The following is a 72,089-nucleotide window of genomic DNA, read 5'->3' as shown; positions in this document are numbered from 1 at the left end:
TACAACAAGCCAAACATTTTACTCAAACTTGCTGTGATATAAAAATAAAAATTAAATTTAAAGAAAGAACAAGAATAGTGAGACAAACATAAGGGGCTTTCTCCTGGCACATTCCCTTCTAAATTACAACCTAGAACACGACTTCCACTGAGGCTCTGTTGCCCTAGTAACCAGATTTGGTAAAGGAGAACTGCTGCCACCTTGTGGCCGTTTCACACAACAGCAGCTTTAATCCCAGCGCTAATGGTCAGTGGATATTCAAAATAATTGCAGGCCTGTAAATGACACCTGCTCTGAAAACAAATCCTGGGGTCGTATATCGACCAAAAATTTCAAAAGACGTCCACATTTCAAAACGACAGTTTCAAGAGACATATTTTATGCACATGTGTGTTCTGCATCTTTTTCTTTCTTTCTTTTTTTGTTAAAGCAACGGGAATGGAAAAAGGCAACCCTCAGAATGGGAGAAAATATTTGCAAACGAATCAATGGACAAAGGTTTAATCTCCAATATATATAAACAGCTCATGCAGCTTAATATTAAAAAAACAAACAACCCGATACAAAAATGGGTAGAACATCTAAATTGACCTTTCTTCAAAGAAGACACAGAGATGGCCAAGATGCACAGGAAAAGCTGCTCAACATCACTACTTATTAGAGAAATGCAAATCCAAACTACAATGAGGTATCACCTCACACCTGTTAGAATGGGCATCATCAGAAAATCTAGAAACAACAAATGCTGGGGAGGGTGTGGACAAAAGGAACCCTCTTCCACTATTGGTGGGAATGTAAATTGATACAGTCACTGTGGAGAACAGTATGGAGGTTCCTTAAAAAACGAAAAATAGAATTACCATATGATCCAGCAATCCCACTTCTGGGCACATACCCAGAGAAAACCATAAATCAAAAAGACACATTCACCACAATGTTCATTGCAGCACTATTTACAATAGCCAGGTAATGGAAGCAACCTAAATGCCCACAGACAGAGGAATGGATAAAGATGTGGTACATATATAAAATGGAATATTACTCAGCCATAAAAAGGAGTGAAACTGGATCATTTGTAGAGACGTCGATGGACCTAGAGACTGTCATACAGAGTGAAGTAAGTCAGAAAGAGAAAAACAAATATTGTATATTAATGCATATATGTGGAACCTAGAGAAATGGTACAGATGAACAGGTTTGCAGGGCAGAAATAGAGACACAGAGGTAGAGAACAAACCTATGGACATCAAGGAGGGGAAGCCAGGGGGTGGTGGTGGTGGGATGAGTTGGGAGACTGAGATTGACCTGTATACATGTATATGTATAATATAGATAACTAATAATAACCTGCTGTATAAAAAATAAATAAAATAAAATATCAAAAATTTTTAAAATAAATAAAATTTAAAAATAAAACAGAAAAATGTTCTTCCCTTCACAAAGATATATTTATATGAATGAATAATTTCCATGCTTATATGTATAAATACATTAAAGAGGAATAAAATCTACCTTGAACCAAAAAAGAAAAAAAAAAACAGACACCACCAGTTATACAGAGGAAAATCCTATCAGGGCACTTGCTCCAGTGGTCAACAATTCTGAACATCTGCCATGCAGCCAGCAGCCCCCCGCAAGGAGCGTCCTCATTGCAAAGCTGGGGGACCGTGCCGAGGCGTCTGTGAGTAAACGTGAGTTGAGCCCCAGGCCAGCTGCTGCTGAACTGTTCCCACCCTTCCCAGGTAAAACAGCTGAATATGTACAAGGACTTGAAAGCCTAGAGGAAGGGCCCTGGAGCCACACCAGCGACAGCACGCAGGCCGACTTGGTGCCTGCAGTCCAGCCACGATGGTCCTGGCCCCGGGCGCTCTTCTGGAAGCTTTCCATTTCCTTGCCTGAGATACCCCTCCTGTCCCGGCCCCCACTGCTTTTTTTCCTTCCTCACCTCTGCCTGGGGAGCAATTCCAGCGATAGGTATGGGTGACACATCCTCTTCTTTAGCAGATGGCAGCCTGGCAACTCCTGCAGAAAGTCCAGCAGAGCCCCACTGACACCGGGCCTCCCACAAAGCTGTGGCCCCTCGCTCACTCCCACCAGCACAGCCCCGAGACTGCTGACGGGGCAGAGAATATGGCGTCAGGCACAGCTGCAGGGGCTCTTGCTGCCTGGAGCGGTGTTTATATTGACCTCAACCCAGGCACACCTGGGGAGGGCTGGCCGGCAGGGTCAGGCTGCCCAGGTCAGCCAATCCTCACCCCTCAGGGGCTCACATTGCCGAAAATGGACCTCGCTGAACCGGCCACGTCCAAGGAACAGGTGTGGGCTCCTGAGAGTCACGATACACAAGGGGCTGCAGCTCCGGCTTGTTTTCTAATCATTTTATCTGGCCCATGAGTGGGAGACAACTTCAAGAAGACCCTCTCCTAATGAGAGGAACTCAGGAGTCAGGGAGAGGAGGGGTGATGGGTGGAGACAGAGGCTTGGTGCCCCGGCTGCAGTGGAAGTCTCTGGAAGACCAGGCAGAGTGAAGCCACACAGAGTGATGCCCAGGGTCACAGACATGTCAGAGCTGCTGTTTGTTAGTTCAAGTCTGCTCTGAGGTGCTCTGTGTCAGCTCTGAGTGACAGGCGATCTGGGGTGCTCTGCAATGAGGGCTATGTGCATGGTTCCTGTGTGCCAAGCCCTGCCGGGGTACCTGCCAAGGGGAGCTCCGTATCCTGGGAGGTGCCTGACCACGAGAGCCCCATGGGCTGCTGGGTAGATGCACAGGTGAGCTCCATAACCTGGGAGTGGCCTGACCATGAGAGCCCCGTGGGCTGCTGGGGACATGCCCAGGTTAGGCCCATATCCTGGAAGGGGCCTGACTATGAGAGCCCCATTTGCTGCTGGGTAGTTGTGCAGGTGAACTCCGTAACCTGGGAGTGCCCTGAGCATGAGAGCCCCGTGGGCAGCTAGGGACCTGGTAAAGGATGTCAGGACAGTCAGTGAAGCCACCGAGGATATACATCCAGTAGTTCCTAATTCCTACACCCTGCTGGTCATTCTACCATCCACCAGGACATGGTATTCTGTATTAGAATTCAATGATGCCTTCTTCTGTATTCCATTGGTCCCAGAAAGGCTCTGCTGCCCTAGTAACCAGATTTGGGAATGGAGAAATGCTGCCGCCTTGTGGCCGTTTCCCACAACAGCAGCTTTAAACCCAGTGCTAATGGTCACTAAATATTCACACTCATTGCAGGCCTGTAAATGACACCTGCCCTCCAAAACAATCCTGGCGTCGAAAATTGACCACAAAATTCAACAGAGGGCAACCATCCAAGAAGACAATTTCAAGAGGTTAATTGTACTCTCCGTTTTTTTCTGTTTTTCTGTAGCAGAAATTTTAAAAGGCGTGGAAAAATGCTGAACATTAGCAATAATTAAAGATATGCAAATCCAAATTACAAAAACCTATCAGCTCATACCAGTCAGAATGGCCATCAGCAAAAATTCTGCAAACAATAAATGCTGAAGGGGTTCTGGAGAAATGCCTACCCTTGGTTCAACGTGGGACATGAGCCAATAATGTAAAGGTAAATACTGAGCTACCATTCAATCAAGCATACCCACTGCTGGGCCTATCGCCTGAGGGGATGAGAATCAAAAAGACACTGGCTGGGCTTCACTGGTGGCGCAGTGGTTGAGAGTCCGCCTGCCAATGCAGGAGACATGGGTTCATGCCCCGTTTCGGGAAGATCCCACATGCCGTGGAGCGGCTGGTCCCGTGAGCTATGGCCGCTGGGCCTGCGCATCTGGAGCCTGTGCTCTGCAATGGGAGGGTCCACAGCAGTGAGAGGCACACGTACGACGCAAAAAAAAAAAACAGTAAATAAAGACACAGGCTGGCAATCCTGCACTCCAGCAATATTTACCATAGCCAACACTTGGAAGCTACGAAAATGTCCATCAACAGAGGAATGCACCAAGAAAAAGTGGTCCATGTACACAATGGAATATGACTCCAATAAAAAAATATAAATTCAATTTATAAAACTAACATAAGTAAGGACACATCAGGTTTTGGGGTCACATTCCACTCTAATATATAACCGAGGAACACCACTGTCAGGAGGGTCTGTTTCCGTAGTTACCAGATTGGGAAAAGCGGAAATGCTGACGCCCTCTGGCCATTACCTGCAACAGCAGCTTTAAAACGTGTGCTGAGGGTCACTTCTTATGCACCAGTACTGGAGGTCTGTAAATGAAACCTGCCCTCAAAATATCTTGAGGGAGGTAATGGCCAAAATATTTCTAAATGTCACACCTACTTCACGAAAACAATTTGGAGAGGTAAGCTGTACTCACAGTTTGAAGCAAAAAAGGACATGCCAGAAAGCTGAATTTCAAGTGATTATGAGACGCATGCAAATCCAACCACAAAGTGGTATCAGCTCACATTAGTCAGAATAAACATCAGCAAAAAAAATCTACAAACAGTAAATGCTGAGGGTGTTGTGGAGAAGTGCATACCATCAACTTTAAGTGTGACATAACCTGGTAAGAGCCACTAATGAGAACAGAATGGAGGTGCCTCTATAAGGTCAACATTTTGCTACCATATGATCCAGCAGGCCCACTCCTGGGCCTATAACCTAAGAAGACAGAATTGCAAAGACACAGGCAGGCAAATGTGCATTGCCGCAGCATTACAATAGCCATGACATGGAAGCAACCAAAAAGTCCATCAACAGATGAGTGGACAAAGAAGAACTGGTACATGTACAGACGGAATATTAGCCAAGGAAAGAAAGGACACAATGCCATGTGCAGCACCGTAGATGAGTCTAGAGGTAATCACATGACTTGTAGTAAGTCAGAAGAAGAAAGACACATATCATATGATATCACTTAGAGGTGTTACATAAAAATTGATACCAGTGAAGATACTTCCACAGAGAAGGGCAATCACAGATTCATTAAACAAACTTATGGTTCACCAATGGAAAGGTGTGAGGATTGGATACATTAGGATATTGGCGTTAAGAGACATATACAAACACAGGTGACATATATAATCACCAAGACCTACGAAATACCAAGAGAAGACTACTCAACATTCTGTCATAAGGTACGTGGGAAAAGGATCCCAGGAAGAACAGACATAGGTATATGTGTAAAAGAACCATATCTTGCACACCTACAACAAGCCAAACATTTTACTCAAACTTGCTGTGATATAAAAATAAAAATTAAATTTAAAGAAAGAACAAGAATAGTGAGACAAACATAAGGGGCTTTCTCCTGGCACATTCCCTTCTAAATTACAACCTAGAACACGACTTCCACTGAGGCTCTGTTGCCCTAGTAACCAGATTTGGTAAAGGAGAACTGCTGCCACCTTGTGGCCGTTTCACACAACAGCAGCTTTAATCCCAGCGCTAATGGTCAGTGGATATTCAAAATAATTGCAGGCCTGTAAATGACACCTGCTCTGAAAACAAATCCTGGGGTCGTATATCGACCAAAAATTTCAAAAGACGTCCACATTTCAAAACGACAGTTTCAAGAGACATATTTTATGCACATGTGTGTTCTGCATCTTTTTCTTTCTTTCTTTTTTTGTTAAAGCAACGGGAATGGAAAAAGGCAACCCTCAGAATGGGAGAAAATATTTGCAAACGAATCAATGGACAAAGGTTTAATCTCCAATATATATAAACAGCTCATGCAGCTTAATATTAAAAAAACAAACAACCCGATACAAAAATGGGTAGAACATCTAAATTGACCTTTCTTCAAAGAAGACACAGAGATGGCCAAGATGCACAGGAAAAGCTGCTCAACATCACTACTTATTAGAGAAATGCAAATCCAAACTACAATGAGGTATCACCTCACACCTGTTAGAATGGGCATCATCAGAAAATCTAGAAACAACAAATGCTGGGGAGGGTGTGGACAAAAGGAACCCTCTTCCACTATTGGTGGGAATGTAAATTGATACAGTCACTGTGGAGAACAGTATGGAGGTTCCTTAAAAAACGAAAAATAGAATTACCATATGATCCAGCAATCCCACTTCTGGGCACATACCCAGAGAAAACCATAAATCAAAAAGACACATTCACCACAATGTTCATTGCAGCACTATTTACAATAGCCAGGTAATGGAAGCAACCTAAATGCCCACAGACAGAGGAATGGATAAAGATGTGGTACATATATAAAATGGAATATTACTCAGCCATAAAAAGGAGTGAAACTGGATCATTTGTAGAGACGTCGATGGACCTAGAGACTGTCATACAGAGTGAAGTAAGTCAGAAAGAGAAAAACAAATATTGTATATTAATGCATATATGTGGAACCTAGAGAAATGGTACAGATGAACAGGTTTGCAGGGCAGAAATAGAGACACAGAGGTAGAGAACAAACCTATGGACATCAAGGAGGGGAAGCCAGGGGGTGGTGGTGGTGGGATGAGTTGGGAGACTGAGATTGACCTGTATACATGTATATGTATAATATAGATAACTAATAATAACCTGCTGTATAAAAAATAAATAAAATAAAATATCAAAAATTTTTAAAATAAATAAAATTTAAAAATAAAACAGAAAAATGTTCTTCCCTTCACAAAGATATATTTATATGAATGAATAATTTCCATGCTTATATGTATAAATACATTAAAGAGGAATAAAATCTACCTTGAACCAAAAAAGAAAAAAAAAAACAGACACCACCAGTTATACAGAGGAAAATCCTATCAGGGCACTTGCTCCAGTGGTCAACAATTCTGAACATCTGCCATGCAGCCAGCAGCCCCCCGCAAGGAGCGTCCTCATTGCAAAGCTGGGGGACCGTGCCGAGGCGTCTGTGAGTAAACGTGAGTTGAGCCCCAGGCCAGCTGCTGCTGAACTGTTCCCACCCTTCCCAGGTAAAACAGCTGAATATGTACAAGGACTTGAAAGCCTAGAGGAAGGGCCCTGGAGCCACACCAGCGACAGCACGCAGGCCGACTTGGTGCCTGCAGTCCAGCCACGATGGTCCTGGCCCCGGGCGCTCTTCTGGAAGCTTTCCATTTCCTTGCCTGAGATACCCCTCCTGTCCCGGCCCCCACTGCTTTTTTTCCTTCCTCACCTCTGCCCGGGGAGCAATTCCAGCGATAGGTATGGGTGACACATCCTCTTCTTTAGCAGATGGCAGCCTGGCAACTCCTGCAGAAAGTCCAGCAGAGCCCCACTGACACCGGGCCTCCCACAAAGCTGTGGCCCCTCGCTCACTCCCACCAGCACAGCCCCGAGACTGCTGACGGGGCAGAGAATATGGCGTCAGGCACAGCTGCAGGGGCTCTTGCTGCCTGGAGCGGTGTTTATATTGACCTCAACCCAGGCACACCTGGGGAGGGCTGGCCGGCAGGGTCAGGCTGCCCAGGTCAGCCAATCCTCACCCCTCAGGGGCTCACATTGCCGAAAATGGACCTCGCTGAACCGGCCACGTCCAAGGAACAGGTGTGGGCTCCTGAGAGTCACGATACACAAGGGGCTGCAGCTCCGGCTTGTTTTCTAATCATTTTATCTGGCCCATGAGTGGGAGACAACTTCAAGAAGACCCTCTCCTAATGAGAGGAACTCAGGAGTCAGGGAGAGGAGGGGTGATGGGTGGAGACAGAGGCTTGGTGCCCCGGCTGCAGTGGAAGTCTCTGGAAGACCAGGCAGAGTGAAGCCACACAGAGTGATGCCCAGGGTCACAGACATGTCAGAGCTGCTGTTTGTTAGTTCAAGTCTGCTCTGAGGTGCTCTGTGTCAGCTCTGAGTGACAGGCGATCTGGGGTGCTCTGCAATGAGGGCTATGTGCATGGTTCCTGTGTGCCAAGCCCTGCCGGGGTACCTGCCAAGGGGAGCTCCGTATCCTGGGAGGTGCCTGACCACGAGAGCCCCATGGGCTGCTGGGTAGATGCACAGGTGAGCTCCATAACCTGGGAGTGGCCTGACCATGAGAGCCCCGTGGGCTGCTGGGGACATGCCCAGGTTAGGCCCATATCCTGGAAGGGGCCTGACTATGAGAGCCCCATTTGCTGCTGGGTAGTTGTGCAGGTGAACTCCGTAACCTGGGAGTGCCCTGAGCATGAGAGCCCCGTGGGCAGCTAGGGACCTGGTAAAGGATGTCAGGACAGTCAGTGAAGCCACCGAGGATATACATCCAGTAGTTCCTAATTCCTACACCCTGCTGGTCATTCTACCATCCACCAGGACATGGTATTCTGTATTAGAATTCAATGATGCCTTCTTCTGTATTCCATTGGTCCCAGAAAGGCTCTGCTGCCCTAGTAACCAGATTTGGGAATGGAGAAATGCTGCCGCCTTGTGGCCGTTTCCCACAACAGCAGCTTTAAACCCAGTGCTAATGGTCACTAAATATTCACACTCATTGCAGGCCTGTAAATGACACCTGCCCTCCAAAACAATCCTGGCGTCGAAAATTGACCACAAAATTCAACAGAGGGCAACCATCCAAGAAGACAATTTCAAGAGGTTAATTGTACTCTCCGTTTTTTTCTGTTTTTCTGTAGCAGAAATTTTAAAAGGCGTGGAAAAATGCTGAACATTAGCAATAATTAAAGATATGCAAATCCAAATTACAAAAACCTATCAGCTCATACCAGTCAGAATGGCCATCAGCAAAAATTCTGCAAACAATAAATGCTGAAGGGGTTCTGGAGAAATGCCTACCCTTGGTTCAACGTGGGACATGAGCCAATAATGTAAAGGTAAATACTGAGCTACCATTCAATCAAGCATACCCACTGCTGGGCCTATCGCCTGAGGGGATGAGAATCAAAAAGACACTGGCTGGGCTTCACTGGTGGCGCAGTGGTTGAGAGTCCGCCTGCCAATGCAGGAGACATGGGTTCATGCCCCGTTTCGGGAAGATCCCACATGCCGTGGAGCGGCTGGTCCCGTGAGCTATGGCCGCTGGGCCTGCGCATCTGGAGCCTGTGCTCTGCAATGGGAGGGTCCACAGCAGTGAGAGGCACACGTACGACGCAAAAAAAAAAAACAGTAAATAAAGACACAGGCTGGCAATCCTGCACTCCAGCAATATTTACCATAGCCAACACTTGGAAGCTACGAAAATGTCCATCAACAGAGGAATGCACCAAGAAAAAGTGGTCCATGTACACAATGGAATATGACTCCAATAAAAAAATATAAATTCAATTTATAAAACTAACATAAGTAAGGACACATCAGGTTTTGGGGTCACATTCCACTCTAATATATAACCGAGGAACACCACTGTCAGGAGGGTCTGTTTCCGTAGTTACCAGATTGGGAAAAGCGGAAATGCTGACGCCCTCTGGCCATTACCTGCAACAGCAGCTTTAAAACGTGTGCTGAGGGTCACTTCTTATGCACCAGTACTGGAGGTCTGTAAATGAAACCTGCCCTCAAAATATCTTGAGGGAGGTAATGGCCAAAATATTTCTAAATGTCACACCTACTTCACGAAAACAATTTGGAGAGGTAAGCTGTACTCACAGTTTGAAGCAAAAAAGGACATGCCAGAAAGCTGAATTTCAAGTGATTATGAGACGCATGCAAATCCAACCACAAAGTGGTATCAGCTCACATTAGTCAGAATAAACATCAGCAAAAAAAATCTACAAACAGTAAATGCTGAGGGTGTTGTGGAGAAGTGCATACCATCAACTTTAAGTGTGACATAACCTGGTAAGAGCCACTAATGAGAACAGAATGGAGGTGCCTCTATAAGGTCAACATTTTGCTACCATATGATCCAGCAGGCCCACTCCTGGGCCTATAACCTAAGAAGACAGAATTGCAAAGACACAGGCAGGCAAATGTGCATTGCCGCAGCATTACAATAGCCATGACATGGAAGCAACCAAAAAGTCCATCAACAGATGAGTGGACAAAGAAGAACTGGTACATGTACAGACGGAATATTAGCCAAGGAAAGAAAGGACACAATGCCATGTGCAGCACCGTAGATGAGTCTAGAGGTAATCACATGACTTGTAGTAAGTCAGAAGAAGAAAGACACATATCATATGATATCACTTAGAGGTGTTACATAAAAATTGATACCAGTGAAGATACTTCCACAGAGAAGGGCAATCACAGATTCATTAAACAAACTTATGGTTCACCAATGGAAAGGTGTGAGGATTGGATACATTAGGATATTGGCGTTAAGAGACATATACAAACACAGGTGACATATATAATCACCAAGACCTACGAAATACCAAGAGAAGACTACTCAACATTCTGTCATAAGGTACGTGGGAAAAGGATCCCAGGAAGAACAGACATAGGTATATGTGTAAAAGAACCATATCTTGCACACCTACAACAAGCCAAACATTTTACTCAAACTTGCTGTGATATAAAAATAAAAATTAAATTTAAAGAAAGAACAAGAATAGTGAGACAAACATAAGGGGCTTTCTCCTGGCACATTCCCTTCTAAATTACAACCTAGAACACGACTTCCACTGAGGCTCTGTTGCCCTAGTAACCAGATTTGGTAAAGGAGAACTGCTGCCACCTTGTGGCCGTTTCACACAACAGCAGCTTTAATCCCAGCGCTAATGGTCAGTGGATATTCAAAATAATTGCAGGCCTGTAAATGACACCTGCTCTGAAAACAAATCCTGGGGTCGTATATCGACCAAAAATTTCAAAAGACGTCCACATTTCAAAACGACAGTTTCAAGAGACATATTTTATGCACATGTGTGTTCTGCATCTTTTTCTTTCTTTCTTTTTTTGTTAAAGCAACGGGAATGGAAAAAGGCAACCCTCAGAATGGGAGAAAATATTTGCAAACGAATCAATGGACAAAGGTTTAATCTCCAATATATATAAACAGCTCATGCAGCTTAATATTAAAAAAACAAACAACCCGATACAAAAATGGGTAGAACATCTAAATTGACCTTTCTTCAAAGAAGACACAGAGATGGCCAAGATGCACAGGAAAAGCTGCTCAACATCACTACTTATTAGAGAAATGCAAATCCAAACTACAATGAGGTATCACCTCACACCTGTTAGAATGGGCATCATCAGAAAATCTAGAAACAACAAATGCTGGGGAGGGTGTGGACAAAAGGAACCCTCTTCCACTATTGGTGGGAATGTAAATTGATACAGTCACTGTGGAGAACAGTATGGAGGTTCCTTAAAAAACGAAAAATAGAATTACCATATGATCCAGCAATCCCACTTCTGGGCACATACCCAGAGAAAACCATAAATCAAAAAGACACATTCACCACAATGTTCATTGCAGCACTATTTACAATAGCCAGGTAATGGAAGCAACCTAAATGCCCACAGACAGAGGAATGGATAAAGATGTGGTACATATATAAAATGGAATATTACTCAGCCATAAAAAGGAGTGAAACTGGATCATTTGTAGAGACGTCGATGGACCTAGAGACTGTCATACAGAGTGAAGTAAGTCAGAAAGAGAAAAACAAATATTGTATATTAATGCATATATGTGGAACCTAGAGAAATGGTACAGATGAACAGGTTTGCAGGGCAGAAATAGAGACACAGAGGTAGAGAACAAACCTATGGACATCAAGGAGGGGAAGCCATGGGGTGGTGGTGGTGGGATGAGTTGGGAGACTGAGATTGACCTGTATACATGTATATGTATAATATAGATAACTAATAATAACCTGCTGTATAAAAAATAAATAAAATAAAATATCAAAAATTTTTAAAATAAATAAAATTTAAAAATAAAACAGAAAAATGTTCTTCCCTTCACAAAGATGTATTTATATGAATGAATAATTTCCATGCTTATATCTATAAATACATTAAAGAGGAATAAAATCTACCTTGAACCAAAAAAGAAAAAAAAAAAAACAGACACCACCAGTTATACAGAGGAAAATCCTATCAGGGCACTTGCTCCAGTGGTCAACAATTCTGAACATCTGCCATGCAGCCAGCAGCCCCCCGCAAGGAGCGTCCTCATTGCAAAGCTGGGGGACCGTGCCGAGGCGTCTGTGAGTAAACGTGAGTTGAGCCCCAGGCCAGCTGCTGCTGAACTGTTCCCACCCTTCCCAGGTAAAACAGCTGAATATGTACAAGGACTTGAAAGCCTAGAGGAAGGGCCCTGGAGCCACACCAGCGACAGCACGCAGGCCGACTTGGTGCCTGCAGTCCAGCCACGATGGTCCTGGCCCCGGGCGCTCTTCTGGAAGCTTTCCATTTCCTTGCCTGAGATACCCCTCCTGTCCCGGCCCCCACTGCTTTTTTTCCTTCCTCACCTCTGCCCGGGGAGCAATTCCAGCGATAGGTATGGGTGACACATCCTCTTCTTTAGCAGATGGCAGCCTGGCAACTCCTGCAGAAAGTCCAGCAGAGCCCCACTGACACCGGGCCTCCCACAAAGCTGTGGCCCCTCGCTCACTCCCACCAGCACAGCCCCGAGACTGCTGACGGGGCAGAGAATATGGCGTCAGGCACAGCTGCAGGGGCTCTTGCTGCCTGGAGCGGTGTTTATATTGACCTCAACCCAGGCACACCTGGGGAGGGCTGGCCGGCAGGGTCAGGCTGCCCAGGTCAGCCAATCCTCACCCCTCAGGGGCTCACATTGCCGAAAATGGACCTCGCTGAACCGGCCACTTCCAAGGAACACGTGTGGGCTCCTGAGAGTCACGATACACAAGGGGCTGCAGCTCCGGCTTGTTTTCTAATCATTTTATCTGGCCCATGAGTGGGAGACAACTTCAAGAAGACCCTCTCCTAATGAGAGGAACTCAGGAGTCAGGGAGAGGAGGGGTGATGGGTGGAGACAGAGGCTTGGTGCCCCGGCTGCAGTGGAAGTCTCTGGAAGACCAGGCAGAGTGAAGCCACACAGAGTGATGCCCAGGGTCACAGACATGTCAGAGCTGCTGTTTGTTAGTTCAAGTCTGCTCTGAGGTGCTCTGTGTCAGCTCTGAGTGACAGGCGATCTGGGGTGCTCTGCAATGAGGGCTATGTGCATGGTTCCTGTGTGCCAAGCCCTGCCGGGGTACCTGCCAAGGGGAGCTCTGTATCCTGGGAAGGGCCTGACTATGAGAGCCCCATAGGCTGCTGGGTAGATGCACAGGTGAGCTCCATAACCTGGGAGTGCCCTGACCATGAGAGCCCCGTTGGCTGCTCGGGACCTGCCGCGGTGAGCTCCATATCCTGGGAGGGGCATGACCACGAGAGCCCCATGGGCTGCTGGGTAGATGCACAGGTGAGCTCCATAACCTGGGAGTGGCCTGACCATGAGAGCCCCGTGGGCTGCTGGGGACATGCCCAGGTTAGGCCCATATCCTGGAAGGGGCCTGACTACGAGAGCCCCATTTGCTGCTGGGTAGTTGTGCAGGTGAACTCCGTAACCTGGGAGTGCCCTGAGCATGAGAGCCCCGTGGGCAGCTAGGGACCTGGTAAAGGATGTCAGGACAGTCAGTGAAGCCACCGAGGATATACATCCAGTAGTTCCTAATTCCTACACCCTGCTGGTCATTCTACCATCCACCAGGACATGGTATTCTGTATTAGAATTCAATGATGCCTTCTTCTGTATTCCATTGGTCCCAGAAAGGCTCTGCTGCCCTAGTAACCAGATTTGGGAATGGAGAAATGCTGCCGCCTTGTGGCCGTTTCCCACAACAGCAGCTTTAAACCCAGTGCTAATGGTCACTAAATATTCACACTCATTGCAGGCCTGTAAATGACACCTGCCCTCCAAAACAATCCTGGCGTCGAAAATTGACCACAAAATTCAACAGAGGGCAACCATCCAAGAAGACAATTTCAAGAGGTTAATTGTACTCTCCGTTTTTTTCTGTTTTTCTGTAGCAGAAATTTTAAAAGGCGTGGAAAAATGCTGAACATTAGCAATAATTAAAGATATGCAAATCCAAATTACAAAAACCTATCAGCTCATACCAGTCAGAATGGCCATCAGCAAAAATTCTGCAAACAATAAATGCTGAAGGGGTTCTGGAGAAATGCCTACCCTTGGTTCAACGTGGGACATGAGCCAATAATGTAAAGGTAAATACTGAGCTACCATTCAATCAAGCATACCCACTGCTGGGCCTATCGCCTGAGGGGATGAGAATCAAAAAGACACTGGCTGGGCTTCACTGGTGGCGCAGTGGTTGAGAGTCCGCCTGCCAATGCAGGAGACATGGGTTCATGCCCCGTTTCGGGAAGATCCCACATGCCGTGGAGCGGCTGGTCCCGTGAGCTATGGCCGCTGGGCCTGCGCATCTGGAGCCTGTGCTCTGCAATGGGAGGGTCCACAGCAGTGAGAGGCACACGTACGACGCAAAAAAAAAAAACAGTAAATAAAGACACAGGCTGGCAATCCTGCACTCCAGCAATATTTACCATAGCCAACACTTGGAAGCTACGAAAATGTCCATCAACAGAGGAATGCACCAAGAAAAAGTGGTCCATGTACACAATGGAATATGACTCCAATAAAAAAATATAAATTCAATTTATAAAACTAACATAAGTAAGGACACATCAGGTTTTGGGGTCACATTCCACTCTAATATATAACCGAGGAACACCACTGTCAGGAGGGTCTGTTTCCGTAGTTACCAGATTGGGAAAAGCAGAAATGCTGACGCCCTCTGGCCATTACCTGCAACAGCAGCTTTAAAACGTGTGCTGAGGGTCACTTCTTATGCACCAGTACTGGAGGTCTGTAAATGAAACCTGCCCTCAAAATATCTTGAGGGAGGTAATGGCCAAAATATTTCTAAATGTCACACCTACTTCACGAAAACAATTTGGAGAGGTAAGCTGTACTCACAGTTTGAAGCAAAAAAGGACATGCCAGAAAGCTGAATTTCAAGTGATTATGAGACGCATGCAAATCCAACCACAAAGTGGTATCAGCTCACATTAGTCAGAATAAACATCAGCAAAAAAAATCTACAAACAGTAAATGCTGAGGGTGTTGTGGAGAAGTGCATACCATCAACTTTAAGTGTGACATAACCTGGTAAGAGCCACTAATGAGAACAGAATGGAGGTGCCTCTATAAGGTCAACATTTTGCTACCATATGATCCAGCAGGCCCACTCCTGGGCCTATAACCTAAGAAGACAGAATTGCAAAGACACAGGCAGGCAAATGTGCATTGCCGCAGCATTACAATAGCCATGACATGGAAGCAACCAAAAAGTCCATCAACAGATGAGTGGACAAAGAAGAACTGGTACATGTACAGACGGAATATTAGCCAAGGAAAGAAAGGACACAATGCCATGTGCAGCACCGTAGATGAGTCTAGAGGTAATCACATGACTTGTAGTAAGTCAGAAGAAGAAAGACACATATCATATGATATCACTTAGAGGTGTTACATAAAAATTGATACCAGTGAAGATACTTCCACAGAGAAGGGCAATCACAGATTCATTAAACAAACTTATGGTTCACCAATGGAAAGGTGTGAGGATTGGATACATTAGGATATTGGCGTTAAGAGACATATACAAACACAGGTGACATATATAATCACCAAGACCTACGAAATACCAAGAGAAGACTACTCAACATTCTGTCATAAGGTACGTGGGAAAAGGATCCCAGGAAGAACAGACATAGGTATATGTGTAAAAGAACCATATCTTGCACACCTACAACAAGCCAAACATTTTACTCAAACTTGCTGTGATATAAAAATAAAAATTAAATTTAAAGAAAGAACAAGAATAGTGAGACAAACATAAGGGGCTTTCTCCTGGCACATTCCCTTCTAAATTACAACCTAGAACACGACTTCCACTGAGGCTCTGTTGCCCTAGTAACCAGATTTGGTAAAGGAGAACTGCTGCCACCTTGTGGCCGTTTCACACAACAGCAGCTTTAATCCCAGCGCTAATGGTCAGTGGATATTCAAAATAATTGCAGGCCTGTAAATGACACCTGCTCTGAAAACAAATCCTGGGGTCGTATATCGACCAAAAATTTCAAAAGACGTCCACATTTCAAAACGACAGTTTCAAGAGACATATTTTATGCACATGTGTGTTCTGCATCTTTTTCTTTCTTTCTTTTTTTGTTAAAGCAACGGGAATGGAAAAAGGCAACCCTCAGAATGGGAGAAAATATTTGCAAACGAATCAATGGACAAAGGTTTAATCTCCAATATATATAAACAGCTCATGCAGCTTAATATTAAAAAAACAAACAACCCGATACAAAAATGGGTAGAACATCTAAATTGACCTTTCTTCAAAGAAGACACAGAGATGGCCAAGATGCACAGGAAAAGCTGCTCAACATCACTACTTATTAGAGAAATGCAAATCCAAACTACAATGAGGTATCACCTCACACCTGTTAGAATGGGCATCATCAGAAAATCTAGAAACAACAAATGCTGGGGAGGGTGTGGACAAAAGGAACCCTCTTCCACTATTGGTGGGAATGTAAATTGATACAGTCACTGTGGAGAACAGTATGGAGGTTCCTTAAAAAACGAAAAATAGAATTACCATATGATCCAGCAATCCCACTTCTGGGCACATACCCAGAGAAAACCATAAATCAAAAAGACACATTCACCACAATGTTCATTGCAGCACTATTTACAATAGCCAGGTAATGGAAGCAACCTAAATGCCCACAGACAGAGGAATGGATAAAGATGTGGTACATATATAAAATGGAATATTACTCAGTCATAAAAAGGAATGAAACTGGATCATTTGTAGAGACGTCGATGGACCTAGAGACTGTCATACAGAGTGAAGTAAGTCAGAAAGAGAAAAACAAATATTGTATATTAATGCATATATGTGGAACCTAGAGAAATGGTACAGATGAACAGGTTTGCAGGGCAGAAATAGAGACACAGAGGTAGAGAACAAACCTATGGACATCAAGGAGGGGAAGCCATGGGGTGGTGGTGGTGGGATGAGTTGGGAGACTGAGATTGACCTGTATACATGTATATGTATAATATAGATAACTAATAATAACCTGCTGTATAAAAAATAAATAAAATAAAATATCAAAAATTTTTAAAATAAATAAAATTTAAAAATAAAACAGAAAAATGTTCTTCCCTTCACAAAGATGTATTTATATGAATGAATAATTTCCATGCTTATATCTATAAATACATTAAAGAGGAATAAAATCTACCTTGAACCAAAAAAGAAAAAAAAAAAACAGACACCACCAGTTATACAGAGGAAAATCCTATCAGGGCACTTGCTCCAGTGGTCAACAATTCTGAACATCTGCCATGCAGCCAGCAGCCCCCCGCAAGGAGCGTCCTCATTGCAAAGCTGGGGGACCGTGCCGAGGCGTCTGTGAGTAAACGTGAGTTGAGCCCCAGGCCAGCTGCTGCTGAACTGTTCCCACCCTTCCCAGGTAAAACAGCTGAATATGTACAAGGACTTGAAAGCCTAGAGGAAGGGCCCTGGAGCCACACCAGCGACAGCACGCAGGCCGACTTGGTGCCTGCAGTCCAGCCACGATGGTCCTGGCCCCGGGCGCTCTTCTGGAAGCTTTCCATTTCCTTGCCTGAGATACCCCTCCTGTCCCGGCCCCCACTGCTTTTTTTCCTTCCTCACCTCTGCCTGGGGAGCAATTCCAGCGATAGGTATGGGTGACACATCCTCTTCTTTAGCAGATGGCAGCCTGGCAACTCCTGCAGAAAGTCCAGCAGAGCCCCACTGACACCGGGCCTCCCACAAAGCTGTGGCCCCTCGCTCACTCCCACCAGCACAGCCCCGAGACTGCTGACGGGGCAGAGAATATGGCGTCAGGCACAGCTGCAGGGGCTCTTGCTGCCTGGAGCGGTGTTTATATTGACCTCAACCCAGGCACACCTGGGGAGGGCTGGCCGGCAGGGTCAGGCTGCCCAGGTCAGCCAATCCTCACCCCTCAGGGGCTCACATTGCCGAAAATGGACCTCGCTGAACCGGCCACGTCCAAGGAACACGTGTGGGCTCCTGAGAGTCACGATACACAAGGGGCTGCAGCTCCGGCTTGTTTTCTAATCATTTTATCTGGCCCATGAGTGGGAGACAACTTCAAGAAGACCCTCTCCTAATGAGAGGAACTCAGGAGTCAGGGAGAGGAGGGGTGATGGGTGGAGACAGAGGCTTGGTGCCCCGGCTGCAGTGGAAGTCTCTGGAAGACCAGGCAGAGTGAAGCCACACAGAGTGATGCCCAGGGTCACAGACATGTCAGAGCTGCTGTTTGTTAGTTCAAGTCTGCTCTGAGGTGCTCTGTGTCAGCTCTGAGTGACAGGCAATCTGGGGTGCTCTGCAATGAGGGCTATGTGCATGGTTCCTGTGTGCCAAGCCCTGCCGGGGTACCTGCCAAGGGGAGCTCCGTATCCTGGGAAGGGCCTGACTATGAGAGCCCCATAGGCTGCTGGGTAGATGCACAGGTGAGCTCCATAACCTGGGAGTGCCCTGACCATGAGAGCCCCGTTGGCTGCTCGGGACCTGCCCCGGTGAGCTCCATATCCTGGGAGGGGCCTGACCACGAGAGCCCCATGGGCTGCTGGGTAGATGCACAGGTGAGCTCCATAACCTGGGAGTGGCCTGACCATGAGAGCCCCGTGGGCTGCTGGGGACATGCCCAGGTTAGGCCCATATCCTGGAAGGGGCCTGACTACGAGAGCCCCATTTGCTGCTGGGTAGTTGTGCAGGTGAACTCCGTAACCTGGGAGTGCCCTGAGCATGAGAGCCCCGTGGGCAGCTAGGGACCTGGTAAAGGATGTCAGGACAGTCAGTGAAGCCACCGAGGATATACATCCAGTAGTTCCTAATTCCTACACCCTGCTGGTCATTCTACCATCCACCAGGACATGGTATTCTGTATTAGAATTCAATGATGCCTTCTTCTGTATTCCATTGGTCCCAGAAAGGCTCTGCTGCCCTAGTAACCAGATTTGGGAATGGAGAAATGCTGCCGCCTTGTGGCCGTTTCCCACAACAGCAGCTTTAAACCCAGTGCTAATGGTCACTAAATATTCACACTCATTGCAGGCCTGTAAATGACACCTGCCCTCCAAAACAATCCTGGCGTCGAAAATTGACCACAAAATTCAACAGAGGGCAACCATCCAAGAAGACAATTTCAAGAGGTTAATTGTACTCTCCGTTTTTTTCTGTTTTTCTGTAGCAGAAATTTTAAAAGGCGTGGAAAAATGCTGAACATTAGCAATAATTAAAGATATGCAAATCCAAATTACAAAAACCTATCAGCTCATACCAGTCAGAATGGCCATCAGCAAAAATTCTGCAAACAATAAATGCTGAAGGGGTTCTGGAGAAATGCCTACCCTTGGTTCAACGTGGGACATGAGCCAATAATGTAAAGGTAAATACTGAGCTACCATTCAATCAAGCATACCCACTGCTGGGCCTATCGCCTGAGGGGATGAGAATCAAAAAGACACTGGCTGGGCTTCACTGGTGGCGCAGTGGTTGAGAGTCCGCCTGCCAATGCAGGAGACATGGGTTCATGCCCCGTTTCGGGAAGATCCCACATGCCGTGGAGCGGCTGGTCCCGTGAGCTATGGCCGCTGGGCCTGCGCATCTGGAGCCTGTGCTCTGCAATGGGAGGGTCCACAGCAGTGAGAGGCACACGTACGACGCAAAAAAAAAAAACAGTAAATAAAGACACAGGCTGGCAATCCTGCACTCCAGCAATATTTACCATAGCCAACACTTGGAAGCTACGAAAATGTCCATCAACAGAGGAATGCACCAAGAAAAAGTGGTCCATGTACACAATGGAATATGACTCCAATAAAAAAATATAAATTCAATTTATAAAACTAACATAAGTAAGGACACATCAGGTTTTGGGGTCACATTCCACTCTAATATATAACCGAGGAACACCACTGTCAGGAGGGTCTGTTTCCGTAGTTACCAGATTGGGAAAAGCAGAAATGCTGACGCCCTCTGGCCATTACCTGCAACAGCAGCTTTAAAACGTGTGCTGAGGGTCACTTCTTATGCACCAGTACTGGAGGTCTGTAAATGAAACCTGCCCTCAAAATATCTTGAGGGAGGTAATGGCCAAAATATTTCTAAATGTCACACCTACTTCACGAAAACAATTTGGAGAGGTAAGCTGTACTCACAGTTTGAAGCAAAAAAGGACATGCCAGAAAGCTGAATTTCAAGTGATTATGAGACGCATGCAAATCCAACCACAAAGTGGTATCAGCTCACATTAGTCAGAATAAACATCAGCAAAAAAAATCTACAAACAGTAAATGCTGAGGGTGTTGTGGAGAAGTGCATACCATCAACTTTAAGTGTGACATAACCTGGTAAGAGCCACTAATGAGAACAGAATGGAGGTGCCTCTATAAGGTCAACATTTTGCTACCATATGATCCAGCAGGCCCACTCCTGGGCCTATAACCTAAGAAGACAGAATTGCAAAGACACAGGCAGGCAAATGTGCATTGCCGCAGCATTACAATAGCCATGACATGGAAGCAACCAAAAAGTCCATCAACAGATGAGTGGACAAAGAAGAACTGGTACATGTACAGACGGAATATTAGCCAAGGAAAGAAAGGACACAATGCCATGTGCAGCACCGTAGATGAGTCTAGAGGTAATCACATGACTTGTAGTAAGTCAGAAGAAGAAAGACACATATCATATGATATCACTTAGAGGTGTTACATAAAAATTGATACCAGTGAAGATACTTCCACAGAGAAGGGCAATCACAGATTCATTAAACAAACTTATGGTTCACCAATGGAAAGGTGTGAGGATTGGATACATTAGGATATTGGCGTTAAGAGACATATACAAACACAGGTGACATATATAATCACCAAGACCTACGAAATACCAAGAGAAGACTACTCAACATTCTGTCATAAGGTACGTGGGAAAAGGATCCCAGGAAGAACAGACATAGGTATATGTGTAAAAGAACCATATCTTGCACACCTACAACAAGCCAAACATTTTACTCAAACTTGCTGTGATATAAAAATAAAAATTAAATTTAAAGAAAGAACAAGAATAGTGAGACAAACATAAGGGGCTTTCTCCTGGCACATTCCCTTCTAAATTACAACCTAGAACACGACTTCCACTGAGGCTCTGTTGCCCTAGTAACCAGATTTGGTAAAGGAGAACTGCTGCCACCTTGTGGCCGTTTCACACAACAGCAGCTTTAATCCCAGCGCTAATGGTCAGTGGATATTCAAAATAATTGCAGGCCTGTAAATGACACCTGCTCTGAAAACAAATCCTGGGGTCGTATATCGACCAAAAATTTCAAAAGACGTCCACATTTCAAAACGACAGTTTCAAGAGACATATTTTATGCACATGTGTGTTCTGCATCTTTTTCTTTCTTTCTTTTTTTGTTAAAGCAACGGGAATGGAAAAAGGCAACCCTCAGAATGGGAGAAAATATTTGCAAACGAATCAATGGACAAAGGTTTAATCTCCAATATATATAAACAGCTCATGCAGCTTAATATTAAAAAAACAAACAACCCGATACAAAAATGGGTAGAACATCTAAATTGACCTTTCTTCAAAGAAGACACAGAGATGGCCAAGATGCACAGGAAAAGCTGCTCAACATCACTACTTATTAGAGAAATGCAAATCCAAACTACAATGAGGTATCACCTCACACCTGTTAGAATGGGCATCATCAGAAAATCTAGAAACAACAAATGCTGGGGAGGGTGTGGACAAAAGGAACCCTCTTCCACTATTGGTGGGAATGTAAATTGATACAGTCACTGTGGAGAACAGTATGGAGGTTCCTTAAAAAACGAAAAATAGAATTACCATATGATCCAGCAATCCCACTTCTGGGCACATACCCAGAGAAAACCATAAATCAAAAAGACACATTCACCACAATGTTCATTGCAGCACTATTTACAATAGCCAGGTAATGGAAGCAACCTAAATGCCCACAGACAGAGGAATGGATAAAGATGTGGTACATATATAAAATGGAATATTACTCAGTCATAAAAAGGAATGAAACTGGATCATTTGTAGAGACGTCGATGGACCTAGAGACTGTCATACAGAGTGAAGTAAGTCAGAAAGAGAAAAACAAATATTGTATATTAATGCATATATGTGGAACCTAGAGAAATGGTACAGATGAACAGGTTTGCAGGGCAGAAATAGAGACACAGAGGTAGAGAACAAACCTATGGACATCAAGGAGGGGAAGCCATGGGGTGGTGGTGGTGGGATGAGTTGGGAGACTGAGATTGACCTGTATACATGTATATGTATAATATAGATAACTAATAATAACCTGCTGTATAAAAAATAAATAAAATAAAATATCAAAAATTTTTAAAATAAATAAAATTTAAAAATAAAACAGAAAAATGTTCTTCCCTTCACAAAGATGTATTTATATGAATGAATAATTTCCATGCTTATATCTATAAATACATTAAAGAGGAATAAAATCTACCTTGAACCAAAAAAGAAAAAAAAAAAAAACAGACACCACCAGTTATACAGAGGAAAATCCTATCAGGGCACTTGCTCCAGTGGTCAACAATTCTGAACATCTGCCATGCAGCCAGCAGCCCCCCGCAAGGAGCGTCCTCATTGCAAAGCTGGGGGACCGTGCCGAGGCGTCTGTGAGTAAACGTGAGTTGAGCCCCAGGCCAGCTGCTGCTGAACTGTTCCCACCCTTCCCAGGTAAAACAGCTGAATATGTACAAGGACTTGAAAGCCTAGAGGAAGGGCCCTGGAGCCACACCAGCGACAGCACGCAGGCCGACTTGGTGCCTGCAGTCCAGCCACGATGGTCCTGGCCCCGGGCGCTCTTCTGGAAGCTTTCCATTTCCTTGCCTGAGATACCCCTCCTGTCCCGGCCCCCACTGCTTTTTTTCCTTCCTCACCTCTGCCCGGGGAGCAATTCCAGCGATAGGTATGGGTGACACATCCTCTTCTTTAGCAGATGGCAGCCTGGCAACTCCTGCAGAAAGTCCAACAGAGCCCCACTGACACCGGGCCTCCCACAAAGCTGTGGCCCCTCGCTCACTCCCACCAGCACAGCCCCGAGACTGCTGACGGGGCAGAGAATATGGCGTCAGGCACAGCTGCAGGGGCTCTTGCTGCCTGGAGCGGTGTTTATATTGACCTCAACCCAGGCACACCTGGGGAGGGCTGGCCGGCAGGGTCAGGCTGCCCAGGTCAGCCAATCCTCACCCCTCAGGGGCTCACATTGCCGAAAATGGACCTCGCTGAACCGGCCACGTCCAAGGAACAGGTGTGGGCTCCTGAGAGTCACGATACACAAGGGGCTGCAGCTCCGGCTTGTTTTCTAATCATTTTATCTGGCCCATGAGTGGGAGACAACTTCAAGAAGACCCTCTCCTAATGAGAGGAACTCAGGAGTCAGGGAGAGGAGGGGTGATGGGTGGAGACAGAGGCTTGGTGCCCCGGCTGCAGTGGAAGTCTCTGGAAGACCAGGCAGAGTGAAGCCACACAGAGTGATGCCCAGGGTCACAGACATGTCAGAGCTGCTGTTTGTTAGTTCAAGTCTGCTCTGAGGTGCTCTGTGTCAGCTCTGAGTGACAGGCGATCTGGGGTGCTCTGCAATGAGGGCTATGTGCATGGTTCCTGTGTGCCAAGCCCTGCCGGGGTACCTGCCAAGGGGAGCTCCGTATCCTGGGAGGTGCCTGACCACGAGAGCCCCATGGGCTGCTGGGTAGATGCACAGGTGAGCTCCATAACCTGGGAGTGGCCTGACCATGAGAGCCCCGTGGGCTGCTGGGGACATGCCCAGGTTAGGCCCATATCCTGGAAGGGGCCTGACTATGAGAGCCCCATTTGCTGCTGGGTAGTTGTGCAGGTGAACTCCGTAACCTGGGAGTGCCCTGAGCATGAGAGCCCCGTGGGCAGCTAGGGACCTGGTAAAGGATGTCAGGACAGTCAGTGAAGCCACCGAGGATATACATCCAGTAGTTCCTAATTCCTACACCCTGCTGGTCATTCTACCATCCACCAGGACATGGTATTCTGTATTAGAATTCAATGATGCCTTCTTCTGTATTCCATTGGTCCCAGAAAGGCTCTGCTGCCCTAGTAACCAGATTTGGGAATGGAGAAATGCTGCCGCCTTGTGGCCGTTTCCCACAACAGTAGCTTTAAACCCAGTGCTAATGGTCACTAAATATTCACACTCATTGCAGGCCTGTAAATGACACCTGCCCTCCAAAACAATCCTGGCGTCGAAAATTGACCACAAAATTCAACAGAGGGCAACCATCCAAGAAGACAATTTCAAGAGGTTAATTGTACTCTCCGTTTTTTTCTGTTTTTCTGTAGCAGAAATTTTAAAAGGCGTGGAAAAATGCTGAACATTAGCAATAATTAAAGATATGCAAATCCAAATTACAAAAACCTATCAGCTCATACCAGTCAGAATGGCCATCAGCAAAAATTCTGCAAACAATAAATGCTGAAGGGGTTCTGGAGAAATGCCTACCCTTGGTTCAACGTGGGACATGAGCCAATAATGTAAAGGTAAATACTGAGCTACCATTCAATCAAGCATACCCACTGCTGGGCCTATCGCCTGAGGTGATGAGAATCAAAAAGACACTGGCTGGGCTTCACTGGTGGCGCAGTGGTTGAGAGTCCGCCTGCCAATGCAGGAGACATGGGTTCATGCCCCGTTTCGGGAAGATCCCACATGCCGTGGAGCGGCTGGTCCCGTGAGCTATGGCCGCTGGGCCTGCGCATCTGGAGCCTGTGCTCTGCAATGGGAGGGTCCACAGCAGTGAGAGGCACACGTACGACGCAAAAAAAAAAAAACAGTAAATAAAGACACAGGCTGGCAATCCTGCACTCTAGCAATATTTACCATAGCCAACACTTGGAAGCTACGAAAATGTCCATCAACAGAGGAATGCACCAAGAAAAAGTGGTCCATGTACACAATGGAATATGACTCCAATAAAAAAATATAAATTCAATTTATAAAACTAACATAAGTAAGGACACATCAGGTTTTGGGGTCACATTCCACTCTAATATATAACCGAGGAACACCACTGTCAGGAGGGTCTGTTTCCGTAGTTACCAGATTGGGAAAAGCAGAAATGCTGACGCCCTCTGGCCATTACCTGCAACAGCAGCTTTAAAACGTGTGCTGAGGGTCACTTCTTATGCACCAGTACTGGAGGTCTGTAAATGAAACCTGCCCTCAAAATATCTTGAGGGAGGTAATGGCCAAAATATTTCTAAATGTCACACCTACTTCACGAAAACAATTTGGAGAGGTAAGCTGTACTCACAGTTTGAAGCAAAAAAGGACATGCCAGAAAGCTGAATTTCAAGTGATTATGAGACGCATGCAAATCCAACCACAAAGTGGTATCAGCTCACATTAGTCAGAATAAGCATCAGCAAAAAAAATCTACAAACAGTAAATGCTGAGGGTGTTGTGGAGAAGTGCATACCATCAACTTTAAGTGTGACATAACCTGGTAAGAGCCACTAATGAGAACAGAATGGAGGTGCCTCTATAAGGTCAACATTTTGCTACCATATGATCCAGCAGGCCCACTCCTGGGCCTATAACCTAAGAAGACAGAATTGCAAAGACACAGGCAGGCAAATGTGCATTGCCGCAGCATTACAATAGCCATGACATGGAAGCAACCAAAAAGTCCATCAACAGATGAGTGGACAAAGAAGAACTGGTACATGTACAGACGGAATATTAGCCAAGGAAAGAAAGGACACAATGCCATGTGCAGCACCGTAGATGAGTCTAGAGGTAATCACATGACTTGTAGTAAGTCAGAAGAAGAAAGACACATATCATATGATATCACTTAGAGGTGTTACATAAAAATTGATACCAGTGAAGATACTTCCACAGAGAAGGGCAATCACAGATTCATTAAACAAACTTATGGTTCACCAATGGAAAGGTGTGAGGATTGGATACATTAGGATATTGGCATTAAGAGACATATACAAACACAGGTGACATATATAATCACCAAGACCTACGAAATACCAAGAGAAGACTACTCAACATTCTGTCATAAGGTACGTGGGAAAAGGATCCCAGGAAGAACAGACATAGGTATATGTGTAAAAGAACCATATCTTGCACACCTACAACAAGCCAAACATTTTACTCAAACTTGCTGTGATATAAAAATAAAAATTAAATTTAAAGAAAGAACAAGAATAGTGAGACAAACATAAGGGGCTTTCTCCTGGCACATTCCCTTCTAAATTACAACCTAGAACACGACTTCCATTGAGGCTCTGTTGCCCTAGTAACCAGATTTGGTAAAGGAGAACTGCTGCCACCCTGTGGCCGTTTCACACAACAGCAGCTTTAATCCCAGCGCTAATGGTCAGTGGATATTCAAAATAATTGCAGGCCTGTAAATGACACCTGCTCTGAAAACAAATCCTGGGGTCGTATATCGACCAAAAATTTCAAAAGACGTCCACATTTCAAAACGACAGTTTCAAGAGACATATTTTATGCACATGTGTGTTCTGCATCTTTTTCTTTCTTTCCTTTTTTGTTAAAGCAACGGGAATGGAAAAAGGCAACCCTCAGAATGGGAGAAAATATTTGCAAACGAATCAATGGACAAAGGTTTAATCTCCAATATATATAAACAGCTCATGCAGCTTAATATTAAAAAAACAAACAACCCGATACAAAAATGGGTAGAACATCTAAATTGACCTTTCTTCAAAGAAGACACAGAGATGGCCAAGATGCACAGGAAAAGCTGCTCAACATCACTACTTATTAGAGAAATGCAAATCCAAACTACAATGAGGTATCACCTCACACCTGTTAGAATGGGCATCATCAGAAAATCTAGAAACAACAAATGCTGGGGAGGGTGTGGACAAAAGGAACCCTCTTCCACTATTGGTGGGAATGTAAATTGATACAGTCACTGTGGAGAACAGTATGGAGGTTCCTTAAAAAACGAAAAATAGAATTACCATATGATCCAGCAATCCCACTTCTGGGCACATACCCAGAGAAAACCATAAATCAAAAAGACACATTCACCACAATGTTCATTGCAGCACTATTTACAATAGCCAGGTAATGGAAGCAACCTAAATGCCCACAGACAGAGGAATGGATAAAGATGTGGTACATATATAAAATGGAATATTACTCAGCCATAAAAACGAGTGAAACTGGATCATTTGTAGAGACGTCGATGGACCTAGAGACTGTCATACAGAGTGAAGTAAGTCAGAAAGAGAAAAACAAATATTGTATATTAATGCATATATGTGGAACCTAGAGAAATGGTACAGATGAACAGGTTTGCAGGGCAGAAATAGAGACACAGAGGTAGAGAACAAACCTATGGACATCAAGGAGGGGAAGCCATGGGGTGGTGGTGGTGGGATGAGTTGGGAGACTGAGATTGACCTGTATACATGTATATGTATAATATAGATAACTAATAATAACCTGCTGTATAAAAAATAAATAAAATAAAATATCAAAAATTTTTAAAATAAATAAAATTTAAAAATAAAACAGAAAAATGTTCTTCCCTTCACAAAGATGTATTTATATGAATGAATAATTTCCATGCTTATATCTATAAATACATTAAAGAGGAATAAAATCTACCTTGAACAAAAAAAGAAAAAAAAAAAAACAGACACCACCAGTTATACAGAGGAAAATCCTATCAGGGCACTTGCTCCAGTGGTCAACAATTCTGAACATCTGCCATGCAGCCAGCAGCCCCCCGCAAGGAGCGTCCTCATTGCAAAGCTGGGGGACCGTGCCGAGGCGTCTGTGAGTAAACGTGAGTTGAGCCCCAGGCCAGCTGCTGCTGAACTGTTCCCACCCTTCCCAGGTAAAACAGCTGAATATGTACAAGGACTTGAAAGCCTAGAGGAAGGGCCCTGGAGCCACACCAGCGACAGCACGCAGGCCGACTTGGTGCCTGCAGTCCAGCCACGATGGTCCTGGCCCCGGGCGCTCTTCTGGAAGCTTTCCATTTCCTTGCCTGAGATACCCCTCCTGTCCCGGCCCCCACTGCTTTTTTTCCTTCCTCACCTCTGCCTGGGGAGCAATTCCAGCGATAGGTATGGGTGACACATCCTCTTCTTTAGCAGATGGCAGCCTGGCAACTCCTGCAGAAAGTCCAGCAGAGCCCCACTGACACCGGGCCTCCCACAAAGCTGTGGCCCCTCGCTCACTCCCACCAGCACAGCCCCGAGACTGCTGACGGGGCAGAGAATATGGCGTCAGGCACAGCTGCAGGGGCTCTTGCTGCCTGGAGCGGTGTTTATATTGACCTCAACCCAGGCACACCTGGGGAGGGCTGGCCGGCAGGGTCAGGCTGCCCAGGTCAGCCAATCCTCACCCCTCAGGGGCTCACATTGCCGAAAATGGACCTCGCTGAACCGGCCACGTCCAAGGAACACGTGTGGGCTCCTGAGAGTCACGATACACAAGGGGCTGCAGCTCCGGCTTGTTTTCTAATCATTTTATCTGGCCCATGAGTGGGAGACAACTTCAAGAAGACCCTCTCCTAATGAGAGGAACTCAGGAGTCAGGGAGAGGAGGGGTGATGGGTGGAGACAGAGGCTTGGTGCCCCGGCTGCAGTGGAAGTCTCTGGAAGACCAGGCAGAGTGAAGCCACACAGAGTGATGCCCAGGGTCACAGACATGTCAGAGCTGCTGTTTGTTAGTTCAAGTCTGCTCTGAGGTGCTCTGTGTCAGCTCTGAGTGACAGGCGATCTGGGGTGCTCTGCAATGAGGGCTATGTGCATGGTTCCTGTGTGCCAAGCCCTGCCGGGGTACCTGCCAAGGGGAGCTCCGTATCCTGGGAGGTGCCTGACCACGAGAGCCCCATGGGCTGCTGGGTAGATGCACAGGTGAGCTCCATAACCTGGGAGTGGCCTGACCATGAGAGCCCCGTGGGCTGCTGGGGACATGCCCAGGTTAGGCCCATATCCTGGAAGGGGCCTGACTATGAGAGCCCCATTTGCTGCTGGGTAGTTGTGCAGGTGAACTCCGTAACCTGGGAGTGCCCTGAGCATGAGAGCCCCGTGGGCAGCTAGGGACCTGGTAAAGGATGTCAGGACAGTCAGTGAAGCCACCGAGGATATACATCCAGTAGTTCCTAATTCCTACACCCTGCTGGTCATTCTACCATCCACCAGGACATGGTATTCTGTATTAGAATTCAATGATGCCTTCTTCTGTATTCCATTGGTCCCAGAAAGGCTCTGCTGCCCTAGTAACCAGATTTGGGAATGGAGAAATGCTGCCGCCTTGTGGCCGTTTCCCACAACAGCAGCTTTAAACCCAGTGCTAATGGTCACTAAATATTCACACTCATTGCAGGCCTGTAAATGACACCTGCCCTCCAAAACAATCCTGGCGTCGAAAATTGACCACAAAATTCAACAGAGGGCAACCATCCAAGAAGACAATTTCAAGAGGTTAATTGTACTCTCCGTTTTTTTCTGTTTTTCTGTAGCAGAAATTTTAAAAGGCGTGGAAAAATGCTGAACATTAGCAATAATTAAAGATATGCAAATCCAAATTACAAAAACCTATCAGCTCATACCAGTCAGAATGGCCATCAGCAAAAATTCTGCAAACAATAAATGCTGAAGGGGTTCTGGAGAAATGCCTACCCTTGGTTCAACGTGGGACATGAGCCAATAATGTAAAGGTAAATACTGAGCTACCATTCAATCAAGCATACCCACTGCTGGGCCTATCGCCTGAGGGGATGAGAATCAAAAAGACACTGGCTGGGCTTCACTGGTGGCGCAGTGGTTGAGAGTCCGCCTGCCAATGCAGGAGACATGGGTTCATGCCCCGTTTCGGGAAGATCCCACATGCCGTGGAGCGGCTGGTCCCGTGAGCTATGGCCGCTGGGCCTGCGCATCTGGAGCCTGTGCTCTGCAATGGGAGGGTCCACAGCAGTGAGAGGCACACGTACGACGCAAAAAAAAAAAAACAGTAAATAAAGACACAGGCTGGCAATCCTGCACTCCAGCAATATTTACCATAGCCAACACTTGGAAGCTACGAAAATGTCCATCAACAGAGGAATGCACCAAGAAAAAGTGGTCCATGTACACAATGGAATATGACTCCAATAAAAAAATATAAATTCAATTTATAAAACTAACATAAGTAAGGACACATCAGGTTTTGGGGTCACATTCCACTCTAATATATAACCGAGGAACACCACTGTCAGGAGGGTCTGTTTCCGTAGTTACCAGATTGGGAAAAGCAGAAATGCTGACGCCCTCTGGCCATTACCTGCAACAGCAGCTTTAAAACGTGTGCTGAGGGTCACTTCTTATGCACCAGTACTGGAGGTCTGTAAATGAAACCTGCCCTCAAAATATCTTGAGGGAGGTAATGGCCAAAATATTTCTAAATGTCACACCTACTTCACGAAAACAATTTGGAGAGGTAAGCTGTACTCACAGTTTGAAGCAAAAAAGGACATGCCAGAAAGCTGAATTTCAAGTGATTATGAGACACATGCAAATCCAACCACAAAGTGGTATCAGCTCACATTAGTCAGAATAAACATCAGCAAAAAAAATCTACAAACAGTAAATGCTGAGGGTGTTGTGGAGAAGTGCATACCATCAACTTTAAGTGTGACATAACCTGGTAAGAGCCACTAATGAGAACAGAATGGAGGTGCCTCTATAAGGTCAACATTTTGCTACCATATGATCCAGCAGGCCCACTCCTGGGCCTATAACCTAAGAAGACAGAATTGCAAAGACACAGGCAGGCAAATGTGCATTGCCGCAGCATTACAATAGCCATGACATGGAAGCAACCAAAAAGTCCATCAACAGATGAGTGGACAAAGAAGAACTGGTACATGTACAGACGGAATATTAGCCAAGGAAAGAAAGGACACAATGCCATGTGCAGCACCGTAGATGAGTCTAGAGGTAATCACATGACTTGTAGTAAGTCAGAAGAAGAAAGACACATATCATATGATATCACTTAGAGGTGTTACATAAAAATTGATACCAGTGAAGATACTTCCACAGAGAAGGGCAATCACAGATTCATTAAACAAACTTATGGTTCACCAATGGAAAGGTGTGAGGATTGGATACATTAGGATATTGGCGTTAAGAGACATATACAAACACAGGTGACATATATAATCACCAAGACCTACGAAATACCAAGAGAAGACTACTCAACATTCTGTCATAAGGTACGTGGGAAAAGGATCCCAGGAAGAACAGACATAGGTATATGTGTAAAAGAACCATATCTTGCACACCTACAACAAGCCAAACATTTTACTCAAACTTGCTGTGATATAAAAATAAAAATTAAATTTAAAGAAAGAACAAGAATAGTGAGACAAACATAAGGGGCTTTCTCCTGGCACATTCCCTTCTAAATTACAACCTAGAACACGACTTCCACTGAGGCTCTGTTGCCCTAGTAACCAGATTTGGTAAAGGAGAACTGCTGCCACCCTGTGGCCGTTTCACACAACAGCAGCTTTAATCCCAGCGCTAATGGTCAGTGGATATTCAAAATAATTGCAGGCCTGTAAATGACACCTGCTCTGAAAACAAATCCTGGGGTCGTATATCGACCAAAAATTTCAAAAGACGTCCACATTTCAAAACGACAGTTTCAAGAGACATATTTTATGCACATGTGTGTTCTGCATCTTTTTCTTTCTTTCTTTTTTTGTTAAAACAACGGGAATGGAAAAAGGCAACCCTCAGAATGGGAGAAAATATTTGCAAACGAATCAATGGACAAAGGTTTAATCTCCAATATATATAAACAGCTCATGCAGCTTAATATTAAAAAAACAAACAACCCGATACAAAAATGGGTAGAACATCTAAATTGACCTTTCTTCAAAGAAGACACAGAGATGGCCAAGATGCACAGGAAAAGCTGCTCAACATCACTACTTATTAGAGAAATGCAAATCCAAACTACAATGAGGTATCACCTCACACCTGTTAGAATGGGTATCATCAGAAAATCTAGAAACAACAAATGCTGGGGAGGGTGTGGACAAAAGGAACCCTCTTCCACTATTGGTGGGAATGTAAATTGATACAGTCTCTGTGGAGAACAGTATGGAGGTTCCTTAAAAAACGAAAAATAGAATTACCATATGATCCAGCAATCCCACTTCTGGGCACATACCCAGAGAAAACCATAAATCAAAAAGACATATTCACCACAATGTTCATTGCAGCACTATTTACAATAGCCAGGTAATGGAAGCAACCTAAATGCCCACAGACAGAGGAATGGATAAAGATGTGGTACATATATAAAATGGAATATTACTCAGCCATAAAAAGGAGTGAAACTGGATCATTTGTAGAGACGTCGATGGACCTAGAGACTGTCATACAGAGTGAAGTAAGTCAGAAAGAGAAAAACAAATATTGTATATTAATGCATATATGTGGAACCTAGAGAAATGGTACAGATGAACAGGTTTGCAGGGCAGAAATAGAGACACAGAGGTAGAGAACAAACCTATGGACATCAAGGAGGGGAAGCCATGGGGTGGTGGTGGTGGGATGAGTTGGGAGACTGAGATTGACCTGTATACATGTATATGTATAATATAGATAACTAATAATAACCTGCTGTATAAAAAATAAATAAAATAAAATTTCAAAAATTTTTAAAATAAATAAAATTTAAAAATAAAACAGAAAAATGTTCTTCCCTTCACAAAGATGTATTTATATGAATGAATAATTTCCATGCTTATATCTATAAATACATTAAAGAGGAATAAAATCTACCTTGAACCAAAAAAGAAAAAAAAAAAAAACAGACACCACCAGTTATACAGAGGAAAATCCTATCAGGGCACTTGCTCCAGTGGTCAACAATTCTGAACATCTGCCATGCAGCCAGCAGCCCCCCGCAAGGAGCGTCCTCATTGCAAAGCTGGGGGACCGTGCCGAGGCGTCTGTGAGTAAACGTGAGTTGAGCCCCAGGCCAGCTGCTGCTGAACTGTTCCCACCCTTCCCAGGTAAAACAGCTGAATATGTACAAGGACTTGAAAGCCTAGAGGAAGGGCCCTGGAGCCACACCAGCGACAGCACGCAGGCCGACTTGGTGCCTGCAGTCCAGCCACGATGGTCCTGGCCCCGGGCGCTCTTCTGGAAGCTTTCCATTCCCTTGCCTGAGATACCCCTCCTGTCCTGGCCCCCACTGCTTTTCTTCCTTCCTCACCTCTGCCCGGGGAGCAATTCCAGCGATAGGTATGGGTGACACATCCTCTTCTTTAGCAGATGGCAGCCTGGCAACTCCTGCAGAAAGTCCAGCAGAGCCCCACTGACACCGGGCCTCCCACAAAGCTGTGGCCCCTCGCTCACTCCCACCAGCACAGCCCCGAGACTGCTGACGGGGCAGAGAATATGGCGTCAGGCACAGCTGCAGGGGCTCTTGCTGCCTGGAGCGGTGTTTATATTGACCTCAACCCAGGCACACCTGGGGAGGGCTGGCCGGCAGGGTCAGGCTGCCCAGGTCAGCCAATCCTCACCCCTCAGGGGCTCACATTGCCGAAAATGGACCTCGCTGAACCGGCCACGTCCAAGGAACAGGTGTGGGCTCCTGAGAGTCACGATACACAAGGGGCTGCAGCTCCGGCTTGTTTTCTAATCATTTTATCTGGCCCATGAGTGGGAGACAACTTCAAGAAGACCCTCTCCTAATGAGAGGAACTCAGGAGTCAGGGAGAGGAGGGGTGATGGGTGGAGACAGAGGCTTGGTGCCCCGGCTGCAGTGGAAGTCTCTGGAAGACCAGGCAGAGTGAAGCCACACAGAGTGATGCCCAGGGTCACAGACCTGTCAGAGCTGCTGTTTGTTAGTTCAAGTCTGCTCTGAGGTGCTCTGTGTCAGCTCTGAGTGACAGGCGATCTGGGGTGCTCTGCAATGAGGGCTATGTGCATGGTTCCTGTGTGCCAAGCCCTGCCGGGGTACCTGCCAAGGGGAGCTCCGTATCCTGGGAAGGGCCTGACTATGAGAGCCCCATAGGCTGCTGGGTAGATGCACAGGTGAGCTCCATAACCTGGGAGTGCCCTGACCATGAGAGCCCCGTTGGCTGCTCGGGACCTGCCCCGGTGAGCTCCATATCCTGGGAGGGGCCTGACCACGAGAGCCCCATGGGCTGCTGGGTAGATGCACAGGTGAGCTCCATAACCTGGGAGTGGCCTGACCATGAGAGCCCCGTGGGCTGCTGGGGACATGCCCAGGTTAGGCCCATATCCTGGAAGGGGCCTGACTACGAGAGCCCCATTTGCTGCTGGGTAGTTGTGCAGGTGAACTCCGTAACCTGGGAGTGCCCTGAGCATGAGAGCCCCGTGGGCAGCTAGGGACCTGGTAAAGGATGTCAGGACAGTCAGTGAAGCCACCGAGGATATACATCCAGTAGTTCCTAATTCCTACACCCTGCTGCTCATTCTACCATCCACCAGGACATGGTATTCTGTATTAGAATTCAATGATGCCTTCTTCTGTATTCCATTGGTCCCAGAAAGGCTCTGCTGCCCTAGTAACCAGATTTGGGAATGGAGAAATGCTGCCGCCTTGTGGCCGTTTCCCACAACAGCAGCTTTAAACCCAGTGCGAATGGTCACTAAATATTCACACTCATTGCAGGCCTGTAAATGACACCTGCCCTCCAAAACAATCCTGGCGTCGAAAATTGACCACAAAATTCAACAGAGGGCAACCATCCAAGAAGACAATTTCAAGAGGTTAATTGTACTCTCCGTTTTTTTCTGTTTTTCTGTAGCAGAAATTTTAAAAGGCGTGGAAAAATGCTGAACATTAGCAATAATTAAAGATATGCAAATCCAAATTACAAAAACCTATCAGCTCATACCAGTCAGAATGGCCATCAGCAAAAATTCTGCAAACAATAAATGCTGAAGGGGTTCTGGAGAAATGCCTACCCTTGGTTCAACGTGGGACGTGAGCCAATAATGTAAAGGTAAATACTGAGCTACCATTCAATCAAGCATACCCACTGCTGGGCCTATCGCCTGAGGGGATGAGAATCAAAAAGACACTGGCTGGGCTTCACTGGTGGCGCAGTGGTTGAGAGTCCGCCTGCCAATGCAGGAGACATGGGTTCATGCCCCGTTTCGGGAAGATCCCACATGCCGTGGAGCGGCTGGTCCCGTGAGCTATGGCCGCTGGGCCTGCGCATCTGGAGCCTGTGCTCTGCAATGGGAGGGTCCACAGCAGTGAGAGGCACACATACGACGCAAAAAAAAAAACAGTAAATAAAGACACAGGCTGGCAATCCTGCACTCCAGCAATATTTACCATAGCCAACACTTGGAAGCTACGAAAATGTCCATCAACAGAGGAATGCACCAAGAAAAAGTGGTCCATGTACACAATGGAATATGACTCCAATAAAAAAATATAAATTCAATTTATAAAACTAACATAAGTAAGGACACATCAGGTTTTGGGGTCACATTCCACTCTAATATATAACCGAGGAACACCACTGTCAGGAGGGTCTGTTTCCGTAGTTACCAGATTGGGAAAAGCAGAAATGCTGACGCCCTCTGGCCATTACCTGCAACAGCAGCTTTAAAACGTGTGCTGAGGGTCACTTCTTATGCACCAGTACTGGAGGTCTGTAAATGAAACCTGCCCTCAAAATATCTTGAGGGAGGTAATGGCCAAAATATTTCTAAATGTCACACCTACTTCACGAAAACAATTTGGAGAGGTAAGCTGTACTCACAGTTTGAAGCAAAAAAGGACATGCCAGAAAGCTGAATTTCAAGTGATTATGAGACGCATGCAAATCCAACCACAAAGTGGTATCAGCTCACATTAGTCAGAATAAACATCAGCAAAAAAAATCTACAAGCAGTAAATGCTGAGGGTGTTGTGGAGAAGTGCATACCATCAACTTTAAGTGTGACATAACCTGGTAAGAGCCACTAATGAGAACAGAATGGAGGTGCCTCTATAAGGTCAACATTTTGCTACCATATGATCCAGCAGGCCCACTCCTGGGCCTATAACCTAAGAAGACAGAATTGCAAAGACACAGGCAGGCAAATGTGCATTGCCGCAGCATTACAATAGCCATGACATGGAAGCAACCAAAAAGTCCATCAACAGATGAGTGGACAAAGAAGAACTGGTACATGTACAGACGGAATATTAGCCAAGGAAAGAAAGGACACAATGCCATGTGCAGCACCGTAGATGAGTCTAGAGGTAATCACATGACTTGTAGTAAGTCAGAAAAAGAAAGACACATATCATATGATATCACTTAGAGGTGTTACATAAAAATTGATACCAGTGAAGATACTTCCACAGAGAAGGGCAATCACAGATTCATTAAACAAACTTATGGTTCACCAATGGAAAGGTGTGAGGATTGGATACATTAGGATATTGGCGTTAAGAGACATATACAAACACAGGTGACATATATAATCACCAAGACCTACGAAATACCAAGAGAAGACTACTCAACATTCTGTCATAAGGTACGTGGGAAAAGGATCCCAGGAAGAACAGACATAGGTATATGTGTAAAGGAACCATATCTTGCACACCTACAACAAGCCAAACATTTTACTCAAACTTGCTGTGATATAAAAATAAAAATTAAATTTAAAGAAAGAACAAGAATAGTGAGACAAACATAAGGGGCTTTCTCCTGGCACATTCCCTTCTAAATTACAACCTAGAACACGACTTCCACTGAGGCTCTGTTGCCCTAGTAACCAGATTTGGTAAAGGAGAACTGCTGCCACCCTGTGGCCGTTTCACACAACAGCAGCTTTAATCCCAGCGCTAATGGTCAGTGGATATTCAAAATAATTGCAGGCCTGTAAATGACACCTGCTCTGAAAACAAATCCTGGGGTCGTATATCGACCAAAAATTTCAAAAGACGTCCACATTACAAAACGACAGTTTCAAGAGACATATTTTATGCACATGTGTGTTCTGCATCTTTTTCTTTCTTTCTTTTTTTGTTAAAACAACGGGAATGGAAAAAGGCAACCCTCAGAATGGGAGAAAATATTTGCAAACGAATCAATGGACAAAGGTTTAATCTCCAATATATATAAACAGCTCATGCAGCTTAATATTAAAAAAACAAACAACCCGATACAAAAATGGGTAGAACATCTAAATTGACCTGTCTTCAAAGAAGACACAGAGATGGCCAAGATGCACAGGAAAAGCTGCTCAACATCACTACTTATTAGAGAAATGCAAATCCAAACTACAATGAGGTATCACCTCACACCTGTTAGAATGGGCATCATCAGAAAATCTAGAAACAACAAATGCTGGGGAGGGTGTGGACAAAAGGAACCCTCTTCCACTATTGGTGGGAATGTAACTTGATACAGTCACTGTGGAGAACAGTATGGAGGTTCCTTAAAAAACGAAAAATAGAATTACCATATGATCCAGCAATCCCACTTCTGGGCACATACCCAGAGAAAACCATAAATCAAAAAGACACATTCACCACAATGTTCATTGCAGCACTATTTACAATAGCCAGGTAATGGAAGCAACCTAAATGCCCACAGACAGAGGAATGGACAAAGATGTGGTACATATATAAAATGGAATATTACTCAGCCATAAAAAGGAGTGAAACTGGATCATTTGTAGAGACGTCGATGGACCTAGAGACTGTCATACAGAGTGAAGTAAGTCAGAAAGAGAAAAACAAATATTGTATATTAATGCATATATGTGGAACCTAGAGAAATGGTACAGATGAACAGGTTTGCAGGGCAGAAATAGAGACACAGAGGTAGAGAACAAACCTATGGACATCAAGGAGGGGAAGCCATGGGGTGGTGGTGGTGGGATGAGTTGGGAGACTGAGATTGACCTGTATACATGTATATGTATAATATAGATAACTAATAATAACCTGCTGTATAAAAAATAAATAAAATAAAATATCAAAAATTTTTAAAATAAATAAAATTTAAAAATAAAACAGAAAAATGTTCTTCCCTTCACAAAGATGTATTTATATGAATGAATAATTTCCATGCTTATATCTATAAATACATTAAAGAGGAATAAAATCTACCTTGAACCAAAAAAGAAAAAAAAAAAACAGACACCACCAGTTATACAGAGGAAAGTCCTATCAGGGCACTTGCTCCAGTGGTCAACAATTCTGAACATCTGCCATGCAGCCAGCAGCCCCCCGCAAGGAGCGTCCTCATTGCAAAGCTGGGGGACCGTGCCGAGGCGTCTGTGAGTAAACGTGAGTTGAGCCCCAGGCCAGCTGCTGCTGAACTGTTCCCACCCTTCCCAGGTAAAACAGCTGAATATGTACAAGGACTTGAAAGCCTAGAGGAAGGGCCCTGGAGCCACACCAGCGACAGCACGCAGGCCGACTTGGTGCCTGCAGTCCAGCCACGATGGTCCTGGCCCCGGGCGCTCTTCTGGAAGCTTTCCATTTCCTTGCCTGAGATACCCCTCCTGTCCCGGCCCCCACTGCTTTTTTTCCTTCCTCACCTCTGCCCGGGGAGCAATTCCAGCGATAGGTATGGGTGACACATCCTCTTCTTTAGCAGATGGCAGCCTGGCAACTCCTGCAGAAAGTCCAGCAGAGCCCCACTGACACCGGGCCTCCCACAAAGCTGTGGCCCCTCGCTCACTCCCACCAGCACAGCCCCGAGAGTGCTGACGGGGCAGAAAATATGCCGTCAGGCGCAGCTGCAGGGGCTCTTGCTGCCTGGAGCGGTGTTTATATTGACCTCAACCCAGGCACACCTGGGGAGGGCTGGCCGGCAGGGTCAGGCTGCCCAGGTCAGCCAATCCTCACCCCTCAGGGGCTCACATTGCCGAAAATGGACCTCGCTGAACCGGCCACGTCCAAGGAACAGGTGTGGGCTCCTGAGAGTCACGATACACAAGGGGCTGCAGCTCCGGCTTGTTTTCTAATCATTTTATCTGGCCCATGAGTGGGAGACAACTTCAAGAAGACCCTCTCCTAATGAGAGGAACTCAGGAGTCAGGGAGAGGAGGGGTGATGGGTGGAGACAGAGGCTTGGTGCCCCGGCTGCAGTGGAAGTCTCTGGAAGACCAGGCAGAGTGAAGCCACACAGAGTGATGCCCAGGGTCACAGACCTGTCAGAGCTGCTGTTTGTTAGTTCAAGTCTGCTCTGAGGTGCTCTGTGTCAGCTCTGAGTGACAGGCGATCTGGGGTGCTCTGCAATGAGGGCTATGTGCATGGTTCCTGTGTGCCAAGCCCTGCCGGGGTACCTGCCAAGGGGAGCTCCGTATCCTGGGAAGGGCCTGACTATGAGAGCCCCATAGGCTGCTGGGTAGATGAACAGGTGAGCTCCATAACCTGGGAGTGCCCTGACCATGAGAGCCCCGTTGGCTGCTCGGGACCTGCCCCGGTGAGCTCCATATCCTGGGAGGGGCCTGACCACGAGAGCCCCATGGGCTGCTGGGTAGATGCACAGGTGAGCTCCATAACCTGGGAGTGGCCTGACCATGAGAGCCCCGTGGGCTGCTGGGGACATGCCCAGGTTAGGCCCATATCCTGGAAGGGGCCTGACTACGAGAGCCCCATTTGCTGCTGGGTAGTTGTGCAGGTGAACTCCGTAACCTGGGAGTGCCCTGAGCATGAGAGCCCCGTGGGCAGCTAGGGACCTGGTAAAGGATGTCAGGACAGTCAGTGAAGCCACCGAGGATATACATCCAGTAGTTCCTAATTCCTACACCCTGCTGGTCATTCTACCATCCACCAGGACATGGTATTCTGTATTAGAATTCAATGATGCCTTCTTCTGTATTCCATTGGTCCCAGAAAGGCTCTGCTGCCCTAGTAACCAGATTTGGGAATGGAGAAATGCTGCCGCCTTGTGGCCGTTTCCCACAACAGCAGCTTTAAACCCAGTGCTAATGGTCACTAAATATTCACACTCATTGCAGGCCTGTAAATGACACCTGCCCTCCAAAACAATCCTGGCGTCGAAAATTGACCACAAAATTCAACAGAGGGCAACCATCCAAGAAGACAATTTCAAGAGGTTAATTGTACTCTCCGTTTTTTTCTGTTTTTCTGTAGCAGAAATTTTAAAAGGCGTGGAAAAATGCTGAACATTAGCAATAATTAAAGATATGCAAATCCAAATTACAAAAACCTATCAGCTCATACCAGTCAGAATGGCCATCAGCAAAAATTCTGCAAACAATAAATGCTGAAGGGGTTCTGGAGAAATGCCTACCCTTGGTTCAACGTGGGACGTGAGCCAATAATGTAAAGGTAAATACTGAGCTACCATTCAATCAAGCATACCCGCTGCTGGGCCTATCGCCTGAGGGGATGAGAATCAAGAAGACAGAGGCTGGGCTTCACTGGTGGTGCAGTGGTTGAGAGTCCGCCTGCCAATGCAGGAGACATGGGTTCATGCCCCGTTTCGGGAAGATCCCACATGCCGTGGAGCGGCTGGTCCCGTGAGCTATGGCCGCTGGGCCTGTGCATCCGGAGCCTGTGCTCTGCAATGGGAGGGTCCACAGCAGTGAGAGGCACACATACGACGCAAAAAAAAAAAAAACAGTAAATAAAGACACAGGCTGGCAATCCTGCACTCCAGCATTATTTACCATAGCCAACACTTGGAAGCTACGAAAATGTCCATCAACAGAGGAATGCACCAAGAAAAAGTGGTCCATGTACACAATGGAATATGACTCCAATAAAAAAATATAAATTCAATTTATAAAACTAACATAAGTAAGGACACATCAGGTTTTGGGGTCACATTCCACTCTAATATATAACCGAGGAACACCACTGTCAGGAGGGTCTGTTTCCGTAGTTACCAGATTGGGAAAAGCAGAAATGCTGACGCCCTCTGGCCATTACCTGCAACAGCAGCTTTAAAACGTGTGCTGAGGGTCACTTCTTATGCACCAGTACTGGAGGTCTGTAAATGAAACCTGCCCTCAAAATATCTTGAGGGAGGTAATGGCCAAAATATTTCTAAATGTCACACCTACTTCACGAAAACAATTTGGAGAGGTAAGCTGTACTCACAGTTTGAAGCAAAAAAGGACATGCCAGAAAGCTGAATTTCAAGTGATTATGAGACGCATGCAAATCCAACCACAAAGTGGTATCAGCTCACATTAGTCAGAATAAACATCAGCAAAAAAAATCTACAAACAGTAAATGCTGAGGGTGTTGTGGAGAAGTGCATACCATCAACTTTAAGTGTGACATAACCTGGTAAGAGCCACTAATGAGAACAGAATGGAGGTGCCTCTATAAGGTCAACATTTTGCTACCATATGATCCAGCAGGCCCACTCCTGGGCCTATAACCTAAGAAGACAGAATTGCAAAGACACAGGCAGGCAAATGTGCATTGCCTCAGCATTACAATAGCCATGACATGGAAGCAACCAAAAAGTCCATCAACAGATGAGTGGACAAAGAAGAACTGGTACATGTACAGACGGAATATTAGCCAAGGAAAGAAAGGACACAATGCCATGTGCAGCACCGTAGATGAGTCTAGAGGTAATCACATGACTTGTAGTAAGTCAGAAAAAGAAAGACACATATCATATGATATCACTTAGAGGTGTTACATAAAAATTGATACCAGTGAAGATACTTCCACAGAGAAGGGCAATCACAGATTCATTAAACAAACTTATGGTTCACCAATGGAAACGTGTGAGGATTGGATACATTAGGATATTGGCGTTAAGAGACATATACAAACACAGGTGACATATATAATCACCAAGACCTACGAAATACCAAGAGAAGACTACTCAACATTCTGTCATAAGGTACGTGGGAAAAGGATCCCAGGAAGAACAGACATAGGTATATGTGTAAAAGAACCATATCTTGCACACCTACAACAAGCCAAACATTTTACTCAAACTTGCTGTGATATAAAAATAAAAATTAAATTTAAAGAAAGAACAAGAATAGTGAGACAAACATAAGGGGCTTTCTCCTGGCACATTCCCTTCTAAATTACAACCTAGAACACGACTTCCATTGAGGCTCTGTTGCCCTAGTAACCAGATTTGGTAAAGGAGAACTGCTGCCACCCTGTGGCCGTTTCACACAACAGCAGCTTTAATCCCAGCGCTAATGGTCAGTGGATATTCAAAATAATTGCAGGCCTGTAAATGACACCTGCTCTGAAAACAAATCCTGGGGTCGTATATCGACCAAAAATTTCAAAAGACGTCCACATTTCAAAACGACAGTTTCAAGAGACATATTTTATGCACATGTGTGTTCTGCATCTTTTTCTTTCTTTCTTTTTTTGTTAAAACAACGGGAATGGAAAAAGGCAACCCTCAGAATGGGAGAAAATATTTGCAAACGAATCAATGGACAAAGGTTTAATCTCCAATATATATAAACAGCTCATGCAGCTTAATATTAAAAAAACAAACAACCCGATACAAAAATGGGTAGAACATCTAAATTGACCTTTCTTCAAAGAAGACACAGAGATGGCCAAGATGCACAGGAAAAGCTGCTCAACATCACTACTTATTAGAGAAATGCAAATCCAAACTACAATGAGGTATCACCTCACACCTGTTAGAATGGGCATCATCAGAAAATCTAGAAACAACAAATGCTGGGGAGGGTGTGGACAAAAGGAACCCTCTTCCACTATTGGTGGGAATGTAACTTGATACAGTCACTGTGGAGAACAGTATGGAGGTTCCTTAATAAACGAAAAATAGAATTACCATATGATCCAGCAATCCCACTTCTGGGCACATACCCAGAGAAAACCATAAATCAAAAAGACACATTCACCACAATGTTCATTGCAGCACTATTTACAATAGCCAGGTAATGGAAGCAACCTAAATGCCCACAGACAGAGGAATGGATAAAGATGTGGTACATATATAAAATGGAATATTACTCAGCCATAAAAAGGAGTGAAACTGGATCATTTGTAGAGACGTCGATGGACCTAGAGACTGTCATACAGAGTGAAGTAAGTCAGAAAGAGAAAAACAAATATTGTATATTAATGCATATATGTGGAACCTAGAGAAATGGTACAGATGAACAGGTTTGCAGGGCAGAAATAGAGACACAGAGGTAGAGAACAAACCTATGGACATCAAGGAGGGGAAGCCATGGGGTGGTGGTGGTGGGATGAGTTGGGAGACTGAGATTGACCTGTATACATGTATATGTATAATATAGATAACTAATAATAACCTGCTGTATAAAAAATAAATAAAATAAAATATCAAAAATTTTTAAAATAAATAAAATTTAAAAATAAAACAGAAAAATGTTCTTCCCTTCACAAAGATGTATTTATATGAATGAATAATTTCCATGCTTATATCTATAAATACATTAAAGAGGAATAAAATCTACCTTGAACCAAAAAAGAAAAAAAAAAAACAGACACCACCAGTTATACAGAGGAAAATCCTATCAGGGCACTTGCTCCAGTGGTCAACAATTCTGAACATCTGCCATGCAGCCAGCAGCCCCCCGCAAGGAGCGTCCTCATTGCAAAGCTGGGGGACCGTGCCGAGGCGTCTGTGAGTAAACGTGAGTTGAGCCCCAGGCCAGCTGCTGCTGAACTGTTCCCACCCTTCCCAGGTAAAACAGCTGAATATGTACAAGGACTTGAAAGCCCAGAGGAAGGGCCCTGGAGCCACACCAGCGACAGCACGCAGGCCGACTTGGTGCCTGCAGTCCAGCCACGATGGTCCTGGCCCCGGGCGCTCTTCTGGAAGCTTTCCATTTCCTTGCCTGAGATACCCCTCCTGTCCCGGCCCCCACTGCTTTTTTTCCTTCCTCACCTCTGCCCGGGGAGCAATTCCAGCGATAGGTATGGGTGACACATCCTCTTCTTTAGCAGATGGCAGCCTGGCAACTCCTGCAGAAAGTCCAGCAGAGCCCCACTGACACCGGGCCTCCCACAAAGCTGTGGCCCCTCGCTCACTCCCACCAGCACAGCCCCGAGACTGCTGACGGGGCAGAGAATATGACGTCAGGCACAGCTGCAGGGGCTCTTGCTGCCTGGAGCGGTGTTTATATTGACCTCAACCCAGGCACACCTGGGGAGGGCTGGCCGGCAGGGTCAGGCTGCCCAGGTCAGCCAATCCTCACCCCTCAGGGGCTCACATTGCCGAAAATGGACCTCGCTGAACCGGCCACGTCCAAGGAACAGGTGTGGGCTCCTGAGAGTCACGATACACAAGGGGCTGCAGCTCCGGCTTGTTTTCTAATCATTTTATCTGGCCCATGAGTGGGAGACAACTTCAAGAAGACCCTCTCCTAATGAGAGGAACTCAGGAGTCAGGGAGAGGAGGGGTGATGGGTGGAGACAGAGGCTTGGTGCCCCGGCTGCAGTGGAAGTCTCTGGAAGACCAGGCAGAGTGAAGCCACACAGAGTGATGCCCAGGGTCACAGACCTGTCAGAGCTGCTGTTTGTTAGTTCAAGTCTGCTCTGAGGTGCTCTGTGTCAGCTCTGAGTGACAGGCGATCTGGGGTGCTCTGCAATGAGGGCTATGTGCATGGTTCCTGTGTGCCAAGCCCTGCCGGGGTACCTGCCAAGGGGAGCTCCGTATCCTGGGAAGGGCCTGACTATGAGAGCCCCATAGGCTGCTGGGTAGATGCACAGGTGAGCTCCATAACCTGGGAGTGCCCTGACCATGAGAGCCCCGTTGGCTGCTCGGGACCTGCCCCGGTGAGCTCCATATCCTGGGAGGGGCCTGACCACGAGAGCCCCATGGGCTGCTGGGTAGATGCACAGGTGAGCTCCATAACCTGGGAGTGGCCTGACCATGAGAGCCCCGTGGGCTGCTGGGGACATGCCCAGGTTAGGCCCATATCCTGGAAGGGGCCTGACTACGAGAGCCCCATTTGCTGCTGGGTAGTTGTGCAGGTGAACTCCGTAACCTGGGAGTGCCCTGAGCATGAGAGCCCCGTGGGCAGCTAGGGACCTGGTAAAGGATGTCAGGACAGTCAGTGAAGCCACCGAGGATATACATCCAGTAGTTCCTAATTCCTACACCCTGCTGCTCATTCTACCATCCACCAGGACATGGTATTCTGTATTAGAATTCAATGATGCCTTCTTCTGTATTCCATTGGTCCCAGAAAGGCTCTGCTGCCCTAGTAACCAGATTTGGGAATGGAGAAATGCTGCCGCCTTGTGGCCGTTTCCCACAACAGCAGCTTTAAACCCAGTGCTAATGGTCACTAAATATTCACACTCATTGCAGGCCTGTAAATGACACCTGCCCTCCAAAACAATCCTGGCGTCGAAAATTGACCACAAAATTCAACAGAGGGCAACCATCCAAGAAGACAATTTCAAGAGGTTAATTGTACTCTCCGTTTTTTTCTGTTTTTCTGTAGCAGAAATTTTAAAAGGCGTGGAAAAATGCTGAACATTAGCAATAATTAAAGATATGCAAATCCAAATTACAAAAACCTATCAGCTCATACCAGTCAGAATGGCCATCAGCAAAAATTCTGCAAACAATAAATGCTGAAGGGGTTCTGGAGAAATGCCTACCCTTGGTTCAACGTGGGACGTGAGCCAATAATGTAAAGGTAAATACTGAGCTACCATTCAATCAAGCATACCCGCTGCTGGGCCTATCGCCTGAGGGGATGAGAATCAAGAAGACAGAGGCTGGGCTTCACTGGTGGTGCAGTGGTTGAGAGTCCGCCTGCCAATGCAGGAGACATGGGTTCATGCCCCGTTTCGGGAAGATCCCACATGCCGTGGAGCGGCTGGTCCCGTGAGCTATGGCCGCTGGGCCTGTGCATCCGGAGCCTGTGCTCTGCAATGGGAGGGTCCACAGCAGTGAGAGGCACACATACGACGCAAAAAAAAAAAAAACAGTAAATAAAGACACAGGCTGGCAATCCTGCACTCCAGCATTATTTACCATAGCCAACACTTGGAAGCTACGAAAATGTCCATCAACAGAGGAATGCACCAAGAAAAAGTGGTCCATGTACACAATGGAATATGACTCCAATAAAAAAATATAAATTCAATTTATAAAACTAACATAAGTAAGGACACATCAGGTTTTGGGGTCACATTCCACTCTAATATATAACCGAGGAACACCACTGTCAGGAGGGTCTGTTTCCGTAGTTACCAGATTGGGAAAAGCAGAAATGCTGACGCCCTCTGGCCATTACCTGCAACAGCAGCTTTAAAACGTGTGCTGAGGGTCACTTCTTATGCACCAGTACTGGAGGTCTGTAAATGAAACCTGCCCTCAAAATATCTTGAGGGAGGTAATGGCCAAAATATTTCTAAATGTCACACCTACTTCACGAAAACAATTTGGAGAGGTAAGCTGTACTCACAGTTTGAAGCAAAAAAGGACATGCCAGAAAGCTGAATTTCAAGTGATTATGAGACGCATGCAAATCCAACCACAAAGTGGTATCAGCTCACATTAGTCAGAATAAACATCAGCAAAAAAAATCTACAAACAGTAAATGCTGAGGGTGTTGTGGAGAAGTGCATACCATCAACTTTAAGTGTGACATAACCTGGTAAGAGCCACTAATGAGAACAGAATGGAGGTGCCTCTATAAGGTCAACATTTTGCTACCATATGATCCAGCAGGCCCACTCCTGGGCCTATAACCTAAGAAGACAGAATTGCAAAGACACAGGCAGGCAAATGTGCATTGCCTCAGCATTACAATAGCCATGACATGGAAGCAACCAAAAAGTCCATCAACAGATGAGTGGACAAAGAAGAACTGGTACATGTACAGACGGAATATTAGCCAAGGAAAGAAAGGACACAATGCCATGTGCAGCACCGTAGATGAGTCTAGAGGTAATCACATGACTTGTAGTAAGTCAGAAAAAGAAAGACACATATCATATGATATCACTTAGAGGTGTTACATAAAAATTGATACCAGTGAAGATACTTCCACAGAGAAGGGCAATCACAGATTCATTAAACAAACTTATGGTTCACCAATGGAAACGTGTGAGGATTGGATACATTAGGATATTGGCGTTAAGAGACATATACAAACACAGGTGACATATATAATCACCAAGACCTACGAAATACCAAGAGAAGACTACTCAACATTCTGTCATAAGGTACGTGGGAAAAGGATCCCAGGAAGAACAGACATAGGTATATGTGTAAAAGAACCATATCTTGCACACCTACAACAAGCCAAACATTTTACTCAAACTTGCTGTGATATAAAAATAAAAATTAAATTTAAAGAAAGAACAAGAATAGTGAGACAAACATAAGGGGCTTTCTCCTGGCACATTCCCTTCTAAATTACAACCTAGAACAGGACTTCCATTGAGGCTCTGTTGCCCTAGTAACCAGATTTGGTAAAGGAGAACTGCTGCCACCCTGTGGCCGTTTCACACAACAGCAGCTTTAATCCCAGCGCTAATGGTCAGTGGATATTCAAAATAATTGCAGGCCTGTAAATGACACCTGCTCTGAAAACAAATCCTGGGGTCGTATATCGACCAAAAATTTCAAAAGACGTCCACATTTCAAAACGACAGTTTCAAGAGACATATTTTATGCACATGTGTGTTCTGCATCTTTTTCTTTCTTTCTTTTTTTGTTAAAACAACGGGAATGGAAAAAGGCAACCCTCAGAATGGGAGAAAATATTTGCAAACGAATCAATGGACAAAGGTTTAATCTCCAATATATATAAACAGCTCATGCAGCTTAATATTAAAAAAACAAACAACCCGATACAAAAATGGGTAGAACATCTAAATTGACCTTTCTTCAAAGAAGACACAGAGATGGCCAAGATGCACAGGAAAAGCTGCTCAACATCACTACTTATTAGAGAAATGCAAATCCAAACTACAATGAGGTATCACCTCACACCTGTTAGAATGGGCATCATCAGAAAATCTAGAAACAACAAATGCTGGGGAGGGTGTGGACAAAAGGAACCCTCTTCCACTATTGGTGGGAATGTAACTTGATACAGTCACTGTGGAGAACAGTATGGAGGTTCCTTAATAAACGAAAAATAGAATTACCATATGATCCAGCAATCCCACTTCTGGGCACATACCCAGAGAAAACCATAAATCAAAAAGACACATTCACCACAATGTTCATTGCAGCACTATTTACAATAGCCAGGTAATGGAAGCAACCTAAATGCCCACAGACAGAGGAATGGATAAAGATGTGGTACATATATAAAATGGAATATTACTCAGCCATAAAAAGGAGTGAAACTGGATCATTTGTAGAGACGTCGATGGACCTAGAGACTGTCATACAGAGTGAAGTAAGTCAGAAAGAGAAAAACAAATATTGTATATTAATGCATATATGTGGAACCTAGAGAAATGGTACAGATGAACAGGTTTGCAGGGCAGAAATAGAGACACAGAGGTAGAGAACAAACCTATGGACATCAAGGAGGGGAAGCCATGGGGTGGTGGTGGTGGGATGAGTTGGGAGACTGAGATTGACCTGTATACATGTATATGTATAATATAGATAACTAATAATAACCTGCTGTATAAAAAATAAATAAAATAAAATATCAAAAATTTTTAAAATAAATAAAATTTAAAAATAAAACAGAAAAATGTTCTTCCCTTCACAAAGATGTATTTATATGAATGAATAATTTCCATGCTTATATCTATAAATACATTAAAGAGGAATAAAATCTACCTTGAACCAAAAAAGAAAAAAAAAAAACAGACACCACCAGTTATACAGAGGAAAATCCTATCAGGGCACTTGCTCCAGTGGTCAACAATTCTGAACATCTGCCATGCAGCCAGCAGCCCCCCGCAAGGAGCGTCCTCATTGCAAAGCTGGGGGACCGTGCCGAGGCGTCTGTGAGTAAACGTGAGTTGAGCCCCAGGCCAGCTGCTGCTGAACTGTTCCCACCCTTCCCAGGTAAAACAGCTGAATATGTACAAGGACTTGAAAGCCCAGAGGAAGGGCCCTGGAGCCACACCAGCGACAGCACGCAGGCCGACTTGGTGCCTGCAGTCCAGCCACGATGGTCCTGGCCCCGGGCGCTCTTCTGGAAGCTTTCCATTTCCTTGCCTGAGATACCCCTCCTGTCCCGGCCCCCACTGCTTTTTTTCCTTCCTCACCTCTGCCCGGGGAGCAATTCCAGCGATAGGTATGGGTGACACATCCTCTTCTTTAGCAGATGGCAGCCTGGCAACTCCTGCAGAAAGTCCAGCAGAGCCCCACTGACACCGGGCCTCCCACAAAGCTGTGGCCCCTCGCTCACTCCCACCAGCACAGCCCCGAGACTGCTGACGGGGCAGAGAATATGACGTCAGGCACAGCTGCAGGGGCTCTTGCTGCCTGGAGCGGTGTTTATATTGACCTCAACCCAGGCACACCTGGGGAGGGCTGGCCGGCAGGGTCAGGCTGCCCAGGTCAGCCAATCCTCACCCCTCAGGGGCTCACATTGCCGAAAATGGACCTCGCTGAACCGGCCACGTCCAAGGAACAGGTGTGGGCTCCTGAGAGTCACGATACACAAGGGGCTGCAGCTCCGGCTTGTTTTCTAATCATTTTATCTGGCCCATGAGTGGGAGACAACTTCAAGAAGACCCTCTCCTAATGAGAGGAACTCAGGAGTCAGGGAGAGGAGGGGTGATGGGTGGAGACAGAGGCTTGGTGCCCCGGCTGCAGTGGAAGTCTCTGGAAGACCAGGCAGAGTGAAGCCACACAGAGTGATGCCCAGGGTCACAGACCTGTCAGAGCTGCTGTTTGTTAGTTCAAGTCTGCTCTGAGGTGCTCTGTGTCAGCTCTGAGTGACAGGCGATCTGGGGTGCTCTGCAATGAGGGCTATGTGCATGGTTCCTGTGTGCCAAGCCCTGCCGGGGTACCTGCCAAGGGGAGCTCCGTATCCTGGGAAGGGCCTGACTATGAGAGCCCCATAGGCTGCTGGGTAGATGCACAGGTGAGCTCCATAACCTGGGAGTGCCCTGACCATGAGAGCCCCGTTGGCTGCTCGGGACCTGCCCCGGTGAGCTCCATATCCTGGGAGGGGCCTGACCACGAGAGCCCCATGGGCTGCTGGGTAGATGCACAGGTGAGCTCCATAACCTGGGAGTGGCCTGACCATGAGAGCCCCGTGGGCTGCTGGGGACATGCCCAGGTTAGGCCCATATCCTGGAAGGGGCCTGACTACGAGAGCCCCATTTGCTGCTGGGTAGTTGTGCAGGTGAACTCCGTAACCTGGGAGTGCCCTGAGCATGAGAGCCCCGTGGGCAGCTAGGGACCTGGTAAAGGATGTCAGGACAGTCAGTGAAGCCACCGAGGATATACATCCAGTAGTTCCTAATTCCTACACCCTGCTGCTCATTCTACCATCCACCAGGACATGGTATTCTGTATTAGAATTCAATGATGCCTTCTTCTGTATTCCATTGGTCCCAGAAAGGCTCTGCTGCCCTAGTAACCAGATTTGGGAATGGAGAAATGCTGCCGCCTTGTGGCCGTTTCCCACAACAGCAGCTTTAAACCCAGTGCTAATGGTCACTAAATATTCACACTCATTGCAGGCCTGTAAATGACACCTGCCCTCCAAAACAATCCTGGCGTCGAAAATTGACCACAAAATTCAACAGAGGGCAACCATCCAAGAAGACAATTTCAAGAGGTTAATTGTACTCTCCGTTTTTTTCTGTTTTTCTGTAGCAGAAATTTTAAAAGGCGTGGAAAAATGCTGAACATTAGCAATAATTAAAGATATGCAAATCCAAATTACAAAAACCTATCAGCTCATACCAGTCAGAATGGCCATCAGCAAAAATTCTGCAAACAATAAATGCTGAAGGGGTTCTGGAGAAATGCCTACCCTTGGTTCAACGTGGGACGTGAGCCAATAATGTAAAGGTAAATACTGAGCTACCATTCAATCAAGCATACCCGCTGCTGGGCCTATCGCCTGAGGGGATGAGAATCAAGAAGACAGAGGCTGGGCTTCACTGGTGGCGCAGTGGTTGAGAGTCCGCCTGCCAATGCAGGAGACATGGGTTCATGCCCCGTTTCGGGAAGATCCCACATGCCGTGGAGCGGCTGGTCCCGTGAGCTATGGCCGCTGGGCCTGTGCATCCGGAGCCTGTGCTCTGCAATGGGAGGTTCCACAGCAGTGAGAGGCACACGTACGACGCAAAAAAATAAAAAACAGTAAATAAAGACACAGGCTGGCAATCCTGCACTCCAGCAATATTTACCATAGCCAACACTTGGAAGCTACGAAAATGTCCATCAACAGAGGAATGCACCAAGAAAAAGTGGTCCATGTACACAATGGAATATGACTCCAATAAAAAAATATAAATTCAATTTATAAAACTAACATAAGTAAGGACACATCAGGTTTTGGGGTCACATTCCACTCTAATATATAACCGAGGAACACCACTGTCAGGAGGGTCTGTTTCCATAGTTACCAGATTGGGAAAAGCAGAAATGCTGACGCCCTCTGGCCATTACCTGCAACAGCAGCTTTAAAACGTGTGCTGAGGGTCACTTCTTATGCACCAGTACTGGAGGTCTGTAAATGAAACCTGCCCTCAAAATATCTTGAGGGAGGTAATGGCCAAAATATTTCTAAATGTCACACCTACTTCACGAAAACAATTTGGAGAGGTAAGCTGTACTCACAGTTTGAAGCAAAAAAGGACATGCCAGAAAGCTGAATTTCAAGTGATTATGAGACGCATGCAAATCCAACCACAAAGTGGTATCAGCTCACATTAGTCAGAATAAACATCAGCAAAAAAAAATCTACAAACAGTAAATGCTGAGGGTGTTGTGGAGAAGTGCATACCATCAACTTTAAGTGTGACATAACCTGGTAAGAGCCACTAATGAGAACAGAATGGAGGTGCCTCTATAAGGTCAACATTTTGCTACCATATGATCCAGCAGGCCCACTCCTGGGCCTATAACCTAAGAAGACAGAATTGCAAAGACACAGGCAGGCAAATGTGCATTGCCGCAGCATTACAATAGCCATGACATGGAAGCAACCAAAAAGTCCATCAACAGATGAGTGGACAAAGAAGAACTGGTACATGTACAGACGGAATATTAGCCAAGGAAAGAAAGGACACAATGCCATGTGCAGCACCGTAGATGAGTCGAGGTAATCACATGACTTGTAGTAAGTCAGAAAAAGAAAGACACATATCATATGATATCACTTAGAGGTGTTACATAAAAATTGATACCAGTGAAGATACTTCCACAGAGAAGGGCAATCACAGATTCATTAAACAAATTTATGGTTCACCAATGGAAAGGTGTGAGGATTGGATACATTAGGATATTGGCGTTAAGAGACATATACAAACACAGGTGACATATATAATCACCAAGACCTACGAAATACCAAGAGAAGACTACTCAACATTCTGTCATAAGGTACGTGGGAAAAGGATCCCAGGAAGAACAGACATAGGTATATGTGTAAAAGAACCATATCTTGCACACCTACAACAAGCCAAACATTTTACTCAAACTTGCTGTGATATAAAAATAAAAATTAAATTTAAAGAAAGAACAAGAATAGTGAGACAAACATAAGGGGCTTTCTCCTGGCACATTCCCTTCTAAATTACAACCTAGAACACGACTTCCACTGAGGCTCTGTTGCCCTAGTAACCAGATTTGGTAAAGGAGAACTGCTGCCACCCTGTGGCCGTTTCACACAACAGCAGCTTTAATCCCAGCGCTAATGGTCAGTGGATATTCAAAATAATTGCAGGCCTGTAAATGACACCTGCTCTGAAAACAAATCCTGGGGTCGTATATCGACCAAAAATTTCAAAAGACGTCCACATTTCAAAACGACAGTTTCAAGAGACATATTTTATGCACATGTGTGTTCTGCATCTTTTTCTTTCTTTCTTTTTTTGTTAAAACAACGGGAATGGAAAAAGGCAACCCTCAGAATGGGAGAAAATATTTGCAAACGAATCAATGGACAAAGGTTTAATCTCCAATATATATAAACAGCTCATGCAGCTTAATATTAAAAAAACAAACAACCCGATACAAAAATGGGTAGAACATCTAAATTGACCTTTCTTCAAAGAAGACACAGAGATGGCCAAGATGCACAGGAAAAGCTGCTCAACATCACTACTTATTAGAGAAATGCAAATCCAAACTACAATGAGGTATCACCTCACACCTGTTAGAATGGGCATCATCAGAAAATCTAGAAACAACAAATGCTGGGGAGGGTGTGGACAAAAGGAACCCTCTTCCACTATTGGTGGGAATGTAACTTGATACAGTCACTGTGGAGAACAGTATGGAGGTTCCTTAAAAAACGAAAAATAGAATTACCATATGATCCAGCAATCCCACTTCTGGGCACATACCCAGAGAAAACCATAAATCAAAAAGACACATTCACCACAATGTTCATTGCAGCACTATTTACAATAGCCAGGTAATGGAAGCAACCTAAATGCCCACAGACAGAGGAATGGATAAAGATGTGGTACATATATAAAATGGAATATTACTCAGCCATAAAAAGGAGTGAAACTGGATCATTTGTAGAGACGTCGATGGACCTAGAGACTGTCATACAGAGTGAAGTAAGTCAGAAAGAGAAAAACAAATATTGTATATTAATGCATATATGTGGAACCTAGAGAAATGGTACAGATGAACAGGTTTGCAGGGCAGAAATAGAGACACAGAGGTAGAGAACAAACCTATGGATATCAAGGAGGGGAAGCCATGGGGTGGTGGTGGTGGGATGAGTTGGGAGACTGAGATTGACCTGTATACATGTATATGTATAATATAGATAACTAATAATAACCTGCTGTATAAAAAATAAATAAAATAAAATATCAAAAATTTTTAAAATAAATAAAATTTAAAAATAAAACAGAAAAATGTTCTTCCCTTCACAAAGATGTATTTATATGAATGAATAATTTCCATGCTTATATCTATAAATACATTAAAGAGGAATAAAATCTACCTTGAACCAAAAAAGAAAAAAAAAAAACAGACACCACCAGTTATACAGAGGAAAATCCTATCAGGGCACTTGCTCCAGTGGTCAACAATTCTGAACATCTGCCATGCAGCCAGCAGCCCCCCGCAAGGAGCGTCCTCATTGCAAAGCTGGGGGACCGTGCCGAGGCGTCTGTGAGTAAACGTGAGTTGAGCCCCAGGCCAGCTGCTGCTGAACTGTTCCCACCCTTCCCAGGTAAAACAGCTGAATATGTACAAGGACTTGAAAGCCTAGAGGAAGGGCCCTGGAGCCACACCAGCGACAGCACGCAGGCCGACTTGGTGCCTGCAGTCCAGCCACGATGGTCCTGGCCCCGGGCGCTCTTCTGGAAGCTTTCCATTTCCTTGCCTGAGATACCCCTCCTGTCCCGGCCCCCACTGCTTTTTTTCCTTCCTCACCTCTGCCCGGGGAGCAATTCCAGCGATAGGTATGGGTGACACATCCTCTTCTTTAGCAGATGGCAGCCTGGCAACTCCTGCAGAAAGTCCAGCAGAGCCCCACTGACACCGGGCCTCCCACAAAGCTGTGGCCCCTCGCTCACTCCCACCAGCACAGCCCCGAGACTGCTGACGGGGCAGAGAATATGACGTCAGGCACAGCTGCAGGGGCTCTTGCTGCCTGGAGCGGTGTTTATATTGACCTCAACCCAGGCACACCTGGGGAGGGCTGGCCGGCAGGGTCAGGCTGCCCAGGTCAGCCAATCCTCACCCCTCAGGGGCTCACATTGCCGAAAATGGACCTCGCTGAACCGGCCACGTCCAAGGAACAGGTGTGGGCTCCTGAGAGTCACGATACACAAGGGGCTGCAGCTCCGGCTTGTTTTCTAATCATTTTATCTGGCCCATGAGTGGGAGACAACTTCAAGAAGACCCTCTCCTAATGAGAGGAACTCAGGAGTCAGGGAGAGGAGGGGTGATGGGTGGAGACAGAGGCTTGGTGCCCCGGCTGCAGTGGAAGTCTCTGGAAGACCAGGCAGAGTGAAGCCACACAGAGTGATGCCCAGGGTCACAGACCTGTCAGAGCTGCTGTTTGTTAGTTCAAGTCTGCTCTGAGGTGCTCTGTGTCAGCTCTGAGTGACAGGCGATCTGGGGTGCTCTGCAATGAGGGCTATGTGCATGGTTCCTGTGTGCCAAGCCCTGCCGGGGTACCTGCCAAGGGGAGCTCCGTATCCTGGGAAGGGCCTGACTATGAGAGCCCCATAGGCTGCTGGGTAGATGCACAGGTGAGCTCCATAACCTGGGAGTGCCCTGACCATGAGAGCCCCGTTGGCTGCTCGGGACCTGCCCCGGTGAGCTCCATATCCTGGGAGGGGCCTGACCACGAGAGCCCCATGGGCTGCTGGGTAGATGCACAGGTGAGCTCCATAACCTGGGAGTGGCCTGACCATGAGAGCCCCGTGGGCTGCTGGGGACATGCCCAGGTTAGGCCCATATCCTGGAAGGGGCCTGACTACGAGAGCCCCATTTGCTGCTGGGTAGTTGTGCAGGTGAACTCCGTAACCTGGGAGTGCCCTGAGCATGAGAGCCCCGTGGGCAGCTAGGGACCTGGTAAAGGATGTCAGGACAGTCAGTGAAGCCACCGAGGATATACATCCAGTAGTTCCTAATTCCTACACCCTGCTGGTCATTCTACCATCCACCAGGACATGGTATTCTGTATTAGAATTCAATGATGCCTTCTTCTGTATTCCATTGGTCCCAGAAAGGCTCTGCTGCCCTAGTAACCAGATTTGGGAATGGAGAAATGCTGCCGCCTTGTGGCCGTTTCCCACAACAGCAGCTTTAAACCCAGTGCTAATGGTCACTAAATATTCACACTCATTGCAGGCCTGTAAATGACACCTGCCCTCCAAAACAATCCTGGCGTCGAAAATTGACCACAAAATTCAACAGAGGGCAACCATCCAAGAAGACAATTTCAAGAGGTTAATTGTACTCTCCGTTTTTTTCTGTTTTTCTGTAGCAGAAATTTTAAAAGGCGTGGAAAAATGCTGAACATTAGCAATAATTAAAGATATGCAAATCCAAATTACAAAAACCTATCAGCTCATACCAGTCAGAATGGCCATCAGCAAAAATTCTGCAAACAATAAATGCTGAAGGGGTTCTGGAGAAATGCCTACCCTTGGTTCAACGTGGGACGTGAGCCAATAATGTAAAGGTAAATACTGAGCTACCATTCAATCAAGCATACCCGCTGCTGGGCCTATCGCCTGAGGGGATGAGAATCAAGAAGACAGAGGCTGGGCTTCACTGGTGGCGCAGTGGTTGAGAGTCCGCCTGCCAATGCAGGAGACATGGGTTCATGCCCCGTTTCGGGAAGATCCCACATGCCGTGGAGCGGCTGGTCCCGTGAGCTATGGCCGCTGGGCCTGTGCATCCGGAGCCTGTGCTCTGCAATGGGAGGTTCCACAGCAGTGAGAGGCACACGTACGACGCAAAAAAATAAAAAACAGTAAATAAAGACACAGGCTGGCAATCCTGCACTCCAGCAATATTTACCATAGCCAACACTTGGAAGCTACGAAAATGTCCATCAACAGAGGAATGCACCAAGAAAAAGTGGTCCATGTACACAATGGAATATGACTCCAATAAAAAAATATAAATTCAATTTATAAAACTAACATAAGTAAGGACACATCAGGTTTTGGGGTCACATTCCACTCTAATATATAACCGAGGAACACCACTGTCAGGAGGGTCTGTTTCCATAGTTACCAGATTGGGAAAAGCAGAAATGCTGACGCCCTCTGGCCATTACCTGCAACAGCAGCTTTAAAACGTGTGCTGAGGGTCACTTCTTATGCACCAGTACTGGAGGTCTGTAAATGAAACCTGCCCTCAAAATATCTTGAGGGAGGTAATGGCCAAAATATTTCTAAATGTCACACCTACTTCACGAAAACAATTTGGAGAGGTAAGCTGTACTCACAGTTTGAAGCAAAAAAGGACATGCCAGAAAGCTGAATTTCAAGTGATTATGAGACGCATGCAAATCCAACCACAAAGTGGTATCAGCTCACATTAGTCAGAATAAACATCAGCAAAAAAAAATCTACAAACAGTAAATGCTGAGGGTGTTGTGGAGAAGTGCATACCATCAACTTTAAGTGTGACATAACCTGGTAAGAGCCACTAATGAGAACAGAATGGAGGTGCCTCTATAAGGTCAACATTTTGCTACCATATGATCCAGCAGGCCCACTCCTGGGCCTATAACCTAAGAAGACAGAATTGCAAAGACACAGGCAGGCAAATGTGCATTGCCGCAGCATTACAATAGCCATGACATGGAAGCAACCAAAAAGTCCATCAACAGATGAGTGGACAAAGAAGAACTGGTACATGTACAGACGGAATATTAGCCAAGGAAAGAAAGGACACAATGCCATGTGCAGCACCGTAGATGAGTCTAGAGGTAATCACATGACTTGTAGTAAGTCAGAAAAAGAAAGACACATATCATATGATATCACTTAGAGGTGTTACATAAAAATTGATACCAGTGAAGATACTTCCACAGAGAAGGGCAATCACAGATTCATTAAACAAATTTATGGTTCACCAATGGAAAGGTGTGAGGATTGGATACATTAGGATATTGGCGTTAAGAGACATATACAAACACAGGTGACATATATAATCACCAAGACCTACGAAATACCAAGAGAAGACTACTCAACATTCTGTCATAAGGTACGTGGGAAAAGGATCCCAGGAAGAACAGACATAGGTATATGTGTAAAAGAACCATATCTTGCACACCTACAACAAGCCAAACATTTTACTCAAACTTGCTGTGATATAAAAATAAAAATTAAATTTAAAGAAAGAACAAGAATAGTGAGACAAACATAAGGGGCTTTCTCCTGGCACATTCCCTTCTAAATTACAACCTAGAACACGACTTCCACTGAGGCTCTGTTGCCCTAGTAACCAGATTTGGTAAAGGAGAACTGCTGCCACCCTGTGGCCGTTTCACACAACAGCAGCTTTAATCCCAGCGCTAATGGTCAGTGGATATTCAAAATAATTGCAGGCCTGTAAATGACACCTGCTCTGAAAACAAATCCTGGGGTCGTATATCGACCAAAAATTTCAAAAGACGTCCACATTTCAAAACGACAGTTTCAAGAGACATATTTTATGCACATGTGTGTTCTGCATCTTTTTCTTTCTTTCTTTTTTTGTTAAAACAACGGGAATGGAAAAAGGCAACCCTCAGAATGGGAGAAAATATTTGCAAACGAATCAATGGACAAAGGTTTAATCTCCAATATATATAAACAGCTCATGCAGCTTAATATTAAAAAAACAAACAACCCGATACAAAAATGGGTAGAACATCTAAATTGACCTTTCTTCAAAGAAGACACAGAGATGGCCAAGATGCACAGGAAAAGCTGCTCAACATCACTACTTATTAGAGAAATGCAAATCCAAACTACAATGAGGTATCACCTCACACCTGTTAGAATGGGCATCATCAGAAAATCTAGAAACAACAAATGCTGGGGAGGGTGTGGACAAAAGGAACCCTCTTCCACTATTGGTGGGAATGTAACTTGATACAGTCACTGTGGAGAACAGTATGGAGGTTCCTTAAAAAACGAAAAATAGAATTACCATATGATCCAGCAATCCCACTTCTGGGCACATACCCAGAGAAAACCATAAATCAAAAAGACACATTCACCACAATGTTCATTGCAGCACTATTTACAATAGCCAGGTAATGGAAGCAACCTAAATGCCCACAGACAGAGGAATGGATAAAGATGTGGTACATATATAAAATGGAATATTACTCAGCCATAAAAAGGAGTGAAACTGGATCATTTGTAGAGACGTCGATGGACCTAGAGACTGTCATACAGAGTGAAGTAAGTCAGAAAGAGAAAAACAAATATTGTATATTAATGCATATATGTGGAACCTAGAGAAATGGTACAGATGAACAGGTTTGCAGGGCAGAAATAGAGACACAGAGGTAGAGAACAAACCTATGGACATCAAGGAGGGGAAGCCATGGGGTGGTGGTGGTGGGATGAGTTGGGAGACTGAGATTGACCTGTATACATGTATATGTATAATATAGATAACTAATAATAACCTGCTGTATAAAAAATAAATAAAATAAAATATCAAAAATTTTTAAAATAAATAAAATTTAAAAATAAAACAGAAAAATGTTCTTCCCTTCACAAAGATGTATTTATATGAATGAATAATTTCCATGCTTATATCTATAAATACATAAAAGAGGAATAAAATCTACCTTGAACCAAAAAAGAAAAAGAAAAAACAGACACCACCAGTTATACAGAGGAAAATCCTATCAGGGCACTTGCTCCAGTGGTCAACAATTCTGAACATGTGCCATGCAGCCAGCAGCCCCCCGCAAGGAGCGTCCTCATTGCAAAGCTGGGGGACCGTGCCGAGGCGTCTGTGAGTAAACGTGAGATGAGCCCCAGGCCAGCTGCTGCTGAACTGTTCCCACCCTTCCCAGGTAAAACAGCTGAATATGTACAAGGACTTGAAAGCCTAGAGGAAGGGCCCTGGAGCCACACCAGCGACAGCACGCAGGCCGACTTGGTGCCTGCAGTCCAGCCACGATGGTCCTGGCCCCGGGCGCTCTTCTGGAAGCTTTCCATTTCCTTGCCTGAGATACCCCTCCTGTCCCGGCCCCCACTGCTTTTTTTCCTTCCTCACCTCTGCCCGGGGAGCAATTCCAGCGATAGGTATGGGTGACACATCCTCTTCTTTAGCAGATGGCAGCCTGGCAACTCCTGCAGAAAGTCCAGCAGAGCCCCCACTGACACCGGGCCTCCCACAAAGCTGTGGCCCCTCGCTCACTCCCACCAGCACAGCCCCGAGACTGCTGACGGGGCAGAGAATATGGCGTCAGGCACAGCTGCAGGGGCTCTTGCTGCCTGGAGCGGTGTTTATATTGACCTCAACCCAGGCACACCTGGGGAGGGCTGGCCGGCAGGGTCAGGCTGCCCAGGTCAGCCAATCCTCACCCCTCAGGGGCTCACATTGCCGAAAATGGACCTCGCTGAACCGGCCACGTCCAAGGAACAGGTGTGGGCTCCTGAGAGTCACGATACACAAGGGGCTGCAGCTCCGGCTTGTTTTCTAATCATTTTATCTGGCCCATGAGTGGGAGACAACTTCAAGAAGACCCTCTCCTAATGAGAGGAACTCAGGAGTCAGGGAGAGGAGGGGTGATGGGTGGAGACAGAGGCTTGGTGCCCCGGCTGCAGTGGAAGTCTCTGGAAGACCAGGCAGAGTGAAGCCACACAGAGTGATGCCCAGTGTCACAGACCTGTCAGAGCTGCTGTTTGTTAGTTCAAGTCTGCTCTGAGGTGCTCTGTGTCAGCTCTGAGTGACAGGCGATCTGGGGTGCTCTGCAATGAGGGCTATGTGCATGGTTCCTGTGTGCCAAGCCCTGCCGGGGTACCTGCCAAGGGGAGCTCCGTATCCTGGGAAGGGCCTGACTATGAGAGCCCCATAGGCTGCTGGGTAGATGCACAGGTGAGCTCCATAACCTGGGAGTGCCCTGACCATGAGAGCCCCGTTGGCTGCTCGGGACCTGCCCCGGTGAGCTCCATATCCTGGGAGGGGCCTGACCACGAGAGCCCCATGGGCTGCTGGGTAGATGCACAGGTGAGCTCCATAACCTGGGAGTGGCCTGACCATGAGAGCCCCGTGGGCTGCTGGGGACATGCCCAGGTTAGGCCCATATCCTGGAAGGGGCCTGACTACGAGAGCCCCATTTGCTGCTGGGTAGTTGTGCAGGTGAACTCCGTAACCTGGGAGTGCCCTGAGCATGAGAGCCCCGTGGGCAGCTAGGGACCTGGTAAAGGATGTCAGGACAGTCAGTGAAGCCACCGAGGATATACATCCAGTAGTTCCTAATTCCTACACCCTGCTGGTCATTCTACCATCCACCAGGACATGGTATTCTGTATTAGAATTCAATGATGCCTTCTTCTGTATTCCATTGGTCCCAGAAAGGCTCTGCTGCCCTAGTAACCAGATTTGGGAATGGAGAAATGCTGCCGCCTTGTGGCCGTTTCCCACAACAGCAGCTTTAAACCCAGTGCTAATGGTCACTAAATATTCACACTCATTGCAGGCCTGTAAATGACACCTGCCCTCCAAAACAATCCTGGCGTCGAAAATTGACCACAAAATTCAACAGAGGGCAACCATCCAAGAAGACAATTTCAAGAGGTTAATTGTACTCTCCGTTTTTTTCTGTTTTTCTGTAGCAGAAATTTTAAAAGGCGTGGAAAAATGCTGAACATTAGCAATAATTAAAGATATGCAAATCCAAATTACAAAAACCTATCAGCTCATACCAGTCAGAATGGCCATCAGCAAAAATTCTGCAAACAATAAATGCTGAAGGGGTTCTGGAGAAATGCCTACCCTTGGTTCAACGTGGGATGTGAGCCAATAATGTAAAGGTAAATACTGAGCTACCATTCAATCAAGCATACCCGCTGCTGGGCCTATCGCCTGAGGGGATGAGAATCAAGAAGACAGAGGCTGGGCTTCACTGGTGGCGCAGTGGTTGAGAGTCCGCCTGCCAATGCAGGAGACATGGGTTCATGCCCCGTTTCGGGAAGATCCCACATGCCGTGGAGCGGCTGGTCCCGTGAGCTATGGCCGCTGGGCCTGTGCATCCGGAGCCTGTGCTCTGCAATGGGAGGGTCCACAGCAGTGAGAGGCACACGTACGACGCAAAAAAAAAAAACAGTAAATAAAGACACAGGCTGGCAATCCTGCACTCCAGCAATATTTACCATAGCCAACACTTGGAAGCTACGAAAATGTCCATCAACAGAGGAATGCACCAAGAAAAAGTGGTCCATGTACACAATGGAATATGACTCCAATAAAAAAATATAAATTCAATTTATAAAACTAACATAAGTAAGGACACATCAGGTTTTGGGGTCACATTCCACTCTAATATATAACCGAGGAACACCACTGTCAGGAGGGTCTGTTTCCGTAGTTACCAGATTGGGAAAAGCAGAAATGCTGACGCCCTCTGGCCATTACCTGCAACAGCAGCTTTAAAACGTGTGCTGAGGGTCACTTCTTATGCACCAGTACTGGAGGTCTGTAAATGAAACCTGCCCTCAAAATATCTTGAGGGAGGTAATGGCCAAAATATTTCTAAATGTCACACCTACTTCACGAAAACAATTTGGAGAGGTAAGCTGTACTCACAGTTTGAAGCAAAAAAGGACATGCCAGAAAGCTGAATTTCAAGTGATTATGAGACGCATGCAAATCCAACCACAAAGTGGTATCAGCTCACATTAGTCAGAATAAACATCAGCAAAAAAAAATCTACAAACAGTAAATGCTGAGGGTGTTGTGGAGAAGTGCATACCATCAACTTTAAGTGTGACATAACCTGGTAAGAGCCACTAATGAGAACAGAATGGAGGTGCCTCTATAAGGTCAACATTTTGCTACCATATGATCCAGCAGGCCCACTCCTGGGCCTATAACCTAAGAAGACAGAATTGCAAAGACACAGGCAGGCAAATGTGCATTGCCGCAGCATTACAATAGCCATGACATGGAAGCAACCAAAAAGTCCATCAACAGATGAGTGGACAAAGAAGAACTGGTACATGTACAGACGGAATATTAGCCAAGGAAAGAAAGGACACAATGCCATGTGCAGCACCGTAGATGAGTCTAGAGGTAATCACATGACTTGTAGTAAGTCAGAAAAAGAAAGACACATATCATATGATATCACTTAGAGGTGTTACATAAAAATTGATACCAGTGAAGATACTTCCACAGAGAAGGGCAATCACAGATTCATTAAACAAACTTATGGTTCACCAATGGAAAGGTGTGAGGATTGGATACATTAGGATATTGGCGTTAAGAGACATATACAAACACAGGTGACATATATAATCACCAAGACCTACGAAATACCAAGAGAAGACTACTCAACATTCTGTCATAAGGTACGTGGGAAAAGGATCCCAGGAAGAACAGACATAGGTATATGTGTAAAAGAACCATATCTTGCACACCTACAACAAGCCAAACATTTTACTCAAACTTGCTGTGATATAAAAATAAAAATTAAATTTAAAGAAAGAACAAGAATAGTGAGACAAACATAAGGGGCTTTCTCCTGGCACATTCCCTTCTAAATTACAACCTAGAACACGACTTCCACTGAGGCTCTGTTGCCCTAGTAACCAGATTTGGTAAAGGAGAACTGCTGCCACCCTGTGGCCGTTTCACACAACAGCAGCTTTAATCCCAGCGCTAATGGTCAGTGGATATTCAAAATAATTGCAGGCCTGTAAATGACACCTGCTCTGAAAACAAATCCTGGGGTCGTATATCGACCAAAAATTTCAAAAGACGTCCACATTTCAAAACGACAGTTTCAAGAGACATATTTTATGCACATGTGTGTTCTGCATCTTTTTCTTTCTTTCTTTTTTTGTTAAAACAACGGGAATGGAAAAAGGCAACCCTCAGAATGGGAGAAAATATTTGCAAACGAATCAATGGACAAAGGTTTAATCTCCAATATATATAAACAGCTCATGCAGCTTAATATTAAAAAAACAAACAACCCGATACAAAAATGGGTAGAACATCTAAATTGACCTTTCTTCAAAGAAGACACAGAGATGGCCAAGATGCACAGGAAAAGCTGCTCAACATCACTACTTATTAGAGAAATGCAAATCCAAACTACAATGAGGTATCACCTCACACCTGTTAGAATGGGCATCATCAGAAAATCTAGAAACAACAAATGCTGGGGAGGGTGTGGACAAAAGGAACCCTCTTCCACTATTGGTGGGAATGTAACTTGATACAGTCACTGTGGAGAACAGTATGGAGGTTCCTTAAAAAACGAAAAATAGAATTACCATATGATCCAGCAATCCCACTTCTGGGCACATACCCAGAGAAAACCATAAATCAAAAAGACACATTCACCACAATGTTCATTGCAGCACTATTTACAATAGCCAGGTAATGGAAGCAACCTAAATGCCCACAGACAGAGGAATGGATAAAGATGTGGTACATATATAAAATGGAATATTACTCAGCCATAAAAAGGAGTGAAACTGGATCATTTGTAGAGACGTCGATGGACCTAGAGACTGTCATACAGAGTGAAGTAAGTCAGAAAGAGAAAAACAAATATTGTATATTAATGCATATATGTGGAACCTAGAGAAATGGTACAGATGAACAGGTTTGCAGGGCAGAAATAGAGACACAGAGGTAGAGAACAAACCTATGGATATCAAGGAGGGGAAGCCATGGGGTGGTGGTGGTGGGATGAGTTGGGAGACTGAGATTGACCTGTATACATGTATATGTATAATATAGATAACTAATAATAACCTGCTGTATAAAAAATAAATAAAATAAAATATCAAAAATTTTTAAAATAAATAAAATTTAAAAATAAAACAGAAAAATGTTCTTCCCTTCACAAAGATGTATTTATATGAATGAATAATTTCCATGCTTATATCTATAAATACATTAAAGAGGAATAAAATCTACCTTGAACCAAAAAAGAAAAAAAAAGAACAGACACCACCAGTTATACAGAGGAAAATCCTATCAGGGCACTTGCTCCAGTGGTCAACAATTCTGAACATCTGCCATGCAGCCAGCAGCCCCCCGCAAGGAGCGTCCTCATTGCAAAGCTGGGGGACCGTGCCGAGGCGTCTGTGAGTAAACGTGAGTTGAGCCCCAGGCCAGCTGCTGCTGAACTGTTCCCACCCTTCCCAGGTAAAACAGCTGAATATGTACAAGGACTTGAAAGCCTAGAGGAAGGGCCCTGGAGCCACACCAGCGACAGCACGCAGGCCGACTTGGTGCCTGCAGTCCAGCCACGATGGTCCTGGCCCCGGGCGCTCTTCTGGAAGCTTTCCATTTCCTTGCCTGAGATACCCCTCCTGTCCCGGCCCCCACTGCTTTTTTTCCTTCCTCACCTCTGCCCGGGGAGCAATTCCAGCGATAGGTATGGGTGACACATCCTCTTCTTTAGCAGATGGCAGCCTGGCAACTCCTGCAGAAAGTCCAGCAGAGCCCCACTGACACCGGGCCTCCCACAAAGCTGTGGCCCCTCGCTCACTCCCACCAGCACAGCCCCGAGACTGCTGACGGGGCAGAGAATATGACGTCAGGCACAGCTGCAGGGGCTCTTGCTGCCTGGAGCGGTGTTTATATTGACCTCAACCCAGGCACACCTGGGGAGGGCTGGCCGGCAGGGTCAGGCTGCCCAGGTCAGCCAATCCTCACCCCTCAGGGGCTCACATTGCCGAAAATGGACCTCGCTGAACCGGCCACGTCCAAGGAACAGGTGTGGGCTCCTGAGAGTCACGATACACAAGGGGCTGCAGCTCCGGCTTGTTTTCTAATCATTTTATCTGGCCCATGAGTGGGAGACAACTTCAAGAAGACCCTCTCCTAATGAGAGGAACTCAGGAGTCAGGGAGAGGAGGGGTGATGGGTGGAGACAGAGGCTTGGTGCCCCGGCTGCAGTGGAAGTCTCTGGAAGACCAGGCAGAGTGAAGCCACACAGAGTGATGCCCAGGGTCACAGACCTGTCAGAGCTGCTGTTTGTTAGTTCAAGTCTGCTCTGAGGTGCTCTGTGTCAGCTCTGAGTGACAGGCGATCTGGGGTGCTCTGCAATGAGGGCTATGTGCATGGTTCCTGTGTGCCAAGCCCTGCCGGGGTACCTGCCAAGGGGAGCTCCGTATCCTGGGAAGGGCCTGACTATGAGAGCCCCATAGGCTGCTGGGTAGATGCACAGGTGAGCTCCATAACCTGGGAGTGCCCTGACCATGAGAGCCCCGTTGGCTGCTCGGGACCTGCCCCGGTGAGCTCCATATCCTGGGAGGGGCCTGACCACGAGAGCCCCATGGGCTGCTGGGTAGATGCACAGGTGAGCTCCATAACCTGGGAGTGGCCTGACCATGAGAGCCCCGTGGGCTGCTGGGGACATGCCCAGGTTAGGCCCATATCCTGGAAGGGGCCTGACTACGAGAGCCCCATTTGCTGCTGGGTAGTTGTGCAGGTGAACTCCGTAACCTGGGAGTGCCCTGAGCATGAGAGCCCCGTGGGCAGCTAGGGACCTGGTAAAGGATGTCAGGACAGTCAGTGAAGCCACCGAGGATATACATCCAGTAGTTCCTAATTCCTACACCCTGCTGGTCATTCTACCATCCACCAGGACATGGTATTCTGTATTAGAATTCAATGATGCCTTCTTCTGTATTCCATTGGTCCCAGAAAGGCTCTGCTGCCCTAGTAACCAGATTTGGGAATGGAGAAATGCTGCCGCCTTGTGGCCGTTTCCCACAACAGCAGCTTTAAACCCAGTGCTAATGGTCACTAAATATTCACACTCATTGCAGGCCTGTAAATGACACCTGCCCTCCAAAACAATCCTGGCGTCGAAAATTGACCACAAAATTCAACAGAGGGCAACCATCCAAGAAGACAATTTCAAGAGGTTAATTGTACTCTCCGTTTTTTTCTGTTTTTCTGTAGCAGAAATTTTAAAAGGCGTGGAAAAATGCTGAACATTAGCAATAATTAAAGATATGCAAATCCAAATTACAAAAACCTATCAGCTCATACCAGTCAGAATGGCCATCAGCAAAAATTCTGCAAACAATAAATGCTGAAGGGGTTCTGGAGAAATGCCTACCCTTGGTTCAACGTGGGACGTGAGCCAATAATGTAAAGGTAAATACTGAGCTACCATTCAATCAAGCATACCCGCTGCTGGGCCTATCGCCTGAGGGGATGAGAATCAAGAAGACAGAGGCTGGGCTTCACTGGTGGCGCAGTGGTTGAGAGTCCGCCTGCCAATGCAGGAGACATGGGTTCATGCCCCGTTTCGGGAAGATCCCACATGCCGTGGAGCGGCTGGTCCCGTGAGCTATGGCCGCTGGGCCTGTGCATCCGGAGCCTGTGCTCTGCAATGGGAGGTTCCACAGCAGTGAGAGGCACACGTACGACGCAAAAAAATAAAAAACAGTAAATAAAGACACAGGCTGGCAATCCTGCACTCCAGCAATATTTACCATAGCCAACACTTGGAAGCTACGAAAATGTCCATCAACAGAGGAATGCACCAAGAAAAAGTGGTCCATGTACACAATGGAATATGACTCCAATAAAAAAATATAAATTCAATTTATAAAACTAACATAAGTAAGGACACATCAGGTTTTGGGGTCACATTCCACTCTAATATATAAACGAGGAACACCACTGTCAGGAGGGTCTGTTTCCATAGTTACCAGATTGGGAAAAGCAGAAATGCTGACGCCCTCTGGCCATTACCTGCAACAGCAGCTTTAAAACGTGTGCTGAGGGTCACTTCTTATGCACCAGTACTGGAGGTCTGTAAATGAAACCTGCCCTCAAAATATCTTGAGGGAGGTAATGGCCAAAATATTTCTAAATGTCACACCTACTTCACGAAAACAATTTGGAGAGGTAAGCTGTACTCACAGTTTGAAGCAAAAAAGGACATGCCAGAAAGCTGAATTTCAAGTGATTATGAGACGCATGCAAATCCAACCACAAAGTGGTATCAGCTCACATTAGTCAGAATAAACATCAGCAAAAAAAAATCTACAAACAGTAAATGCTGAGGGTGTTGTGGAGAAGTGCATACCATCAACTTTAAGTGTGACATAACCTGGTAAGAGCCACTAATGAGAACAGAATGGAGGTGCCTCTATAAGGTCAACATTTTGCTACCATATGATCCAGCAGGCCCACTCCTGGGCCTATAACCTAAGAAGACAGAATTGCAAAGACACAGGCAGGCAAATGTGCATTGCCGCAGCATTACAATAGCCATGACATGGAAGCAACCAAAAAGTCCATCAACAGATGAGTGGACAAAGAAGAACTGGTACATGTACAGACGGAATATTAGCCAAGGAAAGAAAGGACACAATGCCATGTGCAGCACCGTAGATGAGTCTAGAGGTAATCACATGACTTGTAGTAAGTCAGAAAAAGAAAGACACATATCATATGATATCACTTAGAGGTGTTACATAAAAATTGACACCAGTGAAGATACTTCCACAGAGAAGGGCAATCACAGATTCATTAAACAAACTTATGGTTCACCAATGGAAAGGTGTGAGGATTGGATACATTAGGATATTGGCGTTAAGAGACATATACAAACACAGGTGACATATATAATCACCAAGACCTACGAAATACCAAGAGAAGACTACTCAACATTCTGTCATAAGGTACGTGGGAAAAGGATCCCAGGAAGAACAGACATAGGTATATGTGTAAAAGAACCATATCTTGCACACCTACAACAAGCCAAACATTTTACTCAAACTTGCTGTGATATAAAAATAAAAATTAAATTTAAAGAAAGAACAAGAATAGTGAGACAAACATAAGGGGCTTTCTCCTGGCACATTCCCTTCTAAATTACAACCTAGAACACGACTTCCACTGAGGCTCTGTTGCCCTAGTAACCAGATTTGGTAAAGGAGAACTGCTGCCACCCTGTGGCCGTTTCACACAACAGCAGCTTTAATCCCAGCGCTAATGGTCAGTGGATATTCAAAATAATTGCAGGCCTGTAAATGACACCTGCTCTGAAAACAAATCCTGGGGTCGTATATCGACCAAAAATTTCAAAAGACGTCCACATTTCAAAACGACAGTTTCAAGAGACATATTTTATGCACATGTGTGTTCTGCATCTTTTTCTTTCTTTCTTTTTTTGTTAAAACAACGGGAATGGAAAAAGGCAACCCTCAGAATGGGAGAAAATATTTGCAAACGAATCAATGGACAAAGGTTTAATCTCCAATATATATAAACAGCTCATGCAGCTTAATATTAAAAAAACAAACAACCCGATACAAAAATGGGTAGAACATCTAAATTGACCTTTCTTCAAAGAAGACACAGAGATGGCCAAGATGCACAGGAAAAGCTGCTCAACATCACTACTTATTAGAGAAATGCAAATCCAAACTACAATGAGGTATCACCTCACACCTGTTAGAATGGGCATCATCAGAAAATCTAGAAACAACAAATGCTGGGGAGGGTGTGGACAAAAGGAACCCTCTTCCACTATTGGTGGGAATGTAAATTGATACAGTCACTGTGGAGAACAGTATGGAGGTTCCTTAAAAAACGAAAAATAGAATTACCATATGATCCAGCAATCCCACTTCTGGGCACATACCCAGAGAAAACCATAAATCAAAAAGACACATTCACCACAATGTTCATTGCAGCACTATTTACAATAGCCAGGTAATGGAAGCAACCTAAATGCCCACAGACAGAGAAATGGATAAAGATGTGGTACATATATAAAATGGAATATTACTCAGCCATAAAAAGGAGTGAAACTGGATCATTTGTAGAGACGTCGATGGACCTAGAGACTGTCATACAGAGTGAAGTAAGTCAGAAAGAGAAAAACAAATATTGTATATTAATGCATATATGTGGAACCTAGAGAAATGGTACAGATGAACAGGTTTGCAGGGCAGAAATAGAGACACAGAGGTAGAGAACAAACCTATGGACATCAAGGAGGGGAAGCCATGGGGTGGTGGTGGTGGGATGAGTTGGGAGACTGAGATTGACCTGTATACATGTATATGTATAATATAGATAACTAATAATAACCTGCTGTATAAAAAATAAATAAAATAAAATATCAAAAATTTTTAAAATAAATAAAATTTAAAAATAAAACAGAAAAATGTTCTTCCCTTCACAAAGATGTATTTATATGAATGAATAATTTCCATGCTTATATCTATAAATACATTAAAGAGGAATAAAATCTACCTTGAACCAAAAAAGAAAAAAAAAACAGACACCACCAGTTATACAGAGGAAAATCCTATCAGGGCACTTGCTCCAGTGGTCAACAATTCTGAACATCTGCCATGCAGCCAGCAGCCCCCCGCAAGGAGCGTCCTCATTGCAAAGCTGCGGGACCGTGCCGAGGCGTCTGTGAGTAAACGTGAGTTGAGCCCCAGGCCAGCTGCTGCTGAACTGTTCCCACCCTTCCCAGGTAAAACAGCTGAATATGTACAAGGACTTGAAAGCCCAGAGGAAGGGCCCTGGAGCCACACCAGCGACAGCACGCAGGCCGACTTGGTGCCTGCAGTCCAGCCACGATGGTCCTGGCCCCGGGTGCTCTTCTGGAAGCTTTCCATTTCCTTGCCTGAGATACCCCTCCTGTCCCGGCCCCCACTGCTTTTTTTCCTTCCTCACCTCTGCCCGGGGAGCAATTCCAGCGATAGGTATGGGTGACACATCCTCTTCTTTAGCAGATGGCAGCCTGGCAACTCCTGCAGAAAGTCCAGCAGAGCCCCACTGACACCGGGCCTCCCACAAAGCTGTGGCCCCTCGCTCACTCCCACCAGCACAGCCCCGAGACTGCTGACGGGGCAGAGTATATGGCGTCAGGCACAGCTGCAGGGGCTCTTGCTGCCTGGAGCGGTGTTTATATTGACCTCAACCCAGGCACACCTGGGGAGGGCTGGCCGGCAGGGTCAGGCTGCCCAGGTCAGCCAATCCTCACCCCTCAGGGGCTCACATTGCCGAAAATGGACCTCGCTGAACCGGCCACGTCCAAGGAACAGGTGGGCTCCTGAGAGTCACGATACACAAGGGGCTGCAGCTCCGGCTTGTTTTCTAATCATTTTATCTGGCCCATGAGTAGGAGACAACTTCAAGAAGACCCTCTCCTAATGAGAGGAACTCAGGAGTCAGGGAGAGGAGGGGTGATGGGTGGAGACAGAGGCTTGGTGCCCCGGCTGCAGTGGAAGTCTCTGGAAGACCAGGCAGAGTGAAGCCACACAGAGTGATGCCCAGGGTCACAGACCTGTCAGAGCTGCTGTTTGTTAGTTCAAGTCTGCTCTGAGGTGCTCTGTGTCAGCTCTGAGTGACAGGCGATCTGGGGTGCTCTGCAATGAGGGCTATGTGCATGGTTCCTGTGTGCCAAGCCCTGCCGGGGTACCTGCCAAGGGGAGCTCCGTATCCTGGGAAGGGCCTGACTATGAGAGCCCCATAGGCTGCTGGGTAGATGCACAGGTGAGCTCCATAACCTGGGAGTGCCCTGACCATGAGAGCCCCGTTGGCTGCTCGGGACCTGCCCCGGTGAGCTCCATATCCTGGGAGGGGCCTGACCACGAGAGCCCCATGGGCTGCTGGGTAGATGCACAGGTGAGCTCCATAACCTGGGAGTGGCCTGACCATGAGAGCCCCGTGGGCTGCTGGGGACATGCCCAGGTTAGGCCCATATCCTGGAAGGGGCCTGACTACGAGAGCCCCATTTGCTGCTGGGTAGTTGTGCAGGTGAACTCCGTAACCTGGGAGTGCCCTGAGCATGAGAGCCCCGTGGGCAGCTAGGGACCTGGTAAAGGATGTCAGGACAGTCAGTGAAGCCACCGAGGATATACATCCAGTAGTTCCTAATTCCTACACCCTGCTGGTCATTCTACCATCCACCAGGACATGGTATTCTGTATTAGAATTCAATGATGCCTTCTTCTGTATTCCATTGGTCCCAGAAAGGCTCTGCTGCCCTAGTAACCAGATTTGGGAATGGAGAAATGCTGCCGCCTTGTGGCCGTTTCCCACAACAGCAGCTTTAAACCCAGTGCTAATGGTCACTAAATATTCACACTCATTGCAGGCCTGTAAATGACACCTGCCCTCCAAAACAATCCTGGCGTCGAAAATTGACCACAAAATTCAACAGAGGGCAACCATCCAAGAAGACAATTTCAAGAGGTTAATTGTACTCTCCGTTTTTTTCTGTTTTTCTGTAGCAGAAATTTTAAAAGGCGTGGAAA

The sequence above is a fragment of the Mesoplodon mirus genome, assembly GCF_964341445.2.
Source record: "Mesoplodon mirus genome assembly, chromosome: 2".
In the NCBI taxonomy this organism is placed as follows: domain Eukaryota; kingdom Metazoa; phylum Chordata; class Mammalia; order Artiodactyla; family Ziphiidae; genus Mesoplodon; species Mesoplodon mirus.
Note: the sequence above shows the minus strand (reverse complement) of the source record.